General features: G+C 57.0%; 2 protein-coding genes across 4 annotated transcripts; both read left to right on the top strand.

Moving 5' to 3' along the window:
• The first annotated feature begins 2,997 nt into the window (after positions 1–2,997).
• LEMD2 (LEM domain nuclear envelope protein 2) lies at positions 2,998–20,128 on the top strand. The gene is made up of 9 exons (XM_047794848.1): positions 2,998–3,918; positions 5,566–5,606; positions 9,297–9,372; positions 12,495–12,571; positions 13,784–13,863; positions 15,196–15,341; positions 16,076–16,177; positions 16,249–16,351; positions 18,869–20,128. Exons 1-9 carry the CDS (start codon positions 3,111–3,113, stop codon positions 19,017–19,019), a joined length of 1,584 nt encoding a protein of 527 aa, XP_047650804.1. The 5' UTR covers positions 2,998–3,110; the 3' UTR covers positions 19,020–20,128.
• Positions 20,129–38,863: 18,735 nt separating this feature from the next.
• On the top strand, positions 38,864–67,889 carry IP6K3 (inositol hexakisphosphate kinase 3). 3 transcript variants are annotated; one of them, XR_007136944.1, is made up of 8 exons: positions 38,864–39,087; positions 47,823–48,189; positions 54,287–54,497; positions 55,633–55,808; positions 57,222–57,397; positions 60,191–60,763; positions 62,015–63,027; positions 65,723–67,889. XR_007136944.1 is itself a non-coding variant. In XM_047795349.1 (6 exons), exons 2-6 carry the CDS (start codon positions 47,991–47,993, stop codon positions 60,605–60,607), a joined length of 1,179 nt encoding a protein of 392 aa, XP_047651305.1. In that variant the 5' UTR covers positions 38,864–39,087; positions 47,823–47,990; the 3' UTR covers positions 60,608–61,531. The 3 variants fall into 3 exon arrangements, 1 of the variants encoding a protein (XP_047651305.1); XR_007136943.1 differs by lacking the exons at positions 62,015–63,027; positions 65,723–67,889 and adding an exon at positions 61,084–61,531; XM_047795349.1 differs by lacking the exons at positions 62,015–63,027; positions 65,723–67,889 and having other exon boundaries at positions 60,191–61,531.
• The last annotated feature ends 598 nt before the right edge of the window (positions 67,890–68,487 follow it).

Below are 68,487 nucleotides of genomic sequence, written 5' to 3'. Positions count from 1 at the left end.
CTGGATGTGGTTACAAAGTAGAGTTAGACACTGGAGCTTGTTTTCCCTCATTTGCCTTTAATCAGGAAAACCAACCACAGCCTGAGCTGCTCACCTTAAAAAACAAAAAACACAACAAAGTGATGAGAAAGGAGGGCACTCAGGATGGCTGTCACCTTTGCTCTTTGAAATACATTCCCATCCCCAATGGGCTGAGCTCTGGCGCTGCACTGGAGACACAGAGAGGCAGATCCAAGAAGGTGAGAGGGGGCCTCGTGGCAACTCCAGACACAGCTCGGGCCATGGAGGCAAAGAAGCACCCAGATGCAGTTCGGAGGGGACGGTCCCCTGGAGGAAAGTGGGCGGCATCAACACTAAAGCGGGGAGTTCCCATCGTGGCTCAGTGGTAAATGAACCCAGCTAGCATCCATGAGGACTCGGGTTCGATCTCTGGCCTTGCTCAGTGGGTTAAGGATCCGGTGTTGCCATGAACTGTGGCGTAGGTCACAGACATGATTCGGATCCTGCGTTGCTGTGGCTCTGGCGTAGGCCAGTGGCTACAGTTCCGATTGGACCCTTAGCCTGGGAACCTCCATATGCCATGCGTGCAGCCCTAAAAAGAAAAAAAAAAAGAAAAAAAAAAACCCTAGAGTGAGTAACAGTGCCCTGAGGGTGCAGAGTATTGACGCAGGCGCTGAAGGGTCATCAATTCTGGGAGGGTGGGCAGAGTGGGTGATGGGTTCCCAGGAGAACCGAGACAGACCCCCCACCAATATGGTGGTTCAGCATGGAGACCTGCTTCAGACATGGGTGCGGCCCAGCATAAGAGCTGCACCCTCTTAAGTTGGGCAGCAGGAAACGATGGCCTGCGGAAAACAACTGCTTGCCGAGCTTAGCCACCTACAAGGATTAACCGCCCTCTGTCATGGGCGCCCCGCCCCCTCCCTTGACCTTCCCCTCTTTCTTTGTTGATCCTGCCACAAGTTCCCTGCCAGGAACACCAGCCACAGTTCCTTTACAAGCCTAGCATCTCCTCACAGTCGGGGCTGGTGCCACCTTGAGCTCAGCCCCGTCCCCCTCTGATGCCTTAATAAAGCTCTCTTGCTTTGCTAACTTGGCCTTGCACGTTCCTCCCTCAGCAAACCTAACAGTGGGGAGTTCTGGAGGAAAGAGACCGGAGACCTGGGAAGACCCTGGACTCCTGAGAGTTTTTTCTGCTTTTTTCAGTCTGATCGTGAGGCTTCTCTTCAGAGGGGGAAGAAGGGAAGCAACAAGTGGTGGTGCATTACACTGGCACCCAGCCAGACAAGGCCAAGGACTGCCTAGTCACTGCCACCATGAAGGCAGAGGTGGGCCACCTGGGGTGGGGTGGGGGGAGCACTGCACTGGATGGGTTCTAGGCTGGAGCCACAACAACAGGGCTGGGTGGGGCTGGGGAAGGCTGGGGGTCACTTGGGACTTGGTGTGTACAGCAGCCCAGACCCCCAAACCCAAGGAAGACTGACAAAACCCACACTGGGGACCCCTGGGGGTGGGTTCTATTCAGTATGTTTTTAAATCGCCCCAGACCCACTGCACTGAAATAGACCATAACTCTGCCAAATGCTGCAAGGTGAAGTCTGTTTAAGCATCAGTTTCGAGCCCTCTTAGAATTCACAGGGCCGGTATTGATGCTGAAAGGCTCATTCTTTATATATTGAACTGCACAGCTGCAAGGAGTTGCACAAATGTTACCAACCCATTTGTCATGCAAACAGTGCTTCAGAAAGAAATAAAATACTATTATGTGGTATATGTGTTAGGCAATCACTATATCAAATTCATGGCATTCCGTGCAAACACTGGCAGAGAAAAAGAAAACAACACTTGGTGAGAGAAATCGCACCACATGGGAGCAGCTAAGTCAGGGGTGATGGGGAGGCTACCTCGGGAGGCTGACCAAGCCCAGGCTGTAATTTTACCCGCAAGGTGGCCAGTGATAAATGCCCCGATAGAGCAAGGGGCGGGAATGCAAACGCTGGCAAAGAGGCCTTGCCCAGGACGGGTTCAAAGGGACCGTAGGGGAGGCGGGGAGATTGCGGGAAGGAGCGACCTGCACTGGAGGTAGAAATGGAATGGAACCCTTGAGGCCGACAGTAAGTGTTTGCGAAAGGCAGTCGATGAGGAATGCGATGAGGAATGCGGAGGCAGAAGGAAGCCCACGACCCATAGCCTTACTCCATTTGTCATCACGCCCCATGCCTCCCGCAGCTGCAGCGGCTTCTCTGCCGAGAGCCTCGGGGAGCACACAGCGCAGGCTCCACGAGGCACTAGTGTCAAGTGTAAACACCCGGGCACACGTGCCAGCCACGTTCCGAGCACTTACCACCTCTCCTCATCCTTGCCTCCTGGAGGCTGGAAATGTCAACTGGATAGGAACGCAGTCTAATGGTGCAGCTGGGAGCGAGAACTCTTAACTCTACACTTTGAAAACCCCACTACGTGGCCTCCTCCCAGGGGCACACTGCTCCTCTGCCCACGATGGGACGTCCCTGGCTGAGGGCGGGGCCCGCAACGCCGGGGCTTTGCGAGGCGTGAGCACAGCTGGGGTCCACTCCCCGACCCAGAACCCCTCCCTGAGAGCGCTGGTCCCCAGACAACCGGAGCAAGGGATTCTGCAAGCCACTCTCTGCATCAAGTAATTCATCCGTTAAAACAACGTGACTTATTACTCAATAAGTACTATGGAAAGGGACTGCGCAAGGGACGGAGGATTCAGAGATAAAGATCACTTGGTCTTACAGAAGAGAAGGACTGGGCAAAGTGAGGAATAAAAGAGGAAAACAAAAACAAAACCCTTCCAAACACTCAGACCTCCCCAACATGGCGACCTTAGAGGCGGAGTCTAGCCTCCCCTTCCCGGTTCGCCCATTAGGCAGGCGCAGACCTTCTCAACATGGCGTCTCGGAGGCGGGGTCTGGCCGCGTCATGGACAGCCCACTGGGCAGGCGCAGACCTTCCCAACATGGCGGCAATACCACCCTTCCCATCATGGCGTGGGGCCCCGCCCGCTCCGCCGCGGCCGCCGGCGGGAACAGTTCCGGGTGCGGTGCTGTGAGCGCCGGGGCCGGGCAGGGGGCGGTGTCCTGGCCATGGCCGGCCTGTCGGACCTGGAGCTGCGGCGGGAGCTACAGGCCCTGGGCTTCCAGCCGGGACCCATCACCGACACCACCCGGGACGTCTACCGCAACAAGCTGCGCCGCCTGCGGGGCGAGGCCCGGCTGCGCGGCGAGGAGCGGCTGCGGGAGGAGGCCCGGGCGCGGGGCGAGGAGCGGCTGCGGGAGGAGGCCCGGCTGCGCGGCGAGGAGCGGCTGCGGGAGGAGGCCCGGCTGCGCGGCGAGGAGCGGCTGCGCGAGGAGGCCCGGCTGCGCGAGGAGGCGCCGCTGCGCGCCCGGCCGGCCGCCGCCTCCCTTCGGTCGGAGCCCTGGCTCTCCTCACCGGCCTCGGGCTCGGCCTACGCGCCTTCCGGGGCCTATGGCGACCTCGGGGTCTCCGCGCCCTCCTGGTCGGGGAGCCGCGGCCTCGCCTACTCCTCCCGCCCTGCGCCGCTCGGACGCCGCGCTTCGACCCGGGGCAGCTCGGAGGAGGACGAGGACTCCCGGACGCCCGATAGGGTGGCGCCGAGGCCGGGCCACGGAGTCCGCCGCTGGTGGGCCTCGGCCCCGACTCCGGCGCGGCCGTCCTCCGCCCTCTTCAGCCCCGACCCGCGCCCGGGCCTGCGACCGACGAGAACGGGTCCCACGGGCGCGGCGCGGGCCCGGCCCGAGGTGGGGCGGCGGCTGGAGCGCTGGCTGTCGCGGCTGCTGCTCTGGGCCAGCCTGGGGTTGCTGCTCGCCTTTCTGGGCATCCTCTGGGTGAAGATGGGCCAGCCCTCGGCGCCGCAGGAGGCGCGAGACAGCAGTACGTCCCTGGCCGGCGCAGGGGAGGGCCCTGGTCGCGCGCGTGCCCCCCGGGACGACCCGTCCTCAGCGCCAGGCCGCACACCCCACACCTGTCAGATGCCTGTTAACCTCCAGACTGTGGCTCTCCTTCCTCCAGCCATGGGAGGAGTGACCAGGATCCCTGGATCCGCAGTCATTTCTGTCACCTTTCTCCTGTTCCCATTTTCTGTCCCAGCTCTGCCTACTAATCTCCCTTTCAACCACGTGCTGGAAGCACCCTTTCTGGAGTCACTTTTCCCTTTCCCTCTGCAGAGCCAGCCCTCTAACACATCCCTCTAACAAGTCCACCCGTCCCTTCTTAGTTCTTTGATCCCTTCTGTTTTCTTGCTCATTCACACATCAGCGCCCATTGGAAGGCACCTCACGTGTCACTACTCAGGGATAGATCTGGTTGGGGACCCCACTTTGCAGCACCAGAAAGGCTGCACGCTCTACTTCTTTGGACCACAGGACCCTCACTTGCCAAAAGGAGATTATTCTAGCCCTGCCCGTGAGACAGGTGTGGAAGAACCTTTGAAAGAGTTTACACTGATGTACACGGTGGCATCTGTCATTGTTTGCAGCGCCCTCATGGAGTGTGCCAAGAGAGGGTCCTGCATCTCAAGAGTGTTCCCAGCCATGCCTCTGTCCACACTTACTTACTGGATAAGACACACCAATAAGAAAGCTGTGGGGTACTCTATGCTAACCAATAGTTTAGGATTTGTGTGTTTCCTAAAAGGGAACTTTGCTTCTCCCATAATTCCGGGCTCTAGTTGAATAAGAAACAGCATAGAAGTCATTTCTTTACAAATTTGAGCATAAAGTGATTCTGTAGTTCACCAAGTCTTTATAGAGAATGAACGTGACTAATGCCGTTCCCAGCCTTGAGCCCAGGCCCCTTTCCCTGCCTGGCAGGAGCAGCCAAAATGCAGGGAAACACTAAATTGTCTTAGCTGTTGCAGCAGGTGGATATTTGGGTGGATGAGAAGGTCTGCGGACGCAGGGGTCCCAGACTCGTGCCCACATCCCAATAATTTCTTGACTGAGAGCAGTTTATCCACCTGCTGGAGGAATTAGACAGACCCAGGCGTGTTTCGGTGCTCACTGTACGCTGGTGATGTCGGAAAGCAGGCTATGGCTTCACTGCCGAGAGGCTCCAAGACACAGCTCCTGGGTGAACACTGGGCTCTGCCCTGACTTCTCCCATGATGGTATCGATGCCTGTGTAACGTAACATTGTTCACAACATCTAGAACCATCATGAATGTTGTCTTGTGTGAGGCTGAGTCTGAGTGAAGCAAGGAAGGCTTTAGTGAGCCCACGTTACGATGACGAGTCAGAGGTTCAGAGTGGTGGGTTAAGTGAGTCGTTGCCTGAGGTCCCTTTGCTCTTTTTCTCCTGGGATTAGGACACAGCCATCCTAATTCTAATCCAGGGCTTCGACCTCCTTACATTTTAGTGCCTGTGTTTTTTAAATACCTTACTTAAAAGACATCTTTCTAATCCCCATCGTTATATTGGTCATGTTTTACTTTCCCTGAATTTTGAGAGTGGTCCCTTTTTGTATCCTTTCTCACAATCCACACACTTTTAATTTCCTCTGTGCTTCTTTTCTTGGTCGCAGTGAAATTATTGCCAGTGGACTGTGAGAGAAAAACAGATGAGGTGAGTTTGTGTTTCATTATTCCTCCCAAAGATGTTGGCTTCCATCAGGAGGTAAACTGGCCCAGAAAGAGATCATAATGGGATCATTTTCAGGAGAGCTGCCTGTAATGTACCAGAATGCCATCGTGTTCTGTGATGTTTGTGTCAGACTCAATTGTGGCAGTGAAGGAGCACTTGAAACGGAGAGGATTGAGCTCCTGAGCTCCAGCCCCGGGCTTGTTACCGGAGCTCTCCCATCAATCACAGTACTAAGGACTTTGATCTGCCTGAGCCGATGGGGAACCGGGTTGGATGCTGTAGGTTGTGGTTGAAGAACCTCTCGAGCACCCTGGCTTCCAGAGAAAGGCTGGCAGCTTTTTAAGGTCAGGAGGCCGGGGTCTCAATTGCGCAATCTCCGGTTGATGTCTGTGGCTCTGAAAATACTGTTTTGATTTGAAACGTCATCCGGGGCTTGTTTTAAACACATCTGAAGTGGAGTTAGCCCTCTTAGTGTATAGATTTGTTTTATGAAGCTTTAATGTTCCCTACAAATAATATTTGGGAAGGTGAGCAGTCCCATCTATTTATGAGTCATGAAAACAGCATTAGCGAAGAGCTGGGATGCTGGGACAGGTGGCAGCGTGGGGAAGATACGAGGCAGTAAATTTTCAGGTTGTAAATCCTACCAGGAGGAGTCTTGTGCTGCCAGAGGGCGTGACTTAGTGGTCTAAGTGTGCAGGTCACCAGGGCCTGGAGAGAAGCCACTTGAGGTTATTCCCAGGCCCCTGCATGGACCTTACCCACGTAACCAGGGGCCGTCCTGATGCAGACAGCCAGTTTTATTTCTCTTTGGCTTCTGCTGTGTCATATTTGGGGGTGTTTTTATTGTATGTATTTATTGCGTGCATCCACCAGATATCTTGGCTTCCCTACTGTTTTGTAAAAACAGGTTCAGGGTAAGTATTAGCTGCCTTCTCAAAAAAACTGCAGTCGATGATTGAAGGAAGAGGCCCAGAAGCATGGCCAGGAGGGGAAAATAGAATTTTTGAAGACCGAAAACCAAAACAGGAAAAAAAAATGAAACTCTTCTGTAAGACTCTTCTGGCGATGTTAGCTTGGTTTCTTTTATTTAGAGACGGGCTGTGTGCTTCCTGTTTCTTGGTCTCTCACACGTCTTAGTGTTGCCAGCCCAGGACCGCAGGACAGATTGGCCTGTGGCCCTCCCCTTGCTGGACGTGCTCGTGTCCCGCTAGCGAGGGCGCGACGGGCACCCCGCTCAGCGCGCCGTCTGCATGCTTATAACCTCAGAGCCCGGCTCGGCGGAGTCTTGGGCCACTGCAGGCGCCCATCAGCCGCCGGGCTGAGCTCTGGTGCTGAGCCGAGGTTCCAGGGGCACCTTGGCCTTCAGGGAGGGCGGACACAGGAACAGGCAGTGGGGAGGTGCTTCTTGACTTTGGTGATGTTTGTTCTTTGTGCCGCTCAAGCTCACCAGGGGGCATTTGAGTTCCAATATACGGGTCCTTCCCCTTCTCTGCCGTCTGTGACTCTTGGTTCTTTCCGGCTCAGTGCTGCCAACACCTCGGGGACAGCCCGGGAGTGGGTGCCATTGTCTTAATCAGGCTGTCTCCTCGTCCAGTCCCTTCTGTCCTGTGACTTTGGAACCTTAGTAATTGCTACCACTTTTTTCATGGTGGTGACAATGAGAGATGTTTAATGTAACAAGTTCTGAAAATGTGACAAAAATCACCTATGATTCTGCTGCTTGGAAATAAGAGCCATTATCGTGTGGGGAATGTTTCCCTCCCATCTCCTCTCGCTGTGTCTGTGGAATCGGGACCTCTGTATGTTTAGCTGCAGTTAGCACGCAATTGTCACCTTTTCCCATATCGTTAAACATTCTTTAAAAATTGTTGGGGTGTTCCCATTGTGGTGCATCAGGAACAAATCCGACTAGTATCCATGAGGACATAAGTTCGATCCCTGGCCTCACTCAGTGAGTCGGGGATCTGGCATTGCCGTGAGCTGTGGTGTGGTTCGCAGACTCGGCTCAGATCTGGCATTGCTATGGCTGTGGTGTAGGCCGGCAGCTGTAGCTTCAATTTGACCTCTAGCCTGGGAACTTCCATACGCTGCAAGTGAGTCGGGGATCTGGCATTGCCGTGAGCTGTGGTGTGGTTCGCAGACTCGGCTCAGATCTGGCATTGCTATGGCTGTGGTGTAGGCCGGCAGCTGTAGCTTCAATTTGACCTCTAGCCTGGGAACTTCCATACGCTGCAAGTGTGGCCCTAAAAAGCAAAAAAAAAAAAAAAAAAAAGTTGGGGCTTCTCACTCTACTAGTAGGCATGTGAGTTGTTTCGGAGCGTTTATAGTCGTGTGCGTTACATTGTTTCATACCTGGTAGAGGCTTTAGGGTCTTCAGGTGACATGAAGGGACAAGTCTTGCCTCCGAGACTGTTTGAAACCAAATCAGATCAGGGCAACCAACAAGCCCTAGAAGGAAAGCGACTTTGGCTCCTTTGTAGGGGCAGAGCCTGGTCTAGAGTCGAGACCCTGGACTTTGGTGCAGGGCTCTGCCCCATGACCGCCCAGAGAGGCCTCAAGGGTAGAGGGCAGGTTGGGAGTCCACTGGCCGGCCTCTGTGTGGCTTTCCACTAAGGAGTGTGGGATCTTGGTGGCGCATGTAAGGTTTCTAAACCTCAGGCTCCTCGCTTGAGAGGTTGGGGTGCGGGTGCAGTGAGGGTTTTGTGAGGGTTCAATGCTCGCGCATGTACAGACAGCTCAGCATGGCACCCGGCCTTTTCTAAATGTTACAAAGCAAGTGAGGTAAGCAAAATGGCGTCACGTCTGCTCCAGGTGCTGGAGCAGCACATACATAGATTTTCTCAACAGATGACATTTTCTCCCTGCAGTTTCAAGATTTCCTTGAGGGAGTTCCCGTCGTGGCGCAGTGGTTAACGAATCCGACTAGAAACCATGAGGTTGTGGGTTCGATCCCTGGACTTGCTCAGTGGGTTAAGGATCCGGCATTGCCGTGAGCTGTGGTGTAGGTCGCAGATGTGGCTTGGATCCCGAGTTGCTGTGGCTCTGGTGTAGGCCAGTGGCTACAGGTCCGATTCGACCCCCAACCTGGGAACCTCCATATGCTGCGGAAGTGGCCCAAGAAATGGCAAAAAGACAAAAAAAAAAAAAAAAAAGATTTCCTTGAAATTTTCCATTTCTAGGGGTATCTAGTCGGAGATTAAACATTTGCAGAAGATAATTCACAAAGCAGACCATGCATAAGTAGAGTGTAGACAGGCCCATGGGTCCCCAAGAGTGGGCAGGAGTAGCCCGCAGGGACACAAGACTGCACCAGACAGCGTCAGCTCTCCCCTCCGAGGAAGCAGGGCTCCGCGTTTGCCCCCAGCCGTGTGGCCTCTGATTCACAGCCCTTCTCCAGCAGGAGCCATGGGGCAGGGGCCCCAGGGGCCTGCAGGCTGGCGGGCCCTTCATCACCGTGTCTGCTTCAGCCTGCCTCTGCTTTTTGGTGTCCTTCTCAGTCAGTTAACCGGTATTCATGGCCCCTGTCCCGGGCCCACCATTGCGAAAGTTATGGCTTAAAGTATGGTCTGCCTTACTGCTTAGAACTGGACTGTGCAGCTGAGGACGTGAAAGCAGACGCCCTCCCACCCCCGCCCCGCCTTGCTGACCACCTGTCCTCTGCCTTTTCAGTTCTGTCAGGCCAAACAGAAGGCGGCCTTGCTGGAGCTGCTGCACGAACTCTACAACTTCCTGGCCACCCAAGCCGGTGAGTGTACCTGACACACCCTGGGAACGGCCGTAGTCGAGGCCGGGTGGCCAGCTCTCTCCCGGAGCACCCCTACAAGCCAGGTCCCGCCTTCCTGTTTCTCATTCACACAGCCTTTTTTAATCTTGCACGTGGGCAGAGTGCCTTGGGGTCTTTAAGGACCCAGGGGTCCTGGCCCCTGCATAGGCCCTTCAGCAGATGTGCTGCTCACTCACGCTTTGGGGGTGCACGTTGCATTGGCAGGGCCAGGCCTCAGATCCTCTCGGAGTCTGAGTCCTCCAGCCTGTGGGCCTCGTGGCCCCAGATGGATGCCCAGGCTGGGTGAAGAGGCCGGTGCGGGCAGAGAGGCTCGTGCAGGTGGCCGGGGCTGAGTGGTGACCTGAGCAGTCAGGCCTGTCCAGTGCTCCAGGGCCCCGGTGTCTCCATCTGGCTGTGGGATGTTTCACCACCCTGATGTCTCAGGGCCTCCATCTCCCCCTTTGACCCAGTGATCTTGGGATATCTTGTCTTAACCAATTAAAAGTCAAGTGCTATTTTCTAGAGGAGGGCATTCTTAGCACCCTCAAAAACACCCCTGCAAACTCCAGCTGGAGGACCCCACTGGTTTATTTGGTATATGTGTTCCTTGAGGCCAGAGACGGCAGCTGCCTTAGGCTGCATCCTCCCCGACACTGGCCTCCAGAAGGCTCAGCATCACTGATGCCGCAGATGAGAGCTCAGTGCTCAGGCCAGGGTTAGGCTTACTCGGCACAAGAATCAGAGGGAGCACTCAGTCTAAGGGATGTTTGAGAGGTGCCCGTCACCCACGGGGCCAGCCCTATCTGAAGTTGTTGCTAGGAAGTCAAGGTTGCGTGGACCTCAGCCCTCAGGGCCGAGCTTGTGGGCCCCGGCTCCGCTCCCCCCTCTCCTGACTGGTGGGAGGCCAGGGTGCTCAGGGAGGCACCTGTGAGCTCGGAGGAGGAGACAAGAGTTGGGGCTCACAGCATCACTGTCATCATGGGCATCTTTCTGTGGCCTGGGGGCCTAGCATGTAATTTCTGGCTTAAGGGGGTGTCCTAAACCTTTGTGGCTCAGTTGTGGTCCAAGGACCAGCAGAACCAGGGTCACCTGGAAGCTTATTGGAACTGCGGAATCTCAGGTCCCACCCCAAACCTATTGAATCAAAGTCTGACTTATTTTTTTCTTTATGGGTCACACCTGCGGCATATGGAAGTTTCTGGGCCAGGGATTGACTCTGAGCCACACTGCTGCAATGCAGGATTCTTAACACACTGCATCACAGTGGGAGCTCCCCAGCATCTGGCTTTCAGGAAGACCCCCAGGGGATAAAGCTGAGCAGCTCTCCTCCTAACCTGTGGATCCTAGGTGACATTTCTCCATCCCACTCCATGTGTGGTTCCGTTTTATGCCCCCAAAGAGCCTGGTCTTCAGGCTTCTGACAAGCCAGGCTGGGGCAGGCTGCAAGCACGCAGGCCCCCTACCCACCTCCTGCTGGATGTCAGCTGTGGTGGGGGCGCCATGCTGACCTTTGCAGGACACAAGTTGACTCAGTCCAGGGTCGTGCCCACAGGCTGCGCAAGGTTTAGGAGAAGGGACAGGCCATCTGTTCCCCTGACCCCTGGTGATAGAAAATGCCGCTGGGGGAGAACCAAGAGGCCAGAAGCTCTGGGAGGCACGACACCCTCTAGCTGGAGCGGTCAGGAAAGCGTCTCGGGGTGGTGGCGTCCGCGAAGGCCTAGAAGCCCAGGTGGGCCTGGTTGTGTCTTTGTCAGGGGAAGGGCAGGGCCGTAGAGGCAGAAATCGCAGGGTCGGAGTTGGAAGCAGGTGACCACTCGGATAAGGAGAGAGGAAGTGGGGTTTGGCCGGCCAGGATTCTGGACCACCAGCTCCATCCTGCAGGCATTGAGGGCCAGGGTAGGCATTTGAGCAGGGGCAGGGAACCAGGTGCTAGGAAAGCAAATGTGGTGGCAGTTTGAGTGGTGCTGTGTCATTTATGCTGAATCATTTTAAAGCTTTGTTGACCTACAGACTGGTCACCCACAGGCCCCAGGCCATGCCAGGTCGAGGGCCGTCGGGCTGTGTATGAAGGTTAAGGGTCTTGTCGTGGCCCAGCCCTGCACTGTCCTGCTTCCTAGGGGTCTGGTGGTGAGGCCACGCCGGGCAGGTGAATCCAGTGGGTAATTAAGAGCCCAGGGCCAGGGGAGTTCCCGTCGTGGCGCAGTGGTTAACGAATCCGACTAGGAACCATGAGGTTGCGGGTTCGGTCCCTGCCCCTGCTCAGTGGGTTACGGATCCGGCGTTGCCATGAGCTGTGGTGTAGGTTGCAGACGTGGCTCGGATCCCACGTTGCTGTGGCTCTGGCATAGGCCAGTGGCTACAGGTCCAATTCGACCCCTATCCTGGGAACCTCCATATGCCGCGGGAGCAGCCCAGAGAAATAGCAAAAAGACAAAAAAAAAAAAAAAAAAGAGCCCAGGGCCAGGCAGGTCGCCAAGTCCAGAGCAACTTGGCTAAATAAGAGGCCCCCGCAGCTGGGGGCCTTTCAGAGAAGGTGGCCCTTTGGCCGAGCCTGGAGCCTGGGCAGGACTAGGGAGAGGCTCCCCGCTCCACCCTAGGTGGGAGCCAGTGCCCAGGGTGAGCAGAAGGGAGCTTTGGTACACGCCCCACTGCCCAAGACACAGACACCCCTTCCTCCAGGGTCTGGCGTTCCTGGTCACCCGCCTGGTCCCAGAGCCCAGAGTCCTGCAGTGCAGTGGGCCTGCCGCCTGCCTTCCCTCCGGGCTGTGTTTATTTATAGTGCCGTCCCAGCGCCTCCCAAAGCCGCCTGTCTGATCCTTTTAGGGATCAATTGCAAACAGACCTTGGTATTGGGCAGCTTTTTAGTCATTTAATGCAAATCGCCACACTGCTTTGCAGGTCAGGTTTTAATGATCTGGAATCGATCCAAGCTAAGTGGCTTTTGATCTTGCTGCAGAGCGAAGATGCCCACAGAAGCCAGGGCCACTGGGCCACATGCTCCCCATCAAAGCTGATGGCTTGATCCTTGCTGTAGTTTTCAGTTGGTTTCAGGGTAAATTTTCTCCACCTCCTCTTTGTGTTTGAATGTGTGTTTTCCCTCCTAGGTAATTTTGAGTGTGGAAATCCAGAGAAGCTGAAAAGCAAATGCATCCCTGTAACGGAAGCCCAGGAGTACATAGCAGTAAGTGGGCCAGGCCTCCCTTCCTGGAGGTCCCAGGCCTGTCTGTTGATCTTCCAAGCCCTGCGGGATTTTTTTCTTTTTTCTTTTTTCATTTGTGTTTGCTTCTGGCTTGTTTGCTTTCCCTTTTTAAAGAAAAAAAAGTTTTTTTTAATTCAGTTGAGTGTTAGGCCACCTGAAGTTAGGTGACAGTGACAGGATCCAAGGTGAGCCATTCAGAGCCGGGTGGTACTCCTGGCACTGCTGTGGGCCCTGCCTTCGCCCCTCCTGTAAGTACCCTGGGGCCTGTTCCTCCAGCTCACTTTTCTCCCATCTCAGCACTTTTTTTTGTTTTGTTTTTTGGTCTCTTTTTTATGGCCTCACCCACAGCATATGGAGGTTCCCAGGCTAGGGGTCGAATCGGAGCTGCAGATACCAGCCAGTACCACAGCCACAGCAACGTCAGATCTGAGTCTCTTCTGTAACTTATACCACAGCTTACTGCAACACTAGCCACTGAGCAGGGCCAGGGATCGAACCCTCATCCTCCTGGATACTAGTCGGGTTCGTTAACCACTGAGCCACAACAGGAACTCTGCATCTCAGCACAATTTAAAATATTTAACCTGTTGGAATTCCCTGGTGGTGCAGCAGGTTAAGGATCTGGCATTGCCACTACAGCAGCTCAGGTCACTGCTGTGGCACAGGTTCCATCCCCAGCCTGGGGACTTCCACGTGCCATGGGTGAGGCCAAAAAGAAAAAACAAAAAGACATTTATCCTGCCCATTCTCTCCCCTCAGGATTACCATCTGGGTTGCTTGGAGTCCATCGGGCTTTGTGTGTGGCCTTGGAAGGGTAGAATTAGGGACATTTAGAACTGGAAGAAGCCTAAGAAATCACCTTGTCCAGTTTTCATGTCACAGAAGGGGAGACTGAGACGGGTGGGGGGAACTGGCCCAAGGCCCCACTCCCATGCCTCTCGTCTTCTTAAAGATGAGCTGCCAGCTCCCTGGCCTAGCACATCAGTCCCTGAGAAAAGTCCCCTTGCTTGGCCGTCTCAGACCTGCACTGTTGCCCCAAGCTGCTCCTGGTTGCAGCCTCTACCACCCTCTCACCAGCCCCCGGTCCTCCTGCCGGCTTGCTGTGCTCTTGATGGAGCAGAGCTGGGGGCGTGGAGGGGCTCCTCTGGCCCAGCGGTGGAGTGAGCCCACTCCCCTCTTCCCCCTTCCCCCCAGAACGTGACCAGCAGCTCCTCTGCCAAGTTTGAAGCCGCGCTGACCTGGATCCTAAGCAGCAACAAGGATGTGGGCATCTGGTGAGTGTGGGCGCCGCCCCATCCCACCTCCAGCTGTCCAGCTGCACTGGGCGGGGGACACAGGGCTGGGGCAGTGGCAAGAGCAGCTCTAGGACCGGACAGGATCCGGGGCCAGGCTGACCGCTGGGTGGCCAGCTAACTCAGCTGTACCCTGGGCACTCAACCCGCCCCACCGACTTGCTGGTGGAGGCGTTTTCCTGCACATCCTTCCCTCGCTGCCGCCTTCCTTGTGTAGATGAAATGAGTCTGTACGTTGGTTTCCCTCCGCACGGAGATCGCGGAGGGGAAGACTGGACTGTATTCCGCCAGGCAGCTGCCGTTTCTCTGGGTTAGCAGAGAGCAAGCGGGCCACCCTCCTGAAAGGCCCCGGCATGGGGAGGCACTGAGGGTCCCCTGCTGGAGAGACACCCTCGTCTGCCTTCCCTCGCCTTGGTGCTTGTCGGGGTCTCTGCTCCAGTTACAGCTGCCGACATGCCAGCGCATACTAGGGTTTTGTTCTCCCCCTCTGATCTTCCAAATGACTAATTCCATCAGCGGCACGTGCAGCAGAAGCCCCTCGGGCAGCTCAGCCTAAAGCTTGGTAACTAGATGCCTGGCATGATTAAAATCCGTGGGCTTAAAAAAAAAGCATCCCTGAGTGGATGAGCAGTTTTCCTGTGACTTAGGAAAGGCAGAGAACTCAGTTTCTCAGCCGCGTGCGCCTAGGCTGCTAACACAGAGGACCAATGACGTGACAATACCTTGTCATGCTGGGGAGGACAGCCTGCGGCGCTGAGCCCAGCCCCCACGGCTGGCGCGAGAAGTGGAGCGTGAGCAGTTGAGACGGTTTGGTTTGGGCCCCAGCGTCGCTGTGCCGTCCAGAGCAGGGCCGCGGCCTGGCCCCCGGGAGCCTGGCGGTGGTTGAGCCTCGTGGCGCCCCGTGGTCTCTGCACTTAAACAGCTCCCGTGCCTCCTGGTCGCTGGGGAGAAGCACACCCGCCCAGACTTGGCTTCACTTCTTGCAAAGCGAGTCAGCAAACATTTCCATTTCTCTCTGCTGGGAGGTGGGAATGCAATTTACAGTTTAATCTTCCACACGCTGAGAGGGGCTGTCAAAGACCCAACAGAGGGGATGTCACTTTAGCAGCAGGGGTTGGAGCCTGCTGCTGTCTTTAAAGCTTTTTTCTCTCTAAGTAGCCAAGGTGGGAAGTTTCTGGAAGGAGTGCAGCCAGGCTATCCAGTCTGTTTCATAAGCAGGTGGAGGCCCCCAGAGCGCCCCCTCCCCCCCCACCACACCCCACCCTGGCTCCTCAGAGCTCTGGGGCGGTTTTACAGCCCTGCGTCCTGTTCCAGGTTGAAAGGGGAGGACCCATCTGAGCTGGTGACGACAGTGGACAAGGTGGTCTGCCTGGAGTCTGCCCGGCCCCGAATGGGGGTCGCCTGCCGCCTAAGCCGAGCCCTGCTCACCGCCGCCACCCACGTGCTCATCTTCTTCTGGTGTAAGTCCTGGTGCCCCTTCTCAGCCCTGCCGCTTGCCCTCATCAGGCCGGCTCAGCAGCACCCCTGGGCGTGAGCCCAGCCCAGAGCCCGAGCCTGTGGGTTCGTCTCTGCCCCTGAGCCTGAGGTCTGTCTGGTGAGACAGGAGCTGAGCAGGTCAGCCTCGGCCCGGGTCGCCTCTGCCCCTAGAGACTCGGTGGCTGGAACGTGAAGGTGACTAGAGAGTGTCCTTGATTCAGGGCGGGGGGCCGTCAGCCTCTCCTTTCTGGGACCCCGGGGTGCAGCCGCTCCCCAGGGAGACACGGCAGGAGATCGGCCTGTGTTACTCCCTCAACGAGGTCAGCAGCTCTCAGCCCAGGGCTGAGCCGCAGGGAGGCTCCTTGGGGGCTGCTCTGAGCAGAGACCTTGGTGTCTGAGCGCGGAAAGGTCAGCTCTGCAGAGACACCCAGGTGGAAGCACAGTCCCGCACCTGGGAGGTGGGCAGCACCTCTCAGAACACAAGGCCGTGTGTGTGTCTGTGCAACAGCGGAGGATAGGAAGCCCGGGCCGAGACCTGGATGCCTCGGGTTGCTTCCTAGCCTGACCTCCTTGGGCATCTCTGTGCCCCGTTTCCCACTTGCCAGCCCTGGGCCTAACGTGCACCAGGTTCTCAGAGCATCCTCAGGCCTGCCCTCCTGAGGCCGTGGGTGCCTGAGGGCAGGGCAACAGGGACTCAAGGTGCCTTGTCCCCCCGCAGGCCTGGCCTTTCTGTGGGGGCTGCTGATCTTCCTGAGGTACCGGTGGCGGAAGCTGGAAGAGGAGGAGCAGGCCATGTACGAGATGGTGAAGAAGATTATAGGTGCGTGGCCCCCACCAAGAGGGCTGCTGGCCCCTCGTGGGCCCGGCCCTAAGCCTGTCTCTGTCCCGCAGACGTGGTACAGGACCACTACGTGGACTGGGAGCAGGACATGGAGCGCTACCCGTACGTGGGCATTCTGCATGTGCGCGACACCCTCATCCCCCCGCAGAGCCGGTGAGTCCTGGGGGGCTGGGGTGGGTGTGGGGCAGGTGCAGAAGCCCCTGTGGGTGCCGAGGCCTCGGGCAGCCTTCCCTGGGCCCCCTCCTTCCCAGGCAGGCGGCCGGGAAGAGCCTGATGGGTTTCCATGAGCAGACGTCCAGGCACAGGGCAGCCAGGCCTCGGGATCCATGGCCCTGGGACCCTCCTCCCTGGACGCTGTCGACTGCTGGAGTTCCTCATGGTCACAAGACTGCTGGGGTGGCCTGCCTGGTTGCAGCCAGCGGGGAAGATGGGCTTCCTGTTGCTCTTGTTACCAGAAGCTGCCAGCGACATGCTCTCTGAGGCCGCGCTGCCTCATCTGTTCTTGAATCTGTGACTGGCATGCTGGAGAAGAATGTTTTTCAAACATTTTTAACCATGACCCACAGTCAGAAACCCCCCTTACCGCAGGCATCACCTTCCAGTTCCTGTACGCACATGCGTGCTCCTGTTGGGAGACACAGTTTCACGGCAATACATGGGGTCCGCTTCCAGGGCGCCGGCCGGCCATTGTCATGCACGATTACAGGTCCACCTTCCATGTGGCAAGATGCTGGATGGATTCCTAGCAAAACCGGGTGGGGGTGCAGTTGGGGAGTCCTAGGCAGTGGCCAGCAGGGCCCACAGCGATGTCAGCCCAGGCCTCACCTTGGTCTCTGGCCCAGTGATGCTGAGCGCTCGCGCTGAGAGCCTGCCGTGAGTGGCTCTGATTCCACCACAGAGGCAGACTGACTCCCTTCGTTCTCAGCAGGCCCCTGGGAGGGAGACCAGTGGTACTCATTTCATAGACTAGGAAACTGAGGCACAGGGAGCTTAAGGAATGTGTTCAGAGAACCGCGGCTGGTGTCCTTTCTGTGTTCCGGTGCCACGCTCTGTGCTGAGTCACCCTGGCTGCCAGCCGGAGGAGCTGGAAGCAGAGCATTTAAGGGCCCCTTTTGAATGGCAAGGGGCTTGATGACTTCCAGCTTCCCCTAGTCCCTGGGCAGTGTGGGGCGTGTGCTCCCTGCTGGCCCCCAGCTCTCAGGGAGGCCACATGGTGGATTCACATTCCTGCATGATTGCTGGACCTGCCAGGACTGGTCATCACGTGACTATGGGTGGCACCCTGAGTGAGCCGGAAAGCAGAGATGATCCTGCGTCGCAGGGGCTGTGGTGAAGGGCTGTCATGCGCTCATTTGCCCACAAATGTTTATGCAGCTGCTGCAGGTGGCACCACCCTGGGCACGGAGCAAAGGGGAGAGGAGGGAGCAGAAACCCTGCCTGCCAGAGCCTCAGTTCTGGGCGGTGGGGTGGAGACAAGTTACAGGGGCACCTGTGTGCTATCAGGCGGGAAGGGGACAGGGTGTCAGGGGAGGAGCCTCGCCTCACTGAGTTGGCATCAAGCTTGGGAGTCCTCAAAAGGAGCCGTCTCACTTGGCTAAAACTATAAGCAGAGCAGAGTCGCCTAAACCAGAGCAGGAAGTGGCAGCACAGCCTGGCCAGTACCTGCAGGGTCTCTACCCCATCGGGAAGCCCCAGAGGCTAGGGCCAGTTGCCTCTTGGTCTTCAGATTCTCTTCCTGGCCCACCCAGGTGGTTTAGCGGACGAAGAAGCTCTGTCGGCCCTGTGTGGGCACCTGGAGGGCCCCCACGCATGCTGGCTGCCTCCCCCCGAGGACGGGGCGGGTGTGGCCTTGGCCGGACCGACCAAGTGGAAGCAGCCATGAGGGTTGGTTGGTGACAGGACTGCCCCCCAGGAAGGAAGCTGCAACACCCCTTCTCCTGACTCACAGGCCCTCTGGGGAGCTTCCCAGTTTGTGTGCCCACCCCCTGCTGAGCCCCGTCCCACTCACACACACTGGTTCCCTCTGCGAGCAGATAGGCAGGGCACACCAAAGGGGTGATGTCAAAGCAGGCCTCCCCCACCGCCCTGGAATCGTCCTGTCCAGTCTGGAGGGGGAGGGGCTTGCCGGGGGTGGGGGTACCTGCCTGCACTGGTGGAGCAGGGACTCTGGGCACTGCGAGGGCCCAGCTGGTGGCCCTGGTTGCAGGAGCAGCTCCAGCACCATGGCCCACGGTCGGTCGGGCGGGCACCTGGTCTCTCCCCAAGGTGCCATACAGCCTGCACTTAGCAGCCAGGGGCCGCTCCTTAATTGGCCCACACGAGGCATCAAAGTGCAGCTAGCACTGAGGAGGGGGTCACCTGCCAGGGCTGCGGCCACAGGTCCCAGCAAGAGTCAGGAAGCTCAGCCCCTCCCCTGGACACCTTGCCCCTTGGCTCCTTTCCTTGGACGTCTTTGGAGCAGAGATGGTTGAGAATCTGCGAAATTTTCTCCTCTGCAGCAGTACTGTCAGCACCTGCTGGCTTTCCTCCAGCACATAATTCTGGGTGGAGTCTTGCAGCTTTGTCCCCCCTTTGTACAAGGGCATCTGAAGACAGCTGGCCTGCGCTGGGAGCACTGGGCATGGCAGCCAAGGGCACATTCACCTGCTGAGCCCCCCCCCCTTGTTGCAGGAGGCGCATGAAGCGGATCTGGGACCGGGCCGTGGAGTTCCTGGCCTCCAACGAATCCCGGATCCAGACAGAGTCCCACCGAGTGGCCGGGGAAGACATGCTGGTGTGGCGGTGGACCAAGCCCTCCGCCTTCTCTGACTCGGAGCGATAGGCCCTGCGTGGGGGCCTGTTCCTCTTCAGCCTGACCTAGGCCAGTCCCCCAGGGGCGTGAGGGGCCGCTGTCCTGCCAGTGCTGTGTTCACACTTGCCTTGACGTTCCCCCGCCTCCTGACCCTGCCTGCAGAGGCTCCGTGAGACTCTCAGAGCTGACCTCAGGGGAACGTGCGGCTCCTTGGAGGGCAGGGTGGAGGTGCTCTGCCCTGTTTTGCTGGCAGAGAAGGGTTGAAGGGTTTGTGTGTCATGAAAAGATAAAGCACGATAGCCATGAGACCCTGAGAGCAAGTGTGCAGCTGGGCGGGCGCCAGGCAGCAAGTGGGCCGGGTTGCGGGCCAGGTGGCTGGGGGGGAGCAGCTTGGTTATGTGCCTTTGGGGGTGTCGGAGCTCCAGGGGAGGGAGGCCTGTCCTCCAGCTAATCGGGCCCCTGACCCCAGAGGGGAGGTGCTAGAAACCAGGACGGGTGCTGAGGGAGAGCTGGCCAGGCCCACAGGCCTCGGGCCAGGAGGTCAGCAGCTGGTGTGGCCTCCGGGTGGAACCAGGAGTGGGCCCAGCCCAGAGCAGGGGGGAGGGCCATGGCTGCTGCTGGGCACCCGGCGGGAGGCAGCGTCCAGGACCCCGGGACCTGGTGCTTGCTGTGGGCAAAGACCACCCTGTTCCCGCGACCACGGCCCCCGCCCTGGCAGGTGGACGAGAACTTCAGCACAGCGCTGCTGCCGTGAGGGGGCTGGGTGCAGGGCCTCCAGATATAGCCACGGGGCCTTGTTAGTGCGAAGAGCCTCCAGCAGTGGTGCCCCGCGTGCTCTTCCACAGCAGGCAGAAGAGGAGCCGGCCAAGGAGACAGAACAGCTGCCTCCAAAGGCTTTACCCACCCCTTTCTGGTCTTATCAGTATTTTTTGTTTCCTTAATAAAGCTCCAGTGTCCTTCATTTGAGCAATACTCTCTCATTTCCTCTGATGTCCGGGTGATCGGCGGGGCTGCGATCCAAGCGCCAGCCCCGTGGCAAAGCAGCAGTCTCCTAATCAGGCTCCAGCCGAAGAGGAAGAGACTGCAGGCCCCGTATCAGGGTTGAAACTGCTGGATAAATAAACTATTTATTAAAAATGGATGTGTTTCTTGTCTGGTTCTTCCCCTCTTGCCCCAAAGCAACGTGTAAAGAAAGGCAATGTGCGGAGTTGCTCAGTACTGGCCCGGAGAGGTCGGTGAGCGGAGAAGAGGGTCATGGGGTGAGGACCCCACCGTGCTTGGTGAGCTCGCAGGGTGCGCCTGGTCCCTGAGAGGGAGCGTCTCTCCTCCAGTCCATTTCTGCGTTTCTGCCTACCTTGAGGTGCCCAGCCCTGGCAGTGGGAGGTGGCAGCAGCCAGGTTGGATGGAGTTTCTTGCAGCTGGTGGTGTCCCCTAAGGAGGCTGGAGGTTGATGGCGGCCGACTTGTCTCCTCTGGGCCCGGGCCCTGGGAAACACCAGGGCATCCCCCACCCTGGGATGCCACAGGGGGGTGCTGGGAGTGCCGTGGGGTCCTGCCACTCCACCAGCACACTCTCCCCGGAGCATTGCAGCAAGCTGAGGGTGGCACCTCCTCTCCCTTCTGGGCCTCTGAGCTGTGGCCACTCCACCGCCTGCCAACCCCATCCGCGCAGGTCCCACCCTTGGGGCGGTGACGGGCACCTTCCTGCCAACCTCTGTCAGCTGCGAACTTGGTGGTTAAGTTGATGGTCTAGGGCCCAGAAATGACCCAGCAAAACCAAGCCCATCTTTTCTGGTTTTCAGTGAAAGATTTTCCTGCTGCCGTGATTTGTCTTAAGCTGGAAAGGGAGCAAACGCAAGGCTCTATTTCTATGAAGCTGTTTGGAGAGCGGGCTCGAGATCAAAATAAAGGAAATAACAAAAGGCCCCTGCCAGCCACCCTTTCCTTTGCAGTGGCGCTGGCGCAGGGCTGTGGGCGGCCGCTCAGCTCTGTGGCCTCAGCTTTGAAGGGCCGAGCCCCCTTCAGGTGGCCCTTACATCACAAGAAGCAGTGCCAGGGGTGGGATTTTCTCGTGGGGGGCCTGAGGGTATCTTGCGGGGCTGTGTTGTTGAGAAGTTTACACTGACTCCCCAATCCCTTCCAGGGCTCCCCGGGCCAACCCTGTCTTTCCTCAGTGACAATGGCCCCCTTAGACTCCATGGCACCAGGAAAGAAGCTTGAGGGCTGGCGGAGGGCGTACTCCACAAATCTAGGCATGGATGCCCACCTAGGGGGCTCCAGACCACCTTCCAGAGCCTCTGCTCAGGAAAAAGGCAAACGGCCATTTGTCACCAACTCATCTGAAGAATTGCTGTAGCAGCTGTTCCTCCTTAATTAACACACCGTTGACTTTGAGCCCTGAAAAAAAATCCTTTCATTGAGGCAGCTGTGTGGACTCAAATCCATTATCCTGTCGCCTCACACAAAGGGAAGGACAGCGGAGCGGCCATGCAGGAGGTGAGCCCACTTCTCCCAGAAGAGCCTCCTGGAGCAGCCAGGCCAGTGTCTGTGCTCCGTCCCCAGAGAACACTCCAGAGAGAAGAGGAGAATCTGGACAGGGGGTCTCAGGGAGGTAGAGGGCTGAGGGGGCCAGGCCACCTGCTGCCATGCTTCCAGGCGGTGGAGGTGGGACCAGCCTCCTCGGACCAGGACCCTTATCCTCCCAGACCTTGGGCTGATCAGCTTGTGCCTGGAGCAGAGGAAGTCACTAAGAAAGACATGACACAACTAGGCAACACAGGATAGCAGCACGGCTGGCACAACAAGCTGCCCGCCGACTCCTCATGCCAACCTTACTGCAGGCGCTGCTCCCATCCCTTCTCGAGGTGGGGAGGTTGGGAGAGACATGGGGCCGGGCTTAGAGGCCCGCTCTCTTCCCTTCTCCAAAGAAAGGAAGGGAAGCCTCTTAGATTTGTCCTGCTGCCCCTGCCCCCCTACTCAGGCCAGGCCCTCTCCTGCCTCTGAGCCTCGGCTCTTGCTGCTCCACCCATTCTGCTGTTCCCCCACCACGATCTCTAGGCGCTCACTCTCTCCGACCACCATCCCTGTGGGGCCTTGGAACTGCACCCCACCCTGCACAGCCCCTGGGGCCCAGCCCCTCCTCTGTTTCTCTCCTAACACCAGATGTGCCACGTGTCTCACTTCCCCCTGCAGGTACCAGCCTGTTATCTGCTCCCTGAAGGGTCCACATCCCCTCCTTGGGAGTCACTGGGCACAGAGGGAGTCGGTTGGACACTCAGAGCCGGGGCGGGGGCGGGGGACCCTCAGGCAGAGAAGCAGGTGGGGAACGAGCTTCTCCGGACAGGAACGGGTCTGTTTGCCGGACTCCCTCCTGGGGCACACCCCACAGAGCCCCGAGGACCTGCTCGCCCACAGCAACACAGGACAGAAGTCAGCGTGGTGAAGATGGGCTGGGGGCCAGGCTCTCCCCCTCTGCCAGGCAGCAAGCAGACCAGCCCTGGGCTTTGTGGGGGGACACAGACAGGGGTGCCCTCCATGGGAAATGGGGCTTCTCTGCATCCTTAGCGAGTAGGGCCTTGGGCCAGATTTCAGGTAAGACGACGAGATGTCCCCTTCCACCAAGAGTGGGGTCCAGGCCCTGGCGGAGGCCCCTTTGACATCATGGGTAAGGCTCTCAGCAGTGCAGGGGCGAGGTGAGACCCCAGGCAGGCCAGTTGAATGGACAGACCGATCAGGAGCAGGGCCTCGGGAGCGGGGAGAGCAGAGCAGGCACTGGGAAGACGGATGGGAGAGGGTTCATGGTGATTAGAGCCCGATTTCCGAGCTGCTTCGGTTTAGTGAGGAGACGGGGGAAAGTACAGTAATTTGCTTCAATGAAAACAGGCAACAGAATTCCCTTCGCCTCGTTCCCCTTGCAATTAAGCCCTTCTCTGCAAATGAAATGATTTCGTTTTCATGGGGACTAATTTAAGCGCACTGGAAGGGCCGCTGAACTTTCTAATTGCAAACACCAGCCAGTGCAGAACAGAATAACAGGCAGTGGTGCCAGGCTGGTGAGAGGACCCTGTGCGGAGCCAGGGCTCCCCTGGGCGAGGTGGGCTGACCCCTGCCCCAAATCCATGACTCTCTCTGTGTGGCTTCCCCCTCCCTACTCCAGCCCCCAGCCCCCAGCCCCACATCCCACCCGAGGAGGTTGGACTAGACCCAGGGGCAAATTCGGAGGCTTCAGACACATTGTGTCAGCCTCAAGGTCAAGATGCCACACGTTCTCTGCCACTGCCTCCATCAAGTGGAAGATCCTCCATCAAGTGGAAGTACATTCCATGCTGGACTCAGAGAACAAGCATCCAAGTGGTATTTCTTCCTCCTTGAGTCTGGGCTGGCCCTGGTCTGCTTTGACTGATAGAATGTGGCCTGGAGGACACTGGCCAGTGTGGGCTAGATGTCTTGTCGCTCCCACTTTCTCCCTGGTGGCCCGGAGCCTTCATGTCAAGGAGCTGCCCTTCTGGAAAGACATGTGCGGAGACTAGACCCAGGGCAAATGGGGGCCCGCCAGCCCAGCTGTTCCAGCATCCCAGTCGGCTCACCTGGCTTGTGCGTGAGGCCATTCGTACAAGTCCCCACCCAGCTGTGCCCACATGGCGGCATCAGGAGTAAACGCAGAGTGTTGCCTTAAGCCACTAAATCCGGGTTGTTGTTATGCCTTTTTCCTTCGAAATAGTTTAAGACTCAGAGAAAGAGGCAAAGGACAGAGATTTCTCACACAGGCTTCACCCAGCCCCTCCAGTGACCCCACGTAACCACGGATGTTGTCAGAACCACGAAACTGACCTTGACACCATCCTACCAACTCAGGCACAGCCCTTATTCAGGTCTTATCAGTTTTATTTTTCATTTGTTTTTATTTTTACATGTTTCTGTCTTTTTAGGGCTGCACCCGAAGCATTTGGAGCTTCTCAGGCTGTGGGTTGAATCAGAGCTACAGCTGCAGGACTACGCCCCAACAGCGTGTGGTCTGAGCCGTATCTGCAACCTATACCACAGTTCACAGCAAACGCTGGGTCCTTAACACACTGAGCAAAACCAAAGATCAAACCTGCATCCTTGTGGATGCCAGTCAGATTCGTTTCTGCTGAGCCATGACGGGAACTCTGGTCTTAGCAGTTTCACATGCAGGTCACGTTTGGGTATGGTTCGATAAAATTTTATCGCACAAAACCACAAAGTTTGGATGGCCTGTTACTAGTGATAAACAACAGGGAGCGTAGGGAGATCCCTGGAGGTGTTGCTCAGCACGGCTCAGCTGGGAGGGGCAGGCACCCAGCTCCCACCAACCGGGGCGCACGTTTCTGGCACTGGCTCATGGGAGCAGGTCCCAGCAGCAGGCTGGCATCATGCTCTCGGTGCACTCCCCCAGGCCCACCTGGCTGTCCCCACCCCCGAGGACATCCCAGGGCAGGAGAGACCAAAGGGCCATCTTGTGACCAGTCACTGGGGGTGGAGCCCAAGACTACTGGAATCTGAACCTGGAAGTGGGAGCAGGCTCAGGGGACAGGGTGGGGCAGCGATGCGCTGCAGAGCGACTATGCCAGGAGGAGAGTGGGAGGACTCTGGGTCAGCACCCTAGGGCTGTGGTGTAACAGGAACTGCTTGGATGCGAGGGAGCCCCTGAGGCCATTTGCCATTGTTCCTGCCACTTCCCTCTTAGAGGAGTGGACACAGCCACGTGCCTTGCTTCAGCCAGTGAACTGCGGGTAGAAGGGACTGTGATGCTGGGAGCAGAGGTGCCCACAGCATCTGCTGCTTCTCCTCCGCGTGGTATGATGCTGCAGGGGGCGCAGCAGCCGGGTCCCAGAGCCATGACGGCTGGGACCAGAACCCTAGCGGTGTGAGCCAGAAAGCTCCATATGTTAGCGTAAGCCACCAGGGAGACGGAAGTGTTTGTTACTCTCAGCAGCTGACAGACACAGGTGACTAACTCTGCCACCTACCTGTGGCTGGCATTGCCCTAGGGGAGGAGGGACCCGCCTGAAACCTCTGTACTCCAGCCGTGTCTGGGGCGGGGAATGGACTAGAAGGCTCTGCAGGCCCTGTCTAGGCTCTGCGATTTTTTTTGTTCTGCTGAAGCAGAGTCAGCAAGCTCTGCAGTGAGGATCTGGATCTTTCTGAGCTGGCTACCCCTGCTAAGCAATTACTGCAAAGACAAGGTCCGGGGTCCCCTGAAGAGAAGGATCAGAGAGACGGTGCACAGCAGGCGCCTGGGAGGAGGAGCCTCCCCCAGCCCGCTGCCTCCCCCCACAGCTACCGCCGCTGCTGTAACTGCAGCCGAGAGGATGAGGTTCAGGTGTGGTGTCCTGCATGATCAGTGGGGGTAGGAGAGCCAGGCAGCTCCCAGGAGAGCCGAGACCCAGTTCGGCAGTCAGCCTTGGTGGAAGAGATGGGCAGGGTGCGGCCAGAGGAGGTGAGGAGGCACAGACGTCCCGGTGCATCCCATCCCCACAGGGACACTGCACAGCCAGTGACGCTGGGTGTCAGGCCCTCTGTGTGGGACAGGTGACCGGGGTTCCCACCAAGAGCTTGAAGGCAGCTAAACGGGGCTGACAAGCCCCAAGGGGTGTGTGTGTGTGTGTGTGTGTAAACACATGCGTTTGCCTATGCTCCGGTGGGGGGACGGGGCTTCGTCTGAGACAAACACACTCCATGTACTTTATCAGATTTGCAGATGCCCACACAGGTGGGGGTGGGGAGGATGATGGCAAATACACCAGACGACAGAGCTGGGATCTAAAGAGAAGCTGACAGCCTGGAGCGATGGGGTGGATCTAACGAGATGAAACTGAACAGGGACAAACGTGTTTATTTCGTTTTTATTTATTTATTTGTGCCCCGTCTCCATGCGCGGAGGAACAGCGGCTCTCGGGAGGAAGGAAATGAAATGCCTGCACTTGGCGGCACAGACCTGAGTGTGGGGAGGGGCCCGGGGCTGAGCTCCAGTGAGGGGTGGGGGTTCAGGGATGATGCTCAGTTCTATGAGAAACAATGGGGAAGTTGGTCTGTGGCTGTATCAGTCAAGGTGTAGCACCCAGGCTTGAGGAGGTTGGCGGGGGCACCTGCATCTGAAGCCTGTGGTCAGGCCATCCTGTGGGGCAGGGACCTTTCAGGCAGTTCAAGCCCACTGCCTTCCACCTGCCATCAGGCCCCACATCTGTCCCTCCTTCCCTATGGCCAAGACACCGCCAGGCAGCGTCTCCCTTTAAACACGTCTCCCTTTAAACACATCCCAGCAAGAGTCAGGCCTGGGCTTCTGAGAACCCCCCAAGGAGGAGGTGGGGAGGCGGCAGACACAGGTCAGTCCCTGCCAGACCTCTCTCCACCCTAAAGCTGCCGGGCAGCCTCAGAACTTTGGCAGCTCCTCTGAGGACTGGGAGCGAGATGCCTATTCCCTAGCTGGCAGGCACCTCCCAGTTTCTCTGGGGTGTCTCTTACTGACCCCCTCTCTCAGCTTTGGCTGGGAGGAAACTCAACAGGGAATGGTCGCTGTTGAGAAAGGGTTAGGCCATTTCTTTTTTTTTGTCTTTCTTTCTTTCTTTTTTTTTTTTGTATTTTTGCCATTTCTTGGGCCGCTCCCGTGGCATGTGGAGGTTCCCAGGCTAGGGGTCGAATCGGAGCCGTAGCCACCAGCCTACGCCAGAGCCCCAGCAACACAGGATCTAAGCCACGTCTGCAACCTACACCACAGCTCACGGCAATGCTGAATGGTTAGGCCATTTCTGATGATCCCTGAGGGGCAGGCCTGGGCCTTGTGAGCAAAGGCCTCAAGGAGACACACACTGGCTCTGTGGCAGAGGAAGGGCCCCACGATTTTGAATCCCAGGCTGCCTTGGTAGATAATGAGCTCTCCATCACTGGAAGTATATTCGCAGAGGCTGCATGAGCACTCAGCAGAGGTGCTACGGAATAAAGGGGTGGGACTAGATGGGTTTGGAGGTCTTGTCTACACCGAGATGGTGTGGCACTAGGCACGCTCTTGGTTGAAGCTTGACCGAGGTTTTCACCTATGGGAACCCTCCTGAAAGTAGTGCTGCTGCCTGGGGTCTCGCTAGTCAGAGAAACAGAAGGAGCCCAAGGTGGCAGCACGGCTGGGGATGCTGTGGCCATGGAATGTGACCAGACATCATCGCAGAACAAGAGAGATCCCAGAACCCTGGACACTGGAGCCACCCTGCATCCCCCACCACACATACCCTCGGCTTCTCACCCTGAAGGTGGCCTGGTGCTCCAGGGGATGCTGGGATCCAGGAGGCCCCTCCTGCCCCGTCCCCACTCCCTGTCCTTTGGGGGAAGGGGAGTGTGCACTGCAGGACCTTAGCAGAATCTGGGGCACTTTGGCTATCTCAGGAGGGCTTCCTGGAGGAAGAGTTAATCCAGCTGCTGGGGGAGAAGGTATGAGCTTCGGCAGGGTGGCAGGGCCTGGTGGAGAAGTAAGAACAAGCCTGGGGGTGGGGGCAAGTGGGTGGTGGGGTGAGATTGGCACATCCCTGGATTTGAAGCCCAGGTTCTGTGACTTCCTGACTGTGACATGCTCTGGACCTCAGGTTTCCCACCTGTGTAAAGGGCGTGGCACTGCCACCAACCTCACAGGCGCCGAAAAGATTAAACAGCAGGTGCAGCATGCCGGCCTGGATACAGTGTGGAGCATGAGGATGACGGTGAAAACATGCGACTCCGGATGAACAGCTGGAGCTAACCAAGGCACAGACTGCAGCTGATGACAAAGAACTTGTCCTGGAAGCAGAAGCCTCTCCGCTGGAGCAGGCTGCTGCCTGAAGGGGTGAGCTCCCCAGCCCAGAGAGTGTACAAGCCCTGTGGCAGGCGCCCCCTGCAGGGAGGGGAGGCCTCCTTGGGGTGTGCCGCGGGTGTGCGCGGATGGCCAGCAGGGGTCAGCAGCACAGCAGGAGGGAGGGGTGCAGGGAGCAAGCGCTCAGGTTCACCAAGTCCCCTCTGGGCAGTGGGGCTGAGGGTGGGCGAGGGGTCCCTTCCTTCACTGCCCCTCAGGCCTCCCTCTCAGGGAAGGCAGCTGCCACCCAGACTGAGGCAGAGGAGCCAGGGCCCCGCATCCCAGCTGTCAGCAGTTTCATGTGGCCGGAGTACCCTCTGCCCAGCTTGGACCTGGGGCTGCACATCCCTCCTGGCCCCCAAGTGCCCCACCTCCCTCTGGGGAGGCTGTGCCAGGACAGGCAGGAGAGAAAGGGGCACGGAAGCTGGGAGCAGAGGAGCAGAGGGCTGAGCCTCCCTGACTGGGGCCCGTGTGGAGCCAGAGGAAGCGGATGGACCCCACTTGTACCACCACTCCAGGAAACACTGGTAACAGGTGGGGAGAGTGACCAGTCCCGCAGGTCCAAGAGGGAACCTGGGGCTTCAGGGTGGCTCCAGGGACACAGGAAATCTTCCTGACAAAATCAAACCAGAGCCAAAACAAATAAATCCTCTCCAAGGAGGAAAAGGCCTGAAATTCCACCATTAAAAATTCATTCCTTTAGCTAAACACTTTGTCCTTTTTAAAAATGCAAACCCATAAGAGCCTCACCTATGAGTAGGTTTGTCAAAGGAAAGAGAGAGAGAGAGAATGCATAGCATCCTGGGGGAGAAAACCATGGGTGGTGGGAGGAAGGGTTCTCAGGATTTACTTCCCTGGCCACAGAGCCAGCCCTGCACCCAAAGACACCAGTTGCACACGCGCATGTGCACATCCGCAGGGTCATGTGTACAAGACCACATGTGAGAAACGATTCAGGCAAACATGCCACCCTGGCCCATGCTCCCCTCCAGCTCCTGCATGTGACAAGACATCCAGATGGCAGGGTGGACCAGTCTCCACCGTCCCTTCCCAGCACCTCTCCAGGGTGGCTATGCTGAGCCACCTCCGCCTAGAGGGCGTTGCTTTGGATTAGGGTCAATGCTTGCAACCAGCTTTTTCAGGAAGCTGCGCTTGTGACATCTGAGACGTGGAACGATTCACCCCTGAGTGAGGACAGGTTCTCGGTTCACGTCTGCCTCCCCCAGGCTGGCCCTCTGCGCCCGCAACCCCATCCGCCCGCACCGATCCACCTGCCACAGTTACTCCTCTGTGGGCTCCAGACTTCAAGGGGGCCCCGCCTTGGTGCATTGGGCTGCTGTGCTTGGGGCCTCTTCCTTACCTTTCCTTCTTTTATCTCTTTAAAATGTGCCAAAACACTTTCCCCTCCTTTTATTTATTTTTTATTTTATTTTTATTTTTTCATCTTTTTGCCATTTCTTGGGCCACTCCCACAGCATATGGAGGTTCCCAGGCTGGGGGTCGAATTGGAGCCATAGCTGTCAGCCTACACCAGAGCCACAGCAACTCGGGATCCAAGCCACATCTGCGACCTACACCACAGCTCACAGCAATGCCAGATCCTTAACCCACTGAGCAAGGCCAGGGATCGAACCCGCAACCTCATGGTTCCTAGTAGGATTCGTTAACCACCGAGCCACGACGGGAACTCCTCCCCTCCTTTTAAAGTCACCTTAGGAGTTCCCTGATGGCTCCATGAGTTAAGGATCTAGCCTTGCACTGCTGCGGCATGTATGGGTTCAATCCCAGGCCGGGGAATCTCCATGTGCCATGGGCACAGCCAAAAATAACAACAAACAGAAATAATAATGAAGTCAATTTAATTTTTATAAACTAACACGTGGACGTAATTTTAAAGATCAAATAGGAGTTGCTGTCGTGGTCCAGTGGAAACGAATCCGACTAGGAACCATGAGGTTGCAGGTTTGATCCCTGGCCTCAATCAGTGGGTTAAGGATCCGGCGTTGCCGTGAGCTGTGGTGTAGGTCGAAGAGGCGGCTCAGATCTGGAGTTGCTGTGGCTGTGGCTTAGGCCGGCAGCTGTAGCTCCGATTTGTCCCAAGCCTGGGAACCTCCACATGCCACTGCTGCGGCCCTAAAAAGACAGACCACCACCAACAACAACAAAATCGAAGAGTATTTCATAGCTGATGAAGAAACTGCCCCTGTCCCGCACCCAGGCCAACCTCTTCCTCCACCGTTGGCCAATTTCTTCTTCTCACTGCCTCATTTCTATACCACGTGCATATACTTCTAATTCGTGACTCTTCTGCCTTAGGTTTTATCTATTGATTTCTTCCTATCGATTAGAATTTCAGGAGTTCCCGTCACAGCTCAACAGAAACGAATCTAACTAGCATCCATGAGGACGCAGGTTCCATCCCTGGCCTTGCTCAGTGGGTTAAGGATGCAGCATTGCGGTGAGCTGTGGTGTTTACAGACATGGCTTGAATCCAGCATTGCTGTGGCTGTGCTGTGGGCCAGTGGCTACAGCTCGGATATGAACCCTACTCTGGGAACCTTCATATGCTGCAGTGTGGCCCTAAAAAGTAAAAAAAAAAAAAAAAAAAAAGTTAAAAAAATAGAATTTCACCACCCTTTAAGATCTAACTACTCCATCGCCCACCCCCCCCACACACACTTACATTTCAGATTTTATTAAGTCAGCATCACAAGTTCACGTCACCATCCAACATGTAACTGTTACTCTGAGCCGCACAGTGTCTCAGGATTACATTTTCTCTCCGATAAAACTTTTCATTTCCTGGAGTTCCCGTTGTGGCTCAGCAGGTTAAGAACCTGATATAGTGTCTGTGAGGATTCGGGTTCAATCCCTGGCCCCGCTGAGTAGGTTAAGGATCTGACGTGGCCGAGAGCTGTGGCGTAGGTCACAAACGCAGCTCAGATCCTGTGGTGCTGGGGCTGTGGCACAGGCCAGCAGCTGAGGCTCTGATTTGACCCCTAGCCTGGGAACAGCTATATGCCACAGATGTGGCCATAAAAAGCCAAAAAAAAAAAAGAGAGAGAGAGAGAGAGAGAGAGAGAGAGGAAAAGAAAAAATACCATTTCATTTCCCGAAGTGCATCCATTTGCCTTTTGATGCTTTTAAGGTGTTCCTTGAGGTTTCCGGGCACCTGTCATCAATCCACCCCCAGACTCTTCTTGGGATGCTCACACACCTCTGGTCACCGCACCCATCCTAGAGGGCCTTGAGGTCCTAGGCCCCCTCCACCAGCCTCCAGCACTGGATTCCCTGCGTGGCAGGTGCGGTGTCATTCTCTTCCTTGGTTCACGTCCTCATCTGGGCGGAGGTCATCCTTTAAGAGCTCTGACTCAGGCCACCTGCGAATCAGACTGGACGCCTTCCTGGTGGATGGCTGGTGGGCAGCTAACAAAATCCCTCTCCCTCCTTCCATCCGCTGCTGGGCTGTGTGCCTCACCTTCCCCCACATCTGAGTGGCTTGAGACCAGGTGGGCTGCCTGTGCAAGGGAGCCCCCCTTCTTCTGGGCTTGCCACTGAGACACGGGCCTCCAGCACCCTCTCTTCCCCGCTCTGTCTGTGGGAGCCTCCACCTGGCAGGCAGCGCCCCGTCCAGTGCCCGGATCTAGAAGCAGGACACGGCCAGCCCCGGAGAGGTTGATGCAGGGAGGGGATGAGGTCTCGGGGCTCCTCAGCATCCAGCCCACCCTCCTGCCTCAGGTGTACAGACCTCACGGTTCCAGAGCCTTCCGCCTGACTCCTCATGAATCCCTTGACTGTGGGCACTCCCCAAGGAGGAGAAAGCTGGGGTGTCACTGCCATCCTCCTATCCCTTTCCGCCTCCCAAAGCTGATTCTCTCGCTTGCAGCCTCCTCCTGGCTCTTTCTCTGTGTCCTTGAGCTCCCTCTTTTTCACCCCTTTGGTCTCATTTCGTGGGAACTGTGGACGCAGGGTTCAGGCCACCCTGTGGATTAACTGGGAGGCTTCTCTGATGGGTCCGTGTAAACCCCCTAAGGCCCAGCACGATGCCTGGTACGTGGCAGGCACCGCCTGGACGAACGAATGGATGAAGGCAAAGGGACAGACTTCTACCCTCAAAAGACATCCAGCCCAGTCAGGGGAAGGATACAGGATGGAGAGAGGAGGAAGATAGAAGCACCCACATCAGAACTCAGAATGCACCGCTCCCATCATGGCTCAGCAGGTTAAGAACCCAACTAGCAGCCATGAGGATGTAGATTTGGTCCCTGACTTCGCCCAGTGGGTTAAGGACCCTCGTTGCTGTGAGCCGCCGTGTAGGTTGCAGACACAGGCTAGATCCTGTGTGGCTGTGGCTGCAGCGTAGGCTGGCAGCTGCAGCTCCCATCCGACCCCTAGTCTGGGAACCTCCATGTGCCGCAGGTGCAGCCAACATGTGTCAGGAGGGAGGGCAGAGAAGGCCTGGGAGGAGGTGAGAGAGTGGCTGGACCAGGCTCCCTGGGCAGCCAAACTCCAGCAGAAGCCAGGGAGCTGGTGGGGGGGGGGGGCGGCAGGGAGGAGCAGCACTCTGCCCACGCGGAGGTCCAGATCGCAGCCTGGCTGGGGTTGTGAGGAGGCCAGGGGCACAGAGAATGGGGTGCCCTCCACGCAGAGGTGAAGGCCTGTGCCCGGCCTGTTAGAGTTCAGGTCTAATTTCCTTTGCTTCCGGGAAAGGACCCCAGGGGAACAGTGGCCAAGGCCCAGAGATTTAAAGGGAGCTGGCCCAGGTTCCTCCGGCTTCAGCCTTGGGGTCCAGGCTTCCACCCAGGTCTCGCCAAGAGGGGCAGGTGGTGGGTGGCCAGTGAGGCTGAAATAGGGCAGGAGGTGAGGATGAGGCCTCGCGGCCTCCCTCCATCCCGCCTGATTGCTGCTTCAGCCCCATCGGGCCCAGAATCTCAGAGCTTCTCAGCCCAGTGCAAGGGCAGGAGGCAGCCCCTTCACCTGTGAAATCTTAGTAATGACAGCACCTCCCTTGCAGGGTTCCTGGAGGACCCACCAGCGCTGATGCACGTTGGTGGCTGGAACAGTGCCTGGCCCTTCGCGAGGGTTGTGTGTGTGTCCAGGGGCGCTGCTGTTCCATGCAGCACTAATCTCCCCTCATTTGGTTTTTCTTTATCTTTTCCCTTTATTGAAAACGTCTTGTAACTTCTCGCTCTGGGCACCCGCCCTCTTCTCCAGATCCTGGATCATCTCTGCAATCAGTGCCCTGAACTCTTTCTTGGGTGCATTGCCCCCCTCTTGTCACCTAGCTGTTCTTCCGGGGTTTTATCTTGATCTTTGTCTGGAAGAAACTCCTCTGCCGTCTCGTTTGTCCAAATTGCTCTTTGTTTTCTTATGTATGAGGTTGGTGGTCACGTTCCTTGACCTTGGAGGAGTGGCCCCTGTGGGGGCTGTCCTCTGTGTCCCCGCAGGGGCCTCCCGGCTCGTCACCCAGGGGCGGGTTCTGAGATGTGTCTGGGGACATGGTTCTGCAGGTTGTGGGATTGTCTGCTGTCTGTCCCCTGGTGTGTGGGGCGGGTCCAGAGGCTCGTTTGGGCTCCTGGTGGGAGGGGCCGATGCCTGCCCACTGGTGGGCAGGCCTGGGTCTTGTTCCTCTGGTGGGCAGAGCCGGTGCCCGAGGGCTGCCTCTAGAGGTGGCTGTGGTCTCAGGAAGACTTTAAGCCTGTGTTCCCTCCCTGTGTGTTGTTTGGCCTGAGGCAGCCCAGCCCTGGAGCCCGCAGGCTCTTGGGTGGGGCCAGGTCTTGGTGCCAAAATGGCAACCTTATGCCTCTGCCACCAGCATCTGCCCTTCTGTGAGCCACAGCCACACCCTGCTTCCCCAGAGACCCTCCAAGCCCCACAGGCAGGTCTGGCCTGGATTCCTATGGAGTCTCTGCTTTGCCCTGGGACCCAGCACACATGAAAGCCTGTGCGAGCCTCAGAGAGCGCAGTCCCCGTTCCCCCAGTCCCGGGGAGCTCCTGCATTCAAGCCCTGCTGGCGCTCAACACCAAATGCTCCAGGGGCTCCTCCTCCCATAGCCAGATCCCCAGACCCCCAGACCCCCAAGCTGGAGAACCTGGCGTGGGGTTCAGGAGCGCTCACTCCTGTGGGATACCCTCTGCCAGCGTTGTTTTCCGCTCTGTGGGTGGACCACCCTGGGGGTATGGGATTTAGTTATACGGTAAGAGTGCCCCTCCTACAGTCTGGTTGTGGTTTTCTCCTTTTTCTTTGGATGTAGGGTTTCTTTTGATCAGTGGTTGTTCAGCAGTTAGTTGTGATTTTGATGTTCTCAGGAGAGGGTGAGCTCCTTGTCTGCAACCTCCGACAATGCTGTTCCAAACATCACGGGTTTTTGTTTTTTTGTCTTTTTAGGGCCACACCTGCGGCATATGGAAGTTCCCAGGCTAGGGGTGGAATCAGAGGTGCAGCTGCCGGCCTACACCACAGCCATAGCAATGCAAGATCCGAGCTGCGTCTGCGACCTACACCACAGCTCATGGCAACATCAGATCCTTAACCCACCGAGTAAGGCCAGGGTTCGAATCCATGTCTTCATGGATGCTAGTCGGGTTCTCTAGCCCTCTGAGCCACAACGGGAACTTCCCAAACATGAATTGAAGCCCAGCTCCTGCTGCCAGGCCCTAAGCATACCTCCTGCCTTTGTGGGTTTTCCTGACCCCTCCCTGTTTGTAGCAGCCTCCAGGCTTGGCCTGGCTGGCCTGGGGATGACCGCCGGGGGACAGGGTGGGGGCAGACCAAGGATGGATGGTTGCTCCAGCCCAGCTTGCCCAGCTCAGCAGAAACCAGGGCTGATGGTAATGGGCTGGCGGCCCCCAGCTGCAACCAACTTCATTTTCTGCCACAATTAAATGATCGCCCACGTTTACTCACGCTCACTCATTCAATTACCTTCTCGGCCCTGAAGGACCTGCAGAGAAATAGCCATAAATAACATGCAGCAGCCGCAACCCCCTCCCTCCCGCCTTCCCTGCCCATCTCTCTTCCAGGTGCGGCCCAGCCTTTCCTGAGAGCCCCAGGCCATCACCTGGCGCGTCCCCGTTCCCCAAGTAAGTGTCCCCTTCCCCCCGGCTCCCACCACCAACACCTGAAAGTCAACCCTGGACTGAAAGTTGGCACATCTGGCTCCTGCCTTGCTCTATTCCCCCAGCTGCGGGTCCCCAGCTGCACATCCCCAGAAGCCACCTCCTCTGCAGGCCTCTGGCTCCTCATCTATGAAATGACAGAAAGTCTGTGTGAGCTGGACAGGGTTGTCCTCGCCAGAAACGTCAGTCCTGGCTTCACACACAGTCCCTGGAACCGCCCTCAAAGCGGGGAGGTGAAGTGTCCTTTCTCCATCACCGCCCCCAGCTGCTCTGGAGGCTTCTGGAAACGCCATGCTCTTCTCTGCCAAGCTCAAGGTGCATCCCCGTGGCCAGCAGATTAACCTCCCCCTCCTTCATCTCCCAGAGCACCTTGTAATGGCCTCTGTGGTACCTACGTGTCCTGCAGTGTAGAGACAGTCCCAGGGTCAAATGCTCTGGGCCACTGTCCCCTGTCACCATGTCAAGCCGTGAACCTGAACTCAGGGTTGGAAAGGCCGCCGTGCCTCCCCTCCCCAGCTGAGGCCCTTCACGAGGACCCGCTGGCATTTATAATTAGAATCACAGCCAATATTCAGAACTTGCTAAACCTTTTTCACTTGCTATGTTTCGGAAACGTCACAGTAACCCAAAGAAAATGATTCCCACTTCATGGATGAGGAAGCTGAGGCTCAGTGACATTAAGACACATGTCCAAAGTCACATCACCGTGGGTTAAGAATCCAACAGCAGGAGTTCCCGCTGTGGCACAACAGGATCAGCAGCATCTCTGGAGCGTTGGGACACAGGTTCAATCCCTGGCCCAGCACAGTGGGTTAAGGATGCAGCAGGTGTAAGTCACAGCCGAAGCTCAGATCTGATCCCTGGCCCTGGAACTCCATATGCCTCAGGGTGGCCAAAAAAGGAAAAAAAAAAGAAGAATCCAACAGCAGCGGCTCAGGTCACTGCAGAGGCTCAGGTTCAATCTCCGGCCTGGCACAGTGGGTTAAAAGATTCAATCCCTGGCCTGGGAACCTCCACATAAAAGCAAGCAAGCAAGCAAGCGGGCCAAGAAAACAGAGGCCATAGCAGCTGGCTGGGGGAGGGGGGAGGTACAAAGACTGTGCAGGGATCCTGCCCTGAGCCTCGGCCTCAAGCTGTAAAATGGGACCCCTTCCAATACAGGGGAAGGGGGTGGCAGCGTCTGCCCCCTTGACTTGGGGGCCCCCACGTGGCCAGGGTGGGGAAGAGCAGGAAGGGGAGGCCTGTACGCCAGGCTGGGGTGCCACGGGAAGGGGCCTAGCTCAGGGAGGAGCGGGCGGAAGCTCTGGCTGGAACCTGGGCTGGTCAGCTGCGTCCAAGGCTGCCTCGATGTTTATTCTGTGGGAAAGGGGTGATGACACGTCCTGGAACACCAAGGGTTGTTGTCATCACTAGAGTCGGAAAACTGGGTCATGGGGGCAGTGGCGGGGCCGCGGGGGGTGGAGAGAGAGCCAAGGAAGGATGTCACAGTGACCAGGTCAAGGCCATGCCCGGGGCCACCGAAGGCTCCTGACCCCACACTCCCTCTGCTGTGAAAGCCAGATGGAGAGTCTGGGAGGGGAAGCAGAGACCCAGGACCCGTTCACGCAATCATCCACTCACGCATTCATTCATCAAACAGGTACTGGGAGGCTTGCGCTGTGCTATGTGCTGGGGACAGAATGTTAAGGAAAACGAGCCAAGTCACTGTCCCCAAGGAAGGGAAACACGCAGGAGCAAACCATCACAAGGAAAATCGCAACCATTTCTGGGAGAAGTGCTTCTAAAAAAGGCGCTGGGGGCGGACTCTGTCAGGGAGGTCAGGGTGGGCTTCCTGGCAGAGGTGACGCTTGAGCCGACATCGAAAGGGCGTTATCAGTCTGGGGAGAAAGGACTGCAGGAGTGTGAGGGGAGGCGAGGACAGCACCCGGAGCTACTGACGTCATCGTCGTGCGGGAGGCAGCCGGTGGTGGCCATGGAGATGGAGGAAAGGGGACCAGTTTGCCGTGAAATCCACAGCACGTGCAGGTGGAAGGCAGCAGTGTGGGGGTGGGGTGGGTCCTCAAATATCAGTCGAGGCTGTGGTGGGGCAGATGATGGGAGAGCAGGCCAGGGAGGGACCAGCCCAGCCCTCCGCCTTGGGGGAGGGTCTCAGATCTTTGGAGTGTGCTTATGAGGCCCTGGCATTTCCTGCCTCCAAACAGTGGCCTCCAAGAGCCGGTCTGGAATGTTTGGTGCACAGAGCCCGACCGCTGATCAGGGAGGATTTCCTGGAGGAGAGACAGGAGCCAGGTCCAGAGGGTGGTCGGGAGTGGTCGTGGGGCAGAGGTGGGTCCCTGCCGTGGCTGCGGAAAGAGGCATCCGAAGCCAAGCTTCAGGAAAACGACAACGGAGAGAACTTGGCCACAGTCAGAAAACAGAAATAGAGCAGCCTCTCCGGTTGCGTAATGGAAAGCCGCAGATCACCGGTGCTTTGTTTACTGCCGTGGGTCTTAGATGACACACCAGGGGCTGGGAAATGTTGTTGGGTAAATGAGTGAAGAGGAAGTCAGTATGGGAGTCCCCTGGTGGTTCAGCAGCTTAAGGATCCAATGTTGTCGCTACTATAGCTCAGGTCAGTGCAGTGGCATGGGTTTGACCCCTGGCCCAGGAATATGCACATGCCAAGGGTGCACCTCCCCAAAAAAAAAAGTCAGTATGGAATCCAGCTCTTTATAGCAAAATACACGCAGAAAGCAAGTATGGGAATGATCCCAGGGTCTGCCAGGCCCGGCCCTCTGGGTGGGAGGTCCCGTCCCCTCGGTGCCCCGAGGGACCCCCACTCGGCCTGTGGTGGCTCCAAGGTTCCCAGAACAGGGATGTGAGTCCAGGCTGGAGGGAGAGGGGAGTGGGGGGGTGGCGGGGGGAAGGGAGTCACAGCCCCTTTGCCAGGGCCCCGTAACCGGAGCCCAGCATATGGGACGGTGAGGGACCGGCAGGCCAAGGCTCGCCCCGGCAGACTGACCGTTGCTTTCCCATGTGAAATGTGATCCTCGGTCCCCGGCCCCTCCCTCTGCCTTAGCCCAGGCCTTATTCCCCAGGAATCCCGGTCATGCCTGCGGGGCTCACCCTGTCCAGTGGGGAGGATTCTGGGGAGGACTCACGGTGGCATTGGAAAGGAGGTCGGTGTCCAGGAAGAGGCACCGAATGGGTGGGCCGTAGCCCCCAGAGCCCCAAAGTGGGTGCAGAGAGCACTGAGTGGACAGTGGCCAGGGGATGGCCGGGATGAGGGCCGGGAGCCCGGGGTTCTCGTCCTGCCCCATGTCCCAGGTCCCATGTGTCACCACCGGGCTCACCTGCTTGGTTGAGTGAGTCGTGAGAGGCAGACGGCCCTCAGTGAGGGCTCCAGGGGGGCGTGGAGATGGGGGGAGGGCCGTGGTTCTCCGGGTGCTGTAGGACAGGTCTAGGCCCTGTCAGACTAGGGGGTGGGGGTTCGAGCCCCTGGGAGAGCAAGAACATGGGGGATGGGGCCCAGAGTCAGAGGCTGGACTGTAACCCCACAAACACAACAGGCCCTGTTCTGGCAGATTCCTGGTCAGCCCAGCAGAGGATGAAGCACACACAAGGGCCTGCAAAAACTTGATTGTCCTCAAGTTGATTGTTGATTGACTATCTTGCAATGAGACTTCCTTCTCTCTAGCAGCCACTGCCTGGGGCAAACCGGCAGTGAGGGTGGGGGCAGGGAGACCAGGGGGATTGTGTCCCCTGCCCTCAGGCTCTCCTGAGGAAGGGGGGGGGCGCAACTGGCCCTCGGGGCCTGACGTCCATCCAGACACCCATCCATCCAGAACGGCTCCCTCCTCTCCCTCCCCACCCCCTCCTGGGAGCTCTGGCCCTGCCCCCAGAGCAGCCCAGCACCTGCTGACAACTGGCCGGCCAGCCAGCTGAGGGTCAGCTGACCTCCCCCACCCAGGCCTCCATAGCCCAGCCCTCTGGACAGACCTGAGTCCGGGCAGCCCCTCCACCAGTGCCACGGTGGACGGCAACCCTCCACGCTGGCCTCTGGGAAGGACCCCAAACCACAGAGCGAGCACTGAAAACAATCACTTTCCAGGGAACCCCTCTCTTCTACGGCCGCCCCCCACGTCCCACCAGGAGTGAGGCTCTGGTGAGTGCTGCCTCGGGGAAGGGATGGGGGGGGGGCTTTGATGGGGGTTGGAGGCCTTATGGTCCCAGGGCCTGTTCATAGCACCAGGGACCCAGGGGATGGGCCTCTTCTCCATCCAGGGCCCGAGACTGGCGGTCTGCTCTGTGGAGGTGTGTCTGCGTCGGGAGAGGGGTTGGTGCGTTCAGCAGCGTCGGAATTGTGTCCTTTGCTCCTGTTCCCCTTCCACTGGAGTCACTCCCACTGTCCCCTTCCTAGACGTCCCACAGTCTCTGTGTGGGATGGGAGGGCTGGGGTGAGCCGGAGGTCCTGAGGGCAGGACCCCATCCTCTCTGGGTTTAACCCTTCACAGGGGCAGCTGGCCCAGGAGCAGTGGACAGTACCCCAGGCCCCCGGAACAGCATGTCCTGTCTCAGCACCCCCCCACACCGTGGGGCCCCAGTACTGAGGTGACGTCAGCACCTACAGGCAGCGCAGTGGCCTGGGCTTGGGCGCCCCCTAGGGGTGGGGCGGAAGTGATATGTCACCACCCCAGGCAGTGGCAGAGTCTTTAGGGGCCTTCCCTCACCCGCCCACCGGTGAACCTGACACCTGAACTTGAGCCCACCAGGTCCTCAGGCTCTCTGGGGGCCTTAAGAACATCCACAGGGGCCCCTCCCCCGAGATTCAGGTTCAGGTTTCTAGAGTGTTTAAAAGCTACCAGGTATTTTTTTAGCCTTTTTACTAAGAAGACTTTTAGGCTTACAGAAAAAATCGAGGGAATGACAGAATGAACGTTCGTTTAACCTGCATCTGGGTTTACACTGTTGATGGAGTTTTGCTCCACTGGGTGCCCTGCGGCTAAGGCATTTCGAAGGCATTTATGGACATCACTGCGTTCCCCTCGAAACACCTCAGTTCAGATTCTTACGTGACCCGCACGCCTTATCCCGCTGACGAAGTTAGCAGCCCCCTAAGAATGTCCACTTCCTATATTCGTTGCTCCCCAATGGCCCCTAAATGGGTTTCGATGTTTTCTTTAGAGCAGGATCCAAACGAGGAGTCACTCCGTTTAACTCCTGAGTCTCTTTCCATCTGCAAACGTCTCTGCCAACTCCCACCCTCCCACCTGGGTTCCCACCACAGTGACTTGCTGAACTGAAAGGACAGGGGAACACGGCCAGGTCAGCAGCTCCCAGTCCAGGGCAGTTACTGAGGCTGGGAGGGGAGGGGCAGGGAGCCGGGCCAGGCTAGGCCTCCCAGCCCCTGCGCCCCTGCTCCCCCAAAGCCAATCCCTCTTCTGCAGACGGCCGTGGCCAGGGTCTCCCAGAGCTCTGCCCACCACGGCCCGCAGCCTTCTCCCCGCTCTGAGCAGAGCCCGAACAAAACTCTCCCCGGGGCTGCCACACCCGTCAACTTTATGGGCATCGGGCCTCGCCAGTTCAGGAGCTGGTGGGGTCGGGGGCCCAGCTGGATCAGAGGGGTGGGTCTGCGGGGCTCTGGGAGGACCCATGGAGGCTGAAGGCCACTCCCATACCCACTCAGACTCTCTCCAGCGCCCACGGCCCACCTCCTTGGCAAGCCCTGGGTTTGGGGCCCTCCCCTGTGAGTCTCCTCAGAATGCACCTCACCCATGTCAGGAAGCTCCCCCCACCCCACAACCTGCAGAGAAAGCAGGGCGGGGGGGGGAGGGGGGACATCCACCTTGATGGGAACTTCTGAGACCTTTGGAAGCAGCCGACCAGGAAGGGCGGGGGCACTTCTGGGCTGACTGAGGACAGCCTGGCAAACCCAAGGTGGCGGGGAACGCAGCCCGTGGTCACCCGGCCAAGGGGCTCATAGCTGGAGTGCCTGCTCTCCCCGCGGCTGTGGCCCGTCTGCTGCTGCCCTCTGCTGGGGACAGGCTCACCCTCTGATGGCCAGTTAGCTCTGGAGCCTAAGGGACAGTGGCCACACACTCACACTCACACACTCACACACACCCCCCAGCCCTCACGATTGTGTTTTGACCTTAAAGAGCTGCTTCTTAGAGTCATAAAGATGCCACACTAACCATTAGCTCCTAAGGCAGGTAGCTGGTGCTGTCGTGAGAGAAAGGTGGGAAAGCGAGGGAAAAGAGTCAGAGGTCTGGATGTTCACCCTTTTCAAGACCCTGGGCATGGCTTTCAGGGGGTGAGGGCCTGAGCAGACTTGGGCGTGGGAGGGGCTGTGGGAGCAGTTCCCTCCATGCCCCAGTCCAGGACCCCAGGTGCTGTCCTGAGGTTGGTAGAAGTCAGTGGTAGGGAAGAGAGCAGTCCTTCCAGCCCTGCCCTCCCCCCTGCAGCCCTCCCAGCCCTGCCCTCCCCCCTGCAGCCCTCCCAGTGGCTCTCAGCCTCTTGAGGCATCTTTGCCCCATGCATCTCCCGCCCTGACAGCAAGCTTGGAACATTGCTGGCGCTGCTAAGGACATTTGTCAGGGGTTGAAGGGCTTCTAAACTAATAATCGCTGTATTAAAATCGCATTTGGTCCTCAGGCTGGAGGAACGTTGGGAGATTTTAAATGTTAAGAGAAAAGGAGAAGGGAAAAAAAATCTTTCCTCAAAGGATAAGATCAGCTCAGAAATAAGTCAGGGATGTGAAGTATTGCTCAGTGATTCTGGAGATCAGGCCTTCCTGGGAAACAGATGCTCTCCAAAACCACATCTATCAGCCACGGCTCGGGAGGTGACATAAGCTGTCCCCCGGCGTTCGTTACCAATCCTGCCAGGCTGGGGACCACGCAGACAGAGGGCTCGCCATCTCACGGCCCTCAGGTCATTTACGGAATGGATTTTAAGACTTGATTCCTCCCCCTGCCCCAGAAAATCATCTTGTGCTTTCTCAGATGATGCACAACCCTCTGCCAGGCGAGAAACTCCAAAATTCTCCTGCCTATTATAACCGAAGCGGTTTTAAATGGTTTTCGGGTCTTCTCATCTCTAATAGATTAAAAAATGCTCCCTTGGGCATCACAGAGAGGTTGAGTGGTGCTGGTACCAAATCTCTGGCTCACGCGGCCTGCGGAATGCACTCTGGGGCCTCAGAGGCAAGAGGGCAGGGCTGTAAGCGGCTCCGCTTCTGAATCTGCAGCCCGTCGTCGTTTAGATTGCAGTCTTCTTTTGCTACAAGCTGTTTCTTAATTATCTCCTCCCCGAACACACCCCTCCCCTCAGATTTACTGGGATGTGGCCCCAAGTCTTCCACACCTCGGGCGATAATCATGGCAGGCAACCCCTCCTGCCCAGACAGAGCGGGAAGCCTGGCCTCCTCCACACCCACCTCAACCCCCCACGCAGCCCAGCTCTCGGGGGCTCCCAGCCTGTTCTTGCCCTTCCCAATGGCTCCCCGCACACCCCCCGCAAAGAGGCCTTCCTGAAGCTCCTCCAGGCCGAGCCCCACTCTGTCCACCTCCCCCATCTCCCACCCTTCCTGGACCCCCCCTCCCCACCCCCATGGAGGCCACAGCAGTATCTCTAAGCTTTTCAACTAGAACTCATTTTTCAGCATAATTTGTTCCCTACGAGTCCCCCTGCGATACTCATTATACGTTTAGTATCTGTTGATTGAGAAAAGAGATGATGATAAAAATGCTAGGAACTCAGTAAGGCCTTTCAGCGAATCTGTATGTAGGTCCTCAGCAGAGCATTCGCACCACTTGAGAAATCGCTGGGCTTCACAGGTATGGCTTTGCTGGTCTGCAGCTAAAACACTTGTGTTCTGGCTTTGGGTGGGGTCTCGAGGGGTCTAGGCAGAGCCCTCCACCCACGGTGGTGACTCCGCACTGCCCAGCGCCTGGTGGAATCCAGTCCAGCGGCATCGTCCTCAGCCAAGGGCAAGCCCCCAGAAGCCCCCAGCTGAGGCAGCACAGAGGGTCCTCAGACAGGACCCTGGCTCCCACTCAGTCTCAGGGCTCCCAGCGGGGACCCAAGCGGCGGCCCATCCCTGATGAGACATGACGGGCTTGGGCTTTAGGATGAGACAGACTCCCTGGGCTGCAGCCCAGGGCCAGTGCTCACTAGCACTTGTCCTGGGAAAGCTCTTCAGCTTTTCTCCATCTCAAAGTTACTCTTTTGAGAAGCAGAGGTGAGGACGGTAAAGCAGGCGTCCACAGTAGCTGCTTAATAGGAGTGGCTGTTATCACAGACAATGTATCTGTGTACAGTGAAATATTTGAGGGCCTGAGGTAGCTTTCAACCTCAGGGCCCCACTGGGCATCTGGCTGTGAGTCGGTGAATTAGTCAGAAAGGACTAGGTCGTGCTGCATAACAAGCCACCCCCAAGTCTCAGAAGCCTGATGTAGCCCAGATCTCTCTGTCATGCTGCATGCCCAACATGCACAGTCACTCAGGAAGCGGCTGCCCTCCCAAGATCCTGGGGGCCAGGAAAAGAGAACCACGGAGCTGCTCTCTGACAGCTGCCACTGGAAGCGACCTGCTGTTATATCACCCCCGTTATATCAACCAAAGCAAATCACGGGGCCACACTCACCCTCTGCCCTTTGAGTGCAGTCACATTGTGTTTCCACAGGAAAAAAACAGAATATTTGTGAACAGTCTTAGCAACAACCACAGTCAGCCAGGGAGTTCCAGGTAGACGGTTCTGACAGCCTTTGATGAAGACAGAGTTCACGGCTCACTGGGTCCAAGCTGAGCCCTTACCAGGCTGATCTGTGGTTTCGCCTGCCGTCTGCCCTGAAGGCAGGGAGGCACCTTCTTCTGTAATTGTCCATGAACTTGGGTTGAGCCCGTGGGAAAAGGGTTCCATACACCAAGGCTCTCAGGAAGAGGAAGCAAAGTGCGCCAACGGGCAGTGACGGCCACGATGCCCCATCCACCTCCGCTTGAGGGGGGCATCTGTCATGTGCCTGGCATCACTGGCTTTGTCGCCTGTCCCCAGTCTGGAAGCCAAACGCAACCACAGGCCCTGCTGCCTGTGACCTTCCCTTCAGACCAGGGGGTGTCTGGCAACCAGGCGCAGCTTCACTCAGGCCCCGAAGGACTGCACGCATGCAAATGGTCCAGGGCCTCCTTGAACAGCCGGCTCGAGGCTGGGCCCCATCAGAGAAATCAGTGCTTGAGTCTCCTGGACTGAGGCCCAGAGGTATTTCTTTCAGGACAAGGCCCAGTGACAGGCCAAGAGGACACAGGGACCTGGAGCCTCCTGTCTGCTGTTCCTGGGGGAGGGGGCTCTAAACTGAGCTCTTCTGGCTGGGGGGGAACACCCTCCTCCTTCTCTCCCCCACTTCATTCTGCCTCTTGTTCCTCCCTCCCCAAGGGGCACTGGGAAAGGATGCTGCACAGGAGGTGGGGCAGCGGAGGCACTGGGGGAGGGGGAGGGCGGAGGGATGGACATGTGTGTCCCTTCAAAGCACCAAAGGGGGCCTGAGCACTAGAGGCACTGGGGAAGCTGCCTCCACAATGGAGGGCTGTGTATCCTATCATCTGAGCATCAGAACAAGGCTGTGGCCGTGGCAGTAGACCAAGACTCAGACAGCTACCCAGGTCACCCCAGGGGCTTCAGCACCTGACTCCCTGCCCAGTGCTCTGGAGACACAGAGCAGGGCCAAGGCCCAGGCCCATGACGGAAAAGCCTGCACGTGGCAAAAGGAAGTTCTGAGCTGAGAAAAGTCCATCCACCTGAATTATCTGTCTGGGACTTGCAGGGGGTGGGATGAAGGTAGACCTCTAGCTCAACCCCATGGCGACAGAAAACCTCAGCCTCCTTGAGCATCCAAGGTCAGCCTCGATGCCAAGGGGAAGCCACAGGGGGCCTCTGGAGAGCAGCAAAATTCACCTGCCCTGCGCAGCAGGCGTCCTGGGGGCTGAAGCCACGCCCTTCGGCCTCTCTCCGTCCCTTTTCACACCCCGTGTCAGAACCTCAGACCCCACGGCAGCTGGAGGACCCTCAGACACCCACAGCCTAAGATGACCTTCTAGTGAAAGGGCCTGAGTCTGCCCAGCTTCAAGCCCAGCTTTCTAAAGAGTACAGACTGGTCACCCAGCAGACTGCCCACCCCTGCCAGGCAGCCCAGTCTGTTGAGGGCAGTTTGAGTTGCTGTGCATGGGCTTCTTGGAGGCCTGGGTCTTCTGGCAAATCCACCTGGAGAAGGTTTGGCCAGGGCTTCTGAGAATCTCTGAATCTCAGAATCTCTGGGGGTGAGGGTCGGGATGAGGGGCGGGAGGGGGGCGGTGCTGGGAATGGCAGTGACTCTCAGGTCTGATGACACCCATGCCAGAACGTCCCAAGCAGGTCGATACAAATCCCCGGCTCTGGGGAGCCTCCCTGACCACCTCCCCCCCCACCCCCATTGGTTTTTGCAGAAGGATGGACCCCACCCACCACGAGGACACAGACTTCCTGTCCTCAGGTGGGGGAGGGCAGGCCGGGGGCATCTGGGAGGAGAAGCCAGGCCTGGGGGACAGAAGATCCAGATCCTGTCCCTGCACAGCCGGGGGCTGCAGTTGGCTTTGGCCAAGGCCTACCCTCCTTGGGGCTCCATTACCTGCCTCTGAAGGTAGATGAACAGCAGTGTGGCAGTTAAGCGTGCTCTGGGCTCGAATCCCCATTCTCCCCCAGTAGCTGGGTGCACACAGACAAGTTACTTAACCTCTCTGTGCCTCATTTTCCTCATCTGTAGAATGGGGTTGATAACACTAATTGCCTTAGGGGGGAATTTTGTGGCTTAAGTGGGTTAATTGATGTCGGGCACCGGGAACATTGCCTGGCTGGTGTTTGTTCCCATCTACTTGATTATTTCCTCCCAGCCACCACTGTGAGGTGACATCTCTTGGAGAGATGTGGGGAAAGAAGGGCAGGGACTGCCTAGCACCACAGCCCAGGGCCTGCTGGGGACACCGCCTAGACATGCCCGCTGAGCTGGGATTGCAAAGGTGGAGGCAAGCCTGATCAGCACACGAGGGCCGGGGCCTCGGCTCCTCCAGGAGAGGCTATAAATGAACTTTACAACCTGGCTGTCCCTCTGCTTAACAGAAGCGCCCCTGCCCCTCTCCCCTGGGGACAGGTCAGCTGGCAAAGGCCACAGGCGAGTCCAGTGAGAGGAGAGGTGTTGGGCTGCTGGGCCCTTCTCCTCCTCCCTCCTTCGTGTCTCGGCCAAGTTTGCAAGTAGGACTGGGTTTGCCAAGCAACTGTGCGATCTTATCTGATAACCAGACAGAAGAAATCAAGCCAACCCTGGGCCAAGTCCCGATTTCCTTCACATCTGGATACTTTCCAACTTCTCAGCTGCTGGGGGCCGATCCCAGGGAGGGCTCATTTCTGTGCTCTCAGAGCAGGGCTGGGAAAGACGTGGGCTGCGGTCAGGCACAGCTCCCTCCCCACTCCAGGGCCCTACCCCGTGACGCTTCAGCCATGCATCTGGCAAAGCAAATGCACACCCCGGACAGAAGACGCCCCCCCTTTCCCTTCCAAAGGGGTGCCCTGTGTCGGCCAAGCCACAGCCCATTCGGGAGAGACGCCGTGGAGGGGAACAAATGGGCCAGGCTGAGGCTTTTGTCACCACCTGTGCTGGAGGTCCTGCTGGGTGGCGGAGTTCTCTGAGCCGGACTCCTGAGCAACTTGATGGGCCCTGCTGTGCGTGCAGCCAGCCAGCCATGCCCACGGCGGGGAGTAAAGGTCGATAGAGGTTAATCATGCCCAGTGCTGCCCAGCCTGGCTGCATCCTCGGCCAGGAGTCCAGCAAAGGAGAGTATTAATAACTCCGTGGTGATGGTCACCGCTGCGGAAATGTCCTCTCGAATAGGATGAATACGGCCAGAAGAGCCTCTCTCATGGTGTCTCCTTGGTGCTCTCGGGAGACAAAGTCAGGACATCTTTAGGGGCTGTGCTTCCAGCCCAAAGATCGAGCATTGGCTTGAGGGCTAGCACGTCGGCCCCTAGGGAGGGTGAAGGGCGCACAGGGGCCGGGGGACCAGGCCGAGAGACAAGGAGCCCGCTTCACTTCTGTCTGTGCTCCTGGCCCAAGGTGGGCGCTTTCCTCATTGGTGAGCTGCCAGCCTTCCCACGGCTGGTAGGAACCTCTAACCGCCACAGCAGTCATGCTGGAAATAATCAGGATCGATCACATGTATTAAGCACGTCGCTCTGGGTGCCCGGCGAACGTTTTCATGGGTTTTTCGTGGGCTTTCTCAGTTCTGTCCCTAACTCCATGAGATGGGTGTTATTATTATCCCATTCTGCAGATGGGGAAACAGAGGCCCAGAGAGGTTTCATAACTTCCCCACGTCACACAGCCATTATGTTGTGGAGCCATAATGGTGCCCAGCCTATAGGCATGCTTATAGACACGGAGTGCTCCTGTGCCCCTCCAGCCCCGGCAGGTTGGCGAGTCCCCGACAGCAGGGTCTCTGCTCTCTTCTGCTTGGGGCTGAGATCAAAGTTCCCAAGACAAGGCAGGTGATGGGGGTGGGGTTGGGGGATGACATGAAAAATTCAGACATACTCGCTGCACTCTGGAGCCTTGGAGTTGTGGATGTTCTTTTCTTTTTAAAATGTTTTGGTATTTAAATTCAAAAGGTACAAAACAGTGAAATGTGTGTTATTTAGTGAAACATCTCCCTCTCAGCTTTGCTCCCCAGAGGCGTTCCTGTTACCAGTTTCTTGTAACAGATTATTCCAGAAGTAATCGATGCCTATTTACAGTCTTGTTTAACTCCCTGTGGGTTGTGGGGGGGACCCAGCACACCGTCTCCCTCACCTCAGTTCCCTTCCCCCTCTGCTTCCAGGGCCCCCCTGCCAAGAGCCCTCAGCCAGGACGACACTGCTATGCCAGCGGTACAGGCTAAGGAGAAGTTGAAGGGCTGCTGACTGCCCCCTTTGGCCCAGAAACCGCTACCTCGACCTCAAGCCACCCTCTTGTGGATCTGCAGGGCGCCCCATCCTGGCGCTGAGGCATGGTTGTGCAGGACAGTGTGGACGCGGGGGACACCAGGGTGGGCGTGGCCCTGGAGCCCTTCCTGCACCAGGTCGGGGGCCACCTGAGCGTGATGACGTATGACGAGCACACCGTGTGCAAGCCCCTCATCTCCCGGGAGCAGAGGTTCTACGAGTCCTTGCCACTGGCCATGAAGCGCTTCACCCCGCAGTACAAAGGTGAGGGTCGCTCGGCGCTCCCGCTCTGGGCCAGGCTGGTCCAGATGCACCTGCCTCTTCCTCAAGCACCCAAGTGCGTCTACGGTTGCCATGGAGACCTGCCCTCTCCCACAGCCTGGTTGGCCTTCGCTGTTTCTCTGAACTCTGAAGCCTCCAGGCTTGGAGTGTGAGGCCATCCGGGGTCCTTACAGATCTGCTCAGGCCGTCAGGCTTTGGGGAACTGAGAGTGAGACCAATGAAGCACTCTGGTCTGTGCTTGGGGAGGGAGGCCATGGCTGAGTTCTGTAACTGAGGTTGATGAACACAGGACAGGTGGGTGGCTGGAGCCTCAGGTCTGGAACAGGGCGCGGAGGAGCTGGGACCCGGTGTGTTCGGGAAACCAGAATTCTCACCCTCATCCAGAGGCAAAGCCGGGCACGGCTGCCTTCCTGGTGTGGCTGGGGACATGGTGCATGAGAGGTTTGTGTTCCGAATCTGAGCACAAGGTGGGTTCTGGGAGAGGAGGCTGGGTGCAAGGCTGCTGTTTGCAGGCTTCTGGATGGGGGTGGCTGGCCAGCATCCACGCAGCAGGCTATCTTGTCCACACCCAACTTTTGGTAAATGCACTTCAGGGCAGGACCCTGCCAGCTGCCCACCCTGCAAAGGGATACATACTCAGAAAAAAATGCCTTTAGAGGATTTTAGACCTTGTAACGGCAAACTCCTGCCCTCTCGTTATCTAAGGATCTGTATTGAAGGTGATAACATCCAAATAAGTCCATTAAAAACTTATCTGCATTTGGAGTTCCCATTGTGGTTCAGTGGTAATGTACCTGACTAGTATCCATGAGGATGTGGGTTCCATCCCTGGCCTCGCTCAGTGGGTTAAGGATCCAGCATTGTCATGAGCTGTGATGCAGACACAGCCAGATGCTGTGTTGCTGTGGCTGTGGTGTAGGCCAGCAGCTGCAGCTCCAATTCAACCCCTAGTTTGGGATCTTCCACATGCCATGGGTACAACCCTAAAAAGACAAAAAAAAACAAAAAAAACTTACTGCACCTCAGTGATGGAGGTAGCTGGGAAAGATGGGCCTACGTACATCTGCGTTTCTCAAAGCATGATTTGGGATCAACGGACTTACCAGAATCACTGGTGCTTGTGTGTGCGTGCATGTGTGTGTGTGCCCGCACTTGTAAGTGCAGGTTCCCAGGCTCCATTCCAGACCTAGGAATCAGAATCCCTGGATTCAGGGCCCAGGAATCTGTACCGAGCTTGCACCAGACTGAGACTTACCAATGGGGGCAAAGGCCTGGAGCCCAGGGCCCTGCTCCAGTCATGGTCGGGCCCTCCTCAGAGTCTGAGCTAAGACCAGAGAGACAAGGGTGCATGGCTGGCGTGTCGCCTGTGCAGGCCTCCCCTGGGGCCCTCGGGGGCCTCAGGCTAGAGTTGCCCATCAGGTATGGGTCATTACCCATCTTGTTAGAGTTCCCACTGGACTTAACGCCTGTCCCTTCACAACTGAACTCAAGCCTGCAAAGGGGTGGCAGGTCTCGGGTAGGGTGGCCTCCTGCCTGCAGCTTTTCATGCTGATTCAACTCAGCTCCGGAGCTGAGACCGTCGGCCTGGGCAGTCACAGACGGGGAAGTGAGAGGGGCTGACCCATCTCGGGACACCTTCCTGGGCCCTTGCTCCCTGTCTGCTCACGCCATTCTCTGGTGGGGCTAGGATGGCACCGCTCAGGGTCTGGACTGCTGTCAGGGACCCCCCTCTGCCCTGCTCCCCTCTCAGCGTGGGCCCATCTCAGTTCCACCCACCCTGGGCCCTGCCAACTTGGTAGGTTACCCTGATCCACGCACCAAGGGTGGGGGCAGGGATACTCTAGTCTCTGCCACTGGGCCTAGGAGGTGCTGGGTCAGGGACCCACAGGACATCCTCAGATGAGACCATGCAGCTGACTGAGGGTGGAGGTTGGGCAGAGCTGAGCCCTGGGGCTGGTGTGACCCCCAAACACAAGGAATGCGGCTTCCCTCACCTGCCAGAACACCGCCCACATGGTGCCAGTGTCCAGGCACCACCGAGGGAATGCATGTCTGGAGAGACACTAAGAAAGGCCCAGAACTGGGACCTTCACACTCAGGTGCCTGGGGCAGGAAGCTGAGGGGTTAAGGTTACGGGAAAGGTTCTTTCGAAGGGCCTCAGACTGCGCAGGCTTCGCGTTTCACCGGCGAAGGAAAGTAACTTTGGCCAACCCTTCATGTTCACTTGGTGCCAAACACAGCATAAGCCATTTCTGGGGCAACCCTCGGAGGAAGGGACTCCTATGATCCCCATCCCGCAGGTGAGGAAACAAAGGCACAGAGAGGTTGCCCGTCTTCCTCAGGCCACACAGCCCATGAGGCAGACCCAGGACTCAGAGCTCCAAGGTCAGGCTCTCAGCCCTCCAGGCTGGCCCCACCAGTGACCCGACTCCTCAGATGCCAGAGCTTGGGGGTGTTCAGCCCAATGAGGGAGGGTCGCTCAGCTGGTGATCTCAGGTCAGGGGACTCCAATGTCCAGGAAGCTGCCCCAGGGGCTCCCTTTGCTTCCTGTCGGGAACAGCTTGTCTGCCTCCTGCCCACCCAGCCCTGTCATGGCATCGGCATGTTGGGTGGGGCCATTGGCGCCCCAGGGGACCTCCCTGTTCCCCGGAGCTTTTACTAGGCTCCTCAGGCACGACAGCGTCTTGCGGCTGTGCCCCTCTGCCTCCCACACTGCCTGTCGCCTGTGGGTGAGCGAGGACTTTCTCCAAGCCCAGCTGGTTCATGGCTGAGCCAGGTTCATGTTACAGGCGGCGGTGAATACATGCTCTCATGAGCTTAAAAATAAATCCGTGACAAGACGTTCCCAGAAGCTCTCGGCCAAATGGAAAGAGTTGAGGTGCTCCGGCCTATGAACTGTGGCCATGAGCATCCTGTCTGCTCAGCTGTGAGGCTGCAGATCTAGGCCCTGGGGCAGCGTGGTGAGCAGGTGCGGGGGGGGGGGGGGGGGGGGCTCTGGCTGGGTTGCCCACTCTCCTGGCCGGGCAGGGGCAGCAGAGGGTTGGCAGCCTGTGGGCCTCTGAGGCCCAGTCCCTAGAGACACAGAGGTAGGCTGGGGCCAGGCTGGGACCAGTCCTAGGGGCTGTGGACCCCACTGACAGGCCACTGCTGGAGACTAAGGGCAGGCCACTGGAGACTGTGTGCTGGGGTCCCAGGTTCCAGAGGGTGGGCGGGGTGGGGCCGAGGGATGCAAGAGAGAATGGAGGAGAGAGGGAGACCCAGGGTCAGGTAGAGGGCCGCAGGGTGACAGAGCAGGAAGGCAGGGACAAGGAGTCTGGCTGGTGGCTCCAACAATATGAGAAATAGAGATGACTTTGGGAGTTTGTTGGTTTGGGACTGTTGTACCTCTTTGCCTCCATCTATTTAGACACTAGAACTGAGGAGATCAGACAAGAGCTGGAGCCTGGAGAGGTGGGAATGTCACCTTTCCCTCCCAGGAGGCCTCCTGGGAGCAGGGCTCTGCAGGACTGTGGTTTCTGGAGGCCTGTCACCAGGGCCTCACAAGTGGGAGAGGCCCGGGGCCGCCAGATGGTGGCTTGAACTTTACAAGATCAGAACGGCCTTGCCCTTGGCCAGCCTCCTCCCTGGCTCCCGGGCAGCCAGGAGGCTCCAAGCTCCCAAGGACAAGCACAGAGGCCACCTTCTTCCACATGGAGGGGTAGGCGCTGGGGTCTGGGTCAGTTCCCAGGTCAGGCCCCCTTCCTGGACCCAGTACAGAGACCCTCCCACCAGGCATCCAGGCTGGAGACGGTACATCATTTCCTTGGGCTGCTCGGGGCTCTGGCCCTCGCACTGGTGGCCCTCTCACGAGGTAGTGGCATTGAAGCCTCTCTGTTCATTTGCTCGGAACAGAGTGACCAGAACAAGTGTGACTATGCTGTGACGCAGCAGGAATGTGCCTCCTCTGAACACAGGCGAACACAGCGGGACAACTCTGAATTAAGTCCCGGGCTCCCATATTCCGGGAGCATGGCCTTCCAGAGCCCCTCCCCTTCCGAGTGTGTGATCTGGGCAAGTTATTCAATCCCCCTGCCCCTGGGAGACCACAGTCAGGCGCCTTGCCGGCTCTGCCTAACTCAGCGCAGAACAAAGGCAGGCTACGCCTGCACATCGTGGGCGTAAAAGAGCAGGCAGTGGTTATCACCACTGTGCTTGTCTCCCCCACCGGCCGCCCAGCCCCTGCTCTCAGGAGCAGCACGGCTCTGGGAGGCTAGGGCTGGGGCCACGTACTGGTGTCCAGGTGGAGAGCAGGCGCCAGGTTCACGCCTGTTATCGCCGCGTCATGATTCCTTCACAGGACCCTGGGGCTGAGGAAGAGCAGAGGCTGTGGGAGCTGGAGGGAACTCTCGGGCTGAGCTTTAGGGCGCAGGGAAACTGAGGTGCCAGGCCTGGCCCAGGGAGACGGGTGAGCTGGGCACAGATGGGCCTGGATAGCCACCTGCTGAAGTGTTGGAGCAGCTCTAAAAACCAGTGTCTGCTCTGAGCCACCAGGGGGCCAGGCAGGGACACAGGCAGGGAGTCAGGTGCCTTGATGGCTTGTTCAACAGAAATGAACACTGAAGCTGAGAAGGTGACCAAGTGACCCCAGGGAGGACATAAGCTTGGGGAGGATGAGATCACAGGCACCCCTCCTGCTCGGGGTCCCAGTGGAAAATGAGCAGCACATGCAAACGGGAGCAAACAGAATTTCTAAAGGGACCGTGTTGCAGACGTGCTCATGGGATTAGGGGAACAGTGGGGATGGGGACACAGCCGGGGACCAGCTGTCACCACCCCCAGGCCTGAAAGGCCAAGGTGAGGTGATGGCAGAACAGCCCAGCAAGTGGGAGGCCGATGACAAACTCGGCCCAGGCAGCAGCAAGCTCAGCTGGCAGGGACCTTGGGGTAAAGGCCCCACCTGTCCCCCGCACTCCTGTCCCTCACTGGCCAAACCCGCTGGAAAACTGTGCAAGGAAGCCATTGATGCACTGCTTAGAATCAGCCCCAGGCCCACAGCAGGGTGGAGAAGGGTGGGGAGTGGGCTGGTGGGAGGAGCACAGAGGGTCCTCAGGGCACCAGCCACAGGAAGAGGGGGGGGTCAGGGGCTCCAGGGGCCATTTGTGTGACCGCTCCCAGGCCCCGGCCATGCGCATCTTACCATCAGACCTCAAGCGAGGCTGGCACTGGTGGGACGCCAATCCTGGGAGAGAGGCTCGGGCCCTGCCACCAGAGCATGTGCCCAAAGGGGTGACCACAGGGCTGCTCGTGTGTGGGCCAGAGCCAAGGCCCCGGGTCGGCCAGTGTCCCCCAGGAGGAGCCTGGCGAGTGCATCCTGCACTTGCCAGCAGAAGCTGGAGTGGGGGCCACGCCTTGATTACTGACTCTGCGCCTAAGAGGTTCCGCAAGTCAGACATCACGCTCTTCTCCCGTTTTCTATCAAAGACCACGTCCTGTCAGTAATTGTCACGGGCTGTGCGTCTGACCAAAGGGACCAGGCAGCCGTGTGAAAGCCAGGGAGGCGGGAGGGTGAATGAGGGGCCGCCTGAGCGCTGGGAGAAGCTGGCCAGACACAGATAAACGGCGGAGAGAAAGGATGACGAAGGCAGCAGGAGACATGGCGGGCGGGGCCCCCGGCTTCACTCAGGGCCACTCAGAGGCGGGGCCCTGCTTGGGGGGGCCCTGCTTGGGGAGGACCAGCTTGGATGCCCAAGGCTGGGCCCAGGTGGGGGCCTGCGGTGTGGCCGCGAGGTGTGACCATGTACGGGGAATGGGAGTGCGAGGACTCGATGTGCGCGGCTGCTTTGCTTAAAGCATGAAGGGGCAGAGCAAGGTGTCCACGCAGAGGCTGTGTGGACATGGGCCCAAGGCCACATTCTGCAGGCCTCACGGCTCTGGGTTCATCCCAATCAGGACCGGGCTCAAGCAGCTCCAGAGCGCGTCCTTGAGAGGGGTGGGGGGGAGGCTGACCAGTGCCATGAAACAGCAGTTCAACAGGATGTCACCGGTGGCACCACGGGCACTGGGGTAAACGCCATCTGCTCCCCCGCCCTGTGCTCCGCAGGCACCATCACCGTGCACCTGCAGAAGGACAGCCGTGGCCGGCTCAGCCTGGTCGCCAACCCGCTGAAGGAGAACCGGGGTCCCCTCAAGGTCACGGAGGAATCAACAGCGGTGGCGATATGGCAGACTCTCCAGCAGACCTGTGGCGGCGGCAGCGGCCTCCCCGTCGCCCAGTGGCAGCACACCCAGCCGGCCCACGCAGTCAAGGACAGGTGAGGCCACTTGGCGGGGTGGCTGAGGCAGGGCAGCTCGATTCTCGCAGGGCCAGCCCTGCTCCCCCGTGCCAAGGCCAACAGCTCCCCATTAGGGCCAGAGCCCGAGAAAATGAGAAATTCAGATGAGGGCTCTGTCTTGAATAGCCAAGGTGACCAAAGAAAGGAAAGCGTGTCTTTGCCGCCACTTCTAGAGGGAGACTTTCAATGCCTTTCATCTCGGAAGCTGATGCACAGACCGGGTCCTACACAGAGCGGGCTCCCAGTGTCTATTTGTTTAATTAAATACCTGTTTCCCTGAGAGCAGCCAGGGTCTCTGGGGGGGAATGCGCAGAATAGTTGACAGAAAGGAAAAGTGTAGCTAAAGTCTCCCTGGAATCCTCTTCCTCAGCGGTCGAGGCAGGACGAGGAGAGAGGTCACCGCAGGCACAGGGGGCGGGGCAGCAGGGGAGGGTGCTGGGGACACGGGTGGCTCAGGGCACTGAGGTCCCGGTGAGGCCTCTGAAACCTCTGACCCTCTTAGCTGAACTTTCTCAGACGAAAAGCACCCCTGGGGATTTTTCAACTTTTACGGGAAGCAAAAGCACGTGATCCCAAGGAGCATGGAGAGGCGGGAGTGGGGGATGGGATGGAATGAAGCCTCACGGCTTGGCGGCCACCTCACAGGATTCGGGGACAGGAGAGGGTGGACCGGGGTCTGAGGTTCTCGTTTTGATGCTGAGGATGCCGGGCAGCCGCCTCAGCCCCCAGCCTTCTGACCCCAGGCAGGGTGGCTGCCTCCTGGGGGAGGAAATGACCTGGATCATTTGCAAGTGAATTTCAGCCGCCTCAGCCACCAGAGGAGGTGACACGCTCTGTGAGTTATGCTGGTGCCCACAGACACCTCCTCAAGGCCTGCAGCTTGGCCTGACCTGCTGGCCCGGGCCTTAGCTGGTAGGAAAGGCAATCCGAGGCCCCACAGGACTTCTGGGGAGAAGCCAGGGACCGTCCTTGTCAGGGTCCAGCCCAGGAGGGCCCAGTGGGTCAACTTCCAACCACGGTCCACGCACAGACTGGGTCCTACACAGAGTTTCCAAGTTTCCCCCCACTTCCAACCACGGGGGCCCTTGACTGCATATGCTCCCCTCGCCCACAGCCCGGCCACGGCGCTCCTGAGGTCCGAGCTCCACCTCAAGGCCCAGGTCTCCCCTCTGCTGGGAGATGCCGATGGGAGCCAGGCCGAGAAGAGAGGCTTTAACCCCTGGGGCCTGCACTGCCACCAGGCCCACCTGAGCCGCCTGTGCGCCGAGTACCCCGAGAACCAGCGGCACCGTATCCTTGCCCATCGTGTGCCCTGCCAGCCACACAAGGCAGGACAGGGAAACACACACAGGGCCAGGGGAGGGATGGGTGGCGGGAAACAGGGCTGGGTGGGAGCGGGGGTGGGGGTGGGGACACACACAGGGCCCAGGGAGGAGCTGGGGGCAGCGGCTGGGAGGGAGACACTTGCAGGGCTGGGGCGGAGGGGGATACACATAGGGTGGGGGGAGCGGCAGGGCAGAGACTGATGTGGCAGGAGGCGCAAGTCCTCAGATGTCACCTAGAAGAAACCAGATTTCTCTCCAAAAGAAAAAACAGGGGCTGAGGAAGGCAGACAGGGGTAAAGCTGGGCACACAGCCCCTCTTTGGCCACTGGTCATATCTCTGCCTCTTGAGCAGGGAGGATGGGCTGGGCCGGGGTCTCTGCTTCGCTGGGGGGCAATGGGAGCAGAGGGGCTCAAAGGCTGGGTGAGTCCCCGCATCCCTCCCGATTCTCCGTGTGGCTGTCACGGAGCTGATGGGTGAGAAGCGTATGTGGCCCCTTTCTTAGGGAGGTGTCCTTGGGGATAGACCCCTTGGGAAGCCCTCCTCCCACCTCCACCCCCACCCCCAGACTCTGTGAGCAAATTCAGGCTTGAAACACCCCTTTTGTCAACCCTGGGCTCCTTCCTGCAAACTGGAGACTGGCTTTGCAGTATTTACTAAGACACATCTGCAACCCTAATCCCTAAGAAGATTTTGCAGGATAATTACTCCTCTGAAATTAATATTCCTGCAACTCATTGCCGAAGACAACATCAACCCACTTCTTCCAAAAGGTATTGGCCCCTTCAGTGACTCGAGGTTTTAGCCTTATGATTTTCTGACAGAAAATGTAAATTGGGCATGGCCTGCCAGAGATTTCACGCCTGCATTTAGATTTCAACCTCGGAGCAAAAAGGAAAAGGAAAAGAAGCTCACATACTCACAAAGGCCCCTAAATAAATGGACTTATTGAAGCGGCCAGCAAAGTTAATGCCTTGCATGCTTAGTAGCGATGACAGGCTGGTCTGTGGTAAAAGAAACAGAAGTGGGGAGTTCCTGTTGTGGCTCAGTGGAAACGAATCTGACTAGTAACATGGGTTTGATCCCTGGCCTTGCTCAATGGGTTAAGGATCCAGCATTGCCATGAGCTGTGTTGTAGGTCACAGATACAGCTTGGATCCCATGTTGCTGTGGCTGTGGCGTAGGCCGGCAGCTGTAGCTCCAATTTGACCCCTAGCCTGGGAACCTCCATATGCTGCGGGTGCGGTCCTAAAAAAAAAAAAAGAAAAAAGAAAGAAAGAAAGAAAAAGAAACAGGAGTGGAGCAAGGGGTGAGGGGAGGCTTTTCCTGAGGGGCAGTGGCCCTCTGTCCCTGGGGGCTTCCTTAACATAGATCAACCAGGGTTCTTGTTGCTGGAGAACATTGTGTCGCAATACAAGCATCCTTGCATCCTGGACTTGAAGATGGGAACCCGGCAGCACGGGGACGATGCATCGGAGGAGAAGAAGGCCCGCCATGCGAAGAAGTGTGCGCAGAGCACCTCGGCTCGCCTGGGCCTGCGCATCTGCGGCATGCAGGTAGGTGGTGAAGGTAGGTGGCATGTAGGTGGGCAGTGCGCATGTAGGCAGCGCAGGTAGGCAGTATGCAGGTAGGCAGTGCAAGCAGGCAGTGTGCAGGTAGGCAGTGCAGGCAGGCAGCATAGGTAGACCGCATGCAGGGGGGCCGGGCCCCTCTTTCTCCGAGGAGACGCACATCCTGGTCTAGGACACACTGGGTTGTTTAAAGTGAACCTTTCAGGATGGTGGAGTCAAAACGCCAGCATGTTTTAACTGGTCTCGGGGTCTCTGGCAGCTGGAACTTCCCACAGTGGCTGCACGGGTCCCGCCCGTGTTGGGAGCAGACCGCTGATGACAGTGTGTGAGCAGGGCTGGGCGGGAATGGGGAACGCTGCTCCAAGCCCCGTGGAGCCCTTGACCTCCTGGACTTGGCAGCTGGCTGCTCTCCTTCTCCGATGCCATGAGGCTTCTGCATTCTGAATCCTTACCAGCTGTTCCCTCTTCTTCCTATGCCTTTTCTGCTCCTTCTCACTCCCTGTTCTGGTTAACAAACATCGCCCAGGCACCACACTCCAACTCGGCTGCCCTGCTGTGGCTCAGGGCTGGGGCAGCGAGAACAGCAGGAGATCCACCCACTCGCTCTCAGAGCCCATCCACTCAAAGACAACCAGACACCGATTTGGTGGTAAACATTCCTTAATTGAAACTGCCCCCCCTTGACGCTGGAAGTTGAGTCTATAAATTTGTGGCACAGATGTCCCTGAGAAGGCTCAGAACACAGGCCCCAAGAGAGCGGCGTGTAAATGGAATCTCTCTCTGTACCTTGAACCTTCTGAAATCGATCTGATTTGTGTAGAAAGTGGTGCCTGTCGCGTGTCTATGATGGCTAATACAGCAGCTGATCTCCAGCCCTCCAATGGCAGTAGCAACTCTGGTTCTCCGTAAACATACCATGTATTCTGAAGGCAGGGAAGACCCAAGAAGCTGTCTTGGCCAGGTGCAGGCAGCCCTTTCCAGGTGTGCCAGGCAGAGGTGTGCCAAGTCCCCCTCCAGCCAGGCCAGCCACTGCAGCCTCTGCTGCTGCCTGTGCCATTTCCGTGGGATGGGAGTGGTTGCCACTGCCCCTCGCTCAGCATCTCTCCGCTATCTGCTCCCTTCTGGCCGTCAAGACATGACTGGAGGGGAGGAGGAGCTGGTGCCAAGGAGGTGAGCCCCCAGCCCCACAGAGAGGCTTTCAATCTCCCTGCTCCATCCAGCTCCACTGACTGCATTGGCTGCCTGAAAACATCCACATCTGGTCTAGCCTGTCTTTTTTTTTTTTTTTCTTTTTCTTTTTAGGGCCGCATTTGCAGCATATGGAGGTTCCCATGCTAGGGGTCAAATCAGAGCTACAGTTGCCAGCCTACACCACAGCCACAGCAATGCCAGATCCAAACCGCATCTGCAGCCTACACCACAGCTCACAGCAACACAGGATCCTTAACCCACTGAGCAAGGCCAGGGATCGAACCTGCCTCCTCATGGATGCTAGTCAGATTCGTTAACCACTGAGCCACAACAGGAACTCCTAGCCTGTCTTTTTATCTTCAAACAGCTCACCCCACTCTGCCTCTGGAGCTATTACGGTTTCCTTAGAATCTGCAGAGGAAGGATTTTGTGAACTCTGGTGGGGAAAATTGAATCTAGTTGGGTTTCCAAGGCCATTGGCTGTGATTTCAGATTCCTACTAAAGCTTTCTCGCTTGGGTTTGCTAATATTTGCTTTGAAGAGGGCCAGAAGCCAGGGTTTTAATTGTTTTTTGGGTTTTTTTTTTTTAAATATCTTTTTAGGGCCATACCCACGGCATATGGAGGTTGCCAGGCTAGGGGTGGAATCGGAGCAGTAGCCGCTGGCCTGTCACAGTCCACACAGGATCCTTAACCCACTGAGTGAAGCCAGGGATCAAACCTATATCCTCATGGATACTACTCAGATTCGTTTCTGCTGAGCCATGATGGGAACTCCCAGGGTTTAAATTGTGATTGGGAGGCTGACTCTGGAAATTCACGAGAGGAGATCCAAACATTTTCCCCTGTCAAAGGCTTGCACAGCTGCTCAGACAAAGATCATATTGCCATGCATTGCAGCCATCCTTGCCCTGCTTTCCAGAAACCTCTCTAGATTATGTTAGTTCACAATGCTGCCACTGTAGCAGATGCAATTAAAAATGTTTTGAAGGAGTTCCCATCGTGGCTCAGTGGTTAATGAATCCGACTAGGAACCATGAGGTTGTGGGTTCGATCCCTGGCCTTGCTTAGTGGGTTAAGGATCTGGCATTGCCATAAGCTGTTGTGTAGGTTGCAGACACAGCTCGGATTGTGTTGCTGTGGCTCTGGCATAGGCCGGCGGCTACAGATCTGATTAGACCCCTAGCCTGGGAACCTCCATATGCCGCAGGTGCGGCCCTAGAAAAGGCAAAAAGACCAAAAAAAAAAAAAAAAAGTTTTGGAGTTTGGAGTTCCCATTGTGGCTCAGTGGTAACAAAACCAACTAGTATCCATGAGGATGCAGATTCGATCCCTCGCCTCACTTAGTGGGTTAAGGATCCGGTGTTGCCGGGAGCTGTGGTGTAGGTTGCAGAAGTGGCTCAGATCAGGTATTGCTGTGGCTGTGGTGTAGGCCAGCAGCTGCAACTCCAATTCAATCCCTAGCCTGGGAACTTCCATATGCTGAGGGTCCAGCCCTATAATTAAAAAAAAAAAAAGAGAGAGAGACAAAAAAAATTTTTTAAGTTTGCAATTCTTCACATTCTTGATCTTCTTTTTTCAATGTAAGGTTTATCAAGCTGATAAGAAGCACTTCCTCTGCAAAGACAAGTACTATGGAAGGAAGCTGTCGGTGGAGGGCTTCCGACAAGCGCTCTGTCAGTTCCTGCATGATGGGACCCGCCTGCGGACGGAGCTGCTGGAGCCCATGCAGCACCAGCTCCAAGCCCTCCTCTCTGTCATCAGGAGCCAGAGTTCCTACAGGTTCTACTCCAGCTCCCTTCTCATCACCTATGATGGGCAGGAGGCCGCCCCCAGCAGCAGTGACACCCTCGCCAAGGTCGACGTCCGCATGATCGACTTCGCTCATACAACGTACAAAGGCTCCTGGAATGAACGAGCCACCTACGATGGGCCAGATCTCGGCTATATCTTTGGCCTGGAAAACCTCATCCAGATCCTGCGGGATATTCAGGAGGGCGCATGAGACGTGTCCAGTCCATTGAGAATTTTCGGGAATACAGCTCTCAAAAGGGACCTCTTGGTAGCTGAGACGTCCCTGTAAATAATTATATCTACGTTCAAAGATCATCTCTATACACGGCAGGCTGTGCTGACAGCTGCTAAGAAACCAGCTCTGGAGGTAACTCCACGTAGCCTGGCGTCTCGCCCCAATGCAGACACAGCAGGGTGGATGGTGTGTGAAACGGTGCCCTTCTGGGGGACAGGGAGGGAGCGCCCGGTGCTAGAGGCCAGCGTTACAGGGAGATTCTAGAGTTCTCGCATTTAAAGATGCTTTCGTGGTGTCCTGCAGCAGTACCCACAAGCTGTGAGGCAAAAAACAACCCGAAGAAGCCTGAAGGAAGCCATCCCCAGTTCATGGCTTTTCTGCTGGCGGGGGCAGGTGGGGGGGCTGCCCGCCCCCAGGGCAGACAGCTGACGGATGTCCCTTACCTTCCTCAGAAGGCGACACCAGCTCTGTCCCTGGGCTCTGAGTGGACAAGGACAAGCCTAGACACAGCACTGGCAAACCCAGACCCCAGCTTCTCCATTTCTGCCCCTGAAGAGGCAGGTCCTGTGCCAAGTGATGATTCTGCCAGACTCTGACCATGAAATGTAGCTTCCGGTGGCACCAGACTGTGCATGAGGAGGATGCGAAATGTTCTCCGCTTTCTATTTATTTATTGGGAGGGGGGGAGTCAGGCGAGGGGAGCCTGGAGGACCGAGGCAATCAGGCGCAATGTTTACAAGATGGGTGGACAAGCGTAAATACAGAACCAAGAGCCAACGGTTCTAATTAATTCCTTCTGCAGTGTGGAAACCTATTACAATGCCCTTGAGTCAAGCACTGAGATACGTTACCCAATTAGGGAAATAAATTTGTTAATAAAATTGCTGAGGTCACCAGTGATTATTTGGCGTGCCTTATTACCCTTTCTGTTTGTTCATTCTGATCATTGCACTGTATGGTATTTCCAATTTATGGGTAACTAGGGTTTAACAGCAAGAACAGTTCACTGGTTTCCTGCAATCTTTTGGGGAAGCCAGGGGGAGGGGGGGATAGTAGCTAATAAAGCGTCTACAGACCTGAGAAGTAAGTGGTCCTTATACAATGCAAATGAAATAATGTTTGAGGGGTTCCTGGTGGCTTAGCAGGTTAAGAACCCAGCATTGTCACGGCTGAGGTTTGGGTCACTGTTGTGGCTGGGGTTTGATCCCTGGCCTGGGGACTTCTGCATGCCTCAGGCTCAGCAAAAAGAAAAAAGAAAAAAAAAAAAGAAGAGAAATAATATTTGTATTCTCATAGCTAATTATCATCGACTTTCCAAAATCCACACCAATAGAAACAAAGCATGGCCTGGATGATTAAAAAAATTTTTTTGTTTAATTTTAGGATATGTTATATGGATTTCAAAGCAAGTTAACTTGCCTAATGATGTTTAGCCAAGATAAAGATGTGATTGATTTGCATGCTCTGCATCCGTGGTGGGAAAACTGCGTCAAAGCCTCCTGGATGGCAAAAAGAAATCAGCCAGAAAGAAGTATTTGCTGACAAAGTAGAGCCCTAAGTACTGCCTTTCCTGGGCCACCTCCTTGCTGGAAAACCTGGTACCACATCATCCAAGGCCAAAGCTCCTGGCTTCGCTCTGATTCCTGTCCCCATTCTCAGGCTCCGGTGCTGTGGGACCTGCTTGAGTATGAGGTGGGAATGCCAGCCGGACACGAAGGCTTCCAGATCCAGCCACCCACCTCCACTGCCAACTGTGCTGCGCTGGCTTCTGCCGTGAGCTCCATCGTCCTGCCCTGTGACACCTGCCTCTGGGCTGCCCCTTTATGCCATGGTGCCCTTCACAGAGGACCTTCCTCCTCATCTGCACACCAGCCCCCATTCCCAGCTCCCCCTGAAGATGTCATCCACAAAGGGGCAGCTGGCTGCCAGGGACAAGGTTGGCTACGGTTTTAGACTGTTCTTACCTGACCACTGGACTCAGAAGAGTAACAGTGGCCTGGAACCTCATGCAAGGCTTTGCAGATTCAGCAACTCGGCTGAAGGAATCCACCCAGTTACTGCTGATCTGGGCAGAGGGAGAGGAGAGAAGGCGGTGGGTGTGTCTGCCTTTGCTCCCCAATCTCCGTTTCCTTACAGAGGGGAGGAGCTGAGGGAGTCCCGGGTCCTCTAGGGTCAGCCAGTGCATCTGGCCCCGCACAGAGGCCCCCCTGCTCACCCCTTGGCTGTGGGAGACCCAGCTCTTGGGAGCTCAGACTCTAGCTGAGGAGGCATGAACAACACAACAGGCCAGCACGGGGCGATGCAACGGATTCATCTGCAGGGCACAGAGGATCAGTTCCATAACAAGGCTGAATGGGCTGTTGCGAGCAGAGCTGTCTGGGCAAGTACTGGAGGAGGTGAGCCTGCATGGGGTCCCTGCAAGCTGACAGGAGTGGGACGAGGTGGCAGCCCTGGTGGGGCCTAGCAGCAGCGGCAAGAGGTCCGGCAGGCCTATGAGTCCTGGAAGGACCAACCCATTCAGAGGGGGCTTTAGTGGCTGGGAGTAGAAATGAAGAGAAGAGAAAAAGAGAGAGCCCCAGTGGTGGAGATCCTTGGTCGTCTGGCCCAGGAGCTCATTCATTCATTTGTGGTTCATTAATCCGCTCTTCCTTCCTTCCATCCCTCCATCCAACAGATATTTTCCGAGAGCCTAGCACGTGCAGTGTGGTGCTGGGGGAAGTGGGAGGATCGTGGTGTCACCCTGAGACCCTTAGACTCAGGGAGGGAGTAAAGGCCCCGTATGAACACATGCTGGGTCTTCACCAGGGGCAGTGCTGTTTGCACAGCCATGCAGAGTGCTGCATAGGAGATCAGAGGTCGTGGGGACTCACGCCACGCGGGGTGAGCTGTGCCTTGAAAGGGAGGTGGGTCTGAAATGTGATGACAAGGGCAGGTATTCCTGGAAAGGTTCGGCAACCTCAGGAACTAGGGTCAAGCTTTCTGCTCAGGGCACAGCAAGTGCTCTGTTGGCCACAGGAGGACAGTGTGCTGGGCCAAGGGAGATTTACATGGACACGGAGAAAGCCCAGAGTGTGAGAACTTAGAAAGGGCCTCTGAACTTTCCGCCTCTCCTTGCTCCTGCTCGGAGCCTTTTGCTGGCCTCACTCATCCAGATGGAGAGCTTTCACCTTCTTTTTTTTTTTTTTTTTTGTCTTTTTAGGACCACAGCCAAGACATATCGAGGCTCCCATGCTGGGGGCTGAATCATAGCTACAGCTGCCAGTCTACACCATAGCCACAGAAATGCCAGATCCTACACCACAGCTCACAGCAACGCCAGATCCTTAACCCACTGATTGAGGCCAGGGATCAGACCAGCATCCTCATGGATACTAGTCCGGCTCCTTACCGCTGACCCACGACAGGAAATCCACTCTTCTTTTTTGAAGTGAGAAACACATAGGTGTTAAGCAGTGTGGGCTGTTTGCAAACAATCCCCACATATCAGTAGTTTAACTTTCCAGTCCCCTTTGGGTGGCAGAGAGCCTCGGCTCCACACAGCCATCCAGGGACCCAGGCTCCTCCATTCCTGTGACACCACCATCTTCAACTATGGTCCTAAAAGCCACACCTTGCCAAGAAGGCACACTCCCACTCCTGGGCAAGAACCTGTGATCCTCTTCAGATGCCAGGGCTGAAATACAGTTCAGCTATGTGTGCAGAAAGAGGAAGAGGGAATTTTATCATGGCTCAGTGGAAACGAATCCGACTAGTATCTATGAGGGTGCAGGTTTGATCCCTGGCCTCGCTCATGGGTTAAGAATCCGGTGTTGCTATGGCTATGGTGTAGCCCGGCAGCTGAAGTTCCCACTCAGCCCCTAGCCTGGGAACCTCCATATGCCGTGGCTGCAGCCTTAAAAAGACTGAAAAAAAAAAAAAAAAAAAGATGAAAGAAAGAGGAAGAGGGTTAGAAGTTCCCATCATGGCTCAGTGCTTAGCAAAACTACTAGCATCCATGAGGACGTGGTTTCTATCCCTGGCCTCGCTCAGTGGGTTAAGGATCCAGCGTTGCCATGAGCTGTGGTGTAGGTCGCAGACGCGGCTCAGAGCCAGCGTTGCTGTGGCTCTGGCGAAGGCCAGTGGCTACAGATCCAATTGGAACCCTAGCCTGGGAACCTCCATATGCTGCAGCTGCGGACCTAAAAGACAAAAAGACCAAAAAAAGAAGAAAAAAAAAAAGAAAGAAAGAGGAAGAGAGTTGGGTGAAAACCTAGCCTCTCTCTATCATAACATCTTTTTTCATAATCCTCACATCAGATGGAGACCTGATTTAAGGAGCGAGAAAGACAAAAAGAACAAGTGGGGGAGGGGGCCGTGAGGGGACGGCAGGGGACTGGCAGTGCCAGAGCTGTGGACTCTGACCCAGATTCTTCCCCCAGAGAGTTCTCACGCAGTGAGTGTGCCCAGATTTGCTAAGCGTCTCCCCGGCCTCAGTTTCCTTCTCTGTCCTACGGGGACCATGACTTGGTCTTCAAGACAGGTGATGTGGGCACCACCACTCCTGGCCTCCCTGCTGGTCGGGATTTCGGGGACAAGGGCAGTCTGGGAGACAGTCAGCAGGCCCCACCTCTGTCCCTCTGGTGTCCCCTGTGTGATTGAAGAGGAAGCTAGAAAGCAGAGTCTTATTACAGCTTTTCCATAATGCAATGTCATCAGGAAGCCCTGGCCTCTGGGCAGCACCCCGGCAGCCCCATCACTCTTCCCAGCCGCACAGAGCCTTTCAGACCACGCAGGCGAGGGCAGGGAGCAGCCCGATAAAACAAACAGCGAGACAGGACCACTCATCAGTGGCTCTTCAAAATGATCTAAACTTCTGACTTTTGATTTAAATCTGCATCCTCCGTGGCCAAACACATAAAACAGAAGATGAGGGAAAGAACTGAAATGAAAGCCTGAGTGCCAAGGATTCGAGGGGAGGGAGCAGGGGCGGAGGGAGGGAGAAAAGCACTTCTGGGACATCACCAGGTGGGATGGCAGCCAGGCAGGCTGACTGGCACCCGGGCTGGGTCCTCGCCACTGTGCATTGCTCACAGCCCCTCCTCTGTCACTCAGCTGCCCCCAGATGGATCAGCAAGTTTTAGAGCTCATCAAAGACAGAAATCCAGAATCCGACTTGCCCCTGCCCTGCCCTTCACCTTTCTCCTCTGGACCTCAAGCCACCAGGTGTGGACGGCTGGGCCGATGCCCTTTGTCTTTGGATCCCTTAGGTGAGAGAATGCTGTTCACAGGGCCTGCGGTCCATTAGCAACTGTGCTTTGAGGCAAAGGGGGACCAAAACGACGAGGCTGCTGCTCTAGATGGAGTCAGGGAAGGTGACATTGACTGGAGAGGTGACATTGACTGGAGAGCAGAGCGAAGGGGGGTGGCAGGTCCCTGAGGCCGATGGCAGGAGGGGTTAGGGTCTCTGAGGCTGCCATTTAAGAGCCCAGCCCAGGACACCTCAAACGCTAACGTATCTTGAAAAAAAACTCACCTGCAGGAAAAAGCAGCAATGTGCTGCCACCGTGACCCTTACGGCTGACCTTTATACAGGTCCATCAAGGGACAAGGTCCTCTGGCACGAGTCCAGGCCCGCTCTTCAGGGTAACCGAGCTGGTTGCTCTGGGTGCTGCAGCCACCCACTTCCCCCAGTTGAATACACCGAGAGAAGAAAAATCAGGCAATCGTGCCCCACAATACAGCTAAGTATTTAATTCGTTTTTAATGTTTACATTATTAACACCAGCATTACAAAACGATATTTTTACTTTCCAGCGATTTAAATGTGCAATTCAGTGTCTCAATTACTGGGATCATTATAACTTGAAAAACTGAAGCTGAGGTCCCTCCCTCCCTCCTCCCCCGATGGTGCCTCGTTTCTATAAAGAGCCAGCAGGGCTCCATAAAGCCCAAATACCCATTCTAAATGGATTGGGAGGCCCAGCCCTGCTGGGGGTTTTCAAGGAGCCTGGGGAGGCTGCATTCAGTGTGGGATGAGTGACAGCCAGCAGGTGGGTGTTAAAATGGTCATCAACTCCCTGAGGGACTGGCACTGCCAAGCCACGTTCCAGGCAGTGCCTATTAATGTGCCCAGAATGGCGCCAGGTGACGGACAAGCCAGTGAGTCCAGACTCTGGATCCAGCCACCACAGGCATGGATGGGGGCGGGGTGAAAAGGTGAAACAAGGCCAGAGAGGCCCAAGAACCCCGTGGGAACTATGCCACACACAGCTCATGACAAAATGCTGCAAGGAGGCCTGGAAAGACATCTGATGGAGGTGTGAGTGGAATCAGCCAGGGTTCAAGTCCAGCCTCTGCCACTTACCCGCCGAGGACCTTGGCCCGTCTTGCCATTTCTGGGCCTCCGTTTCCACCTCTGTCAAGTGGGGCAGTAGAGGTACTTGACTCTGAGAGCCACTGGTGAGGACTAAATGAGTCAAGACGAAGGCATTTAGAACAGGGCTGGGCGCACAGCAAATACTCAGTACGTGCTCATTTATCATTATCATCCTCCTCTTAAGGTAGAGTGTGATTTCATAGTCCCTGCACCCACCCAAAGCTGCCCCGAAGGCCCTTGGAAGTCGCTTTTGCCCTTGAGTGACCCAGGTCTCTCGAAAACACAAGCCCCTCCAAGCCACCCAAACCCCACCCCCCACCCCATCACTGTGGACACAGTACCCTGATCCCTCCTTGGCACTTCTCACGTCTGAAATGATCTTGTTCATTTATGAGGTGATAGAATAGATAGAAAGCACTAGTATTATTATTGCTATCGATGTTTGCTTGGTTGTCCTCTCCTCCCACTTAAATGTGAAACTCATGGGATCAGGGCCTCATCTGTTTTGTCCAACACATTCGAGGGGCTCAGGGCTGGCTTCATGGGAGTGTGATCTGAAGCCACCCCTCACCCACCCACCTGGGTTAATGCCCTGCTGTTTTTATCTCGACATCTTTAATAATGTGTTAATGAGGAGCTTCACATTTTTGTGGGGGGAGGGGCACAAAGTCTACAGATAGTCTTAGATGAATGAATGTATGAATGAGCAAGTTCATCTGCCAACCCAGGTCTATCAGCTTCCAAAACCTCACTCTTGGACCACCAAGCCATGCAAGCCTGTAGTCGGGGGGAAGGGAGGGAGGTAGGTTGATCAGGAAAAGGCTGTGCTGGGGAAGGAGAGCCTTAGAAGGAGACCCTGGGAGTTCCCATTGTGGCACAGCGGTAACAAACCCACCTAGTACCCATGAGGATGCAGGTTTGATTCCTGGCCTTGCCCAGTGGGTTAAGGCTCCGGTGTTGCCACAAGCTGTGGTATAGGTCTCGGACGTGGCTTGGATCCTATGTGGCTGTGGCTATGGCTGTGGCCGGCAGCTGCCACTCCAATTAGATCCCTAGCCTGGGAATTTCTATATGCCCCATGTGCGGCCCTAAAAAGCAAAAAAAAAAGAAAGAAAAGGAGACCCTGGTTGTGGCTTCCCCTGCTCCAGCAATTCTCAAACTCTCACTGTGCTTGTTCCTCAGTGGGGTGAAAACCCTCCCAGCACAGCTGGCGACCAGCCAGGTGCTCTTCCAAGCCACAGCTGTGGTGTGGCCTCAGGCAGAATGAGAAGGCCTCAGGGCACCCACCACAGTCAGCCCTAGGTGCCTGGTGCTTGATATTGATAGTAAATAAATTCTTGCCCTTTGGGCATCATCAAAACTGTGTGGTTATAGATATGTTATTGAGGAGTTCCCATCGTGGCTCAGTGGTTAATGAATCCGACTAGGAACCATGAGGTTGCAGGTTCGATCCCCGGCCTTGCTCAGTGGGTTAAAGGATCCGGCATTGCTGTGAGCTGTG

This window comes from Phacochoerus africanus, chromosome 9 (genome assembly GCF_016906955.1).
Source record: "Phacochoerus africanus isolate WHEZ1 chromosome 9, ROS_Pafr_v1, whole genome shotgun sequence".
In the NCBI taxonomy this organism is placed as follows: Eukaryota; Metazoa; Chordata; class Mammalia; order Artiodactyla; family Suidae; genus Phacochoerus; species Phacochoerus africanus.
Note: the sequence above shows the minus strand (reverse complement) of the source record. Positions and strands in the feature narration are given on the sequence as shown.

Coding starts and splice junctions, on each gene's coding strand:
- LEMD2 (XM_047794848.1), top strand. CDS start 3,111: ATGGCCGGCCTGTCGGACCTGGAGCTGCGGCGGGAGCTACAGGCCCTG. Junction 9,373..12,494: donor CTTCCTGGCCACCCAAGCCG/GTGAGTGTACCT, acceptor TTTCCCTCCTAG/GTAATTTTGAGTGTGGAAAT. Junction 16,178..16,248: donor GATGGTGAAGAAGATTATAG/GTGCGTGGCCCC, acceptor TCTGTCCCGCAG/ACGTGGTACAGGACCACTAC.
- IP6K3 (XM_047795349.1), top strand. CDS start 47,991: ATGGTTGTGCAGGACAGTGTGGACGCGGGGGACACCAGGGTGGGCGTG. Junction 48,190..54,286: donor CTTCACCCCGCAGTACAAAG/GTGAGGGTCGCT, acceptor TGTGCTCCGCAG/GCACCATCACCGTGCACCTG. Junction 55,809..57,221: donor CCCCGAGAACCAGCGGCACC/GTATCCTTGCCC, acceptor TAGATCAACCAG/GGTTCTTGTTGCTGGAGAAC.